The following is a 72,089-nucleotide window of genomic DNA, read 5'->3' as shown; positions in this document are numbered from 1 at the left end:
TTTACTTAAATGATTTAGTAATTAGGTTGTTAATTTCATAAGTTCCCTTATCCAAATATATTTTGGTGCATATTGGATGTATTTGATTACGATATATTAGTCAAAATTTCAATCAACATGCCCTTAAGACTGCAATAATAAGAGCGAAAAAATTATTATTCGTGTTCCGTATAAAAATATTACGATAATGAGAATCTAGAAAAATCCTTCTTTGATATTTAAGATTAAAAATATGATAGGGCCCGTTATTAAAAATTACTTATTTATATGGCTAGGGGTCTCATTTTGTTAGTTAACATCGGGCCTATAAAATGTTTGTGACAACACCTATAAAGAGTTAAAGGTTTCTATTCATATCCATATTCATTGTATGACACAATTTCTTAAAAATTGATAGCATTACAATAATTTAGGTTTCGTTCTATTCGACTTATTTACTCTGACCTTATATTATCCGAACTTATTTGAACTTAACTGAACTTATCTAAATTTATTTTATCTGAAATAAACTTATTTGTGTCTGAATATATCTGAAAAAACTTATTTTTTCTAAACTTATTTTATCTGAGTTTAGCTAAACTTAACTGAACTTATCAAACTTATTTTATCTCAAAAAATTGAATTGGTTTGAAATAGACTTATTTGTGTGCAAAAATGTCTGAAAAACAAATTTTTTCTGAACGTATATTATCTGAGCTTAACTGAACTTATCTGTCAGAAATAAGTCAAAATAAGTCGAACAGAATAAAGTCTTAATTCATAGTATAAGTTCAACTATTATAAGATTTTCTATACCGGTCAATTATCAGAAATTGTATGCAAAGATTTGTTATTGGATTAAAATTAACAAACAATCAAAAGTAAAGGTTTTTTTACATATCCACATCCAGTATATGACCAAATTTCTAAACAAAACTTGATAGTACATATGTACATTAGTCATTATTTATTTATGTATAATAGAGGCAAATCAAATAGAGACATTTGTCATCTTGACATCGATTTGTCTCTCTTTAAGTATAGTATGGAGTATATAGATATAGATATGGATTTAAATCAAGAAATTTATTGCATAAGTAAATAATTAATTCATATTTTAATCGGTTATTACCATAATTAGAAAATTTTAGGTAAAATATATATGAACTATATTAATTAATTATTTTATCATAGGTTAGCTATTTATATTATAAGAGAGAAAAATAAGAGAGAGACATTTGTCAACTCCACATCGATTTTCCTCTCTGTTAATATAGTGCTCGGCACCAAGATATTTGTTAAAAGTTTATTAAACAATTCAATTGTTTAGCTAACAGATTTGGAGGAGCTTAATTTATATAGAAAATGTTATTATATTATCGAGCCTAACGACTACAATAGAACCCACATCATATTCTATAAACGGTGTATCGCATGACGTTGTTGTCAATGGAATTATTTTTTTGGTAAATTAATACCAATTTAGTAAAATTTGTTGTAATTTTTAATATAAAAAATTCAATTACCAAATTTTCCGTATACATCCTATGCAAATACAGGTATTAATAGGTATGACTTAATGGTTGATTATCATATTTAATTATTAATAGTGTAATTTAGGCAAAAAGTAATGAATTACAATTTATTACGGAGTACAATTGAACTACAAATTCATTTGTCATTTTCTTCCTCTATATTTTATATTATGTTTGTTATAGTTCAATTGTTTTGCCTAAAATATTTGATAGGAAGTTAATGAGTGAAATCAAGTATATATATAGAAAATGCTCCATATAAGTTGGAATAAATATATTATTCTTACTTACCAAAAAAAAGTTGGTAAAAATATTGCTAATAAAATATTAAAGAATCTTTCATTCTTTATGTATTTTTCATATTAGTCAGCTACCATAAATACAGTAAGTTAAATATGACAATAAATTATCTATAAATTAATTAATAATATTAAAAGAGAGGTAAATCACAGAGTGACACTTGTCAGCTCCACATTGATTTCCTCTCTTTTAGTATAATATATATAGATATAGATAGATGTGCGAAAATGATATAAAACGCGTTCAATTCATATAAAACAAAAACATTTAGGCTAAACGCTAATTAAGCAAATCAACCAACTTCCAAAACCAAAAGACAATCAAACAAAAATACATATGGCATTGGCCACTAATCACTATATTTAGTATAACTCTATACTTGAGCTTATTAATTAACATAATTGTAGCAGCAGATTACATCCGAAAAGATGATATCCTTTTGAATTGTGGTGCATTTGAGCCAAAGTCAACCGATTCTGAGAAGCGAGAATGGAGCTCCGACAAGGGATCCAAGTTGTTGATATCATCAAAAGACTCATTCAGAGCTAATTTACCTGATGTTGATAAGGTTCCTTACATGTCTGCTAGGATTTTCTTATCAAATGCCACATACTCTTTCCCTGTTTCTCCAGGTCGTGTTTTTCTCCGTCTTTATTTCTATCCCAACATTAATTATTCTCGCTCGAATTCAATGCCGTCTTCTCCGTCACTGCTGGGTCATTTACTTTGCTTAGGCATTTCAATTTTACTCAAAAACTAGACGTTGATGAGTATTATATTAATGTCGATGATAGTGAAAGGTTGATGGTAACGTTTACTCCGTCGCATAAATCGTTTGCTTTTGTCAATGGTATTGAGGTTTTGTCAATACCTAATATGGAGTATGACAATAATGATGTTGGGGATAACATCGTCATCGTCGGTGCGAGTAGCCCTTTCCAAATTGATAACTCTACCACTCTTCAGACTTTATATCGACTAAATATGGGTGGAACTTACATTGCGCCGTCCGAAGATACTGGCCTTTTCAGGTATTTTTTTTTAATACTTCTTCTTTAATGTTTTAACTTTTAACCACTTTATATTATTAACCACTGTCCTAAGAGTGGGTAGCATTACCAAAACATTGATACGGAGTAATCCGTCTCTTTTTGTTTTTTACGTTTGACATTTTGCAAGTTTATTAACGATTAATTAACGTGTATTGAGATTCCTCAATTTTTTTTATTTAAACAAAAACTACGTTTATTTATAATATTTTCACTTTTATCAAAATTATGATATTGGGAATATGAGAAAAATTTAATGTCCTAATAGAAAGGTGTGAGAAATTAAATAACCCAATGAATTTAATTGGTTAAAAAATTATTTGTCACAATTTTTTTTTAGCACCCGGTTCACCCTTAGGGCTAATCCGGATTCGAGGCGAGTTCTGGGTGGATAGGTTCCAGTCCCATCCCAATTGTTGTTGCGGGGGATCGAACACGAGTTCTCCCTACCAAGTTCAGCCCCAATCACCACTGATCCAACAGACAATTGGTAAAACAAGTATAAATGTGCTCTTAAAGGGGTGCAACATGAGGACTTCCCAGGAGGTCACCCATCCTAGTACTACTCTCGCCCAAGCACGCTTAACTGCGGAGTTCTGATGGGATCCGGTGCATTAGTGCTGGTATAAAAGCATTTATATGATGATATAGTAGGAATTTTAAAGAACATTTTGAGACACCCGAAAAGGAAAACGTAAAAAACAAAAAGAGACAGAGGGAGTACTTGCCATTTTTAGTAACTTGTTAACTCCATCATCTAATTAAATAATATATCTAATGTACCCTATAACCCACCATCCTATTAAATAATATATCTAATTGGTTCTATTGCTTTAACTAAATCGTTTCGTTGCTTAACTAATATGTTTCATTACTTAACTAATTGAATTTCAAACTTAACTAATTGGTTCAATTGCTTAACTAATTGAATTTTAGGATTAACTAATTGGTTTAATTGATTTTAACTAAATCGTTTCATAGCTTAACTAATTGGTTTCATTGCTTAACTAATTGAATTTCAAACTTAACTAATTGGTTCGATTGCTTAACGAATTGAATTTCAGGCTTAACTAATTGGTTTCTTTGCTTTAACTAAATCGTTTCATTGTTTAACTAATTGGTTTCATTGCTTAACTAATTGGTTACATTATTTGACTAATTGAATTTCATGTTTAACTAATTAGTTCCGTGCTTAACAAATTGGTTTCAATGCTTCACTAATTAGTTTCACTGCATAACTAACTGGTTAAATTGTGTAACTAGTTGGTTTCATTGATTAACTAATTGAATTCCAGACTTAACTAATTGAATTTCATGCTTAACTAATTGCTTTCATTGCTTAACTAATAGGTTACGTTACTTGACTAATTGAATTTCAGGTTTAACTAATTAGTTCCAATGCTTCACTAATTAGTTCCATTGCTTAAAGTGGTTCTGTTGCTTACTAATTGAATTTTATGTTAACAAAAAGAATTTCACGAAATCATGACTAAAACTCAAAAACTCTTAACTAAAATCTAGAAATTTAATCTTTAACTAAAAAGAATTTATTGATTAACTAATTGAATTCCAGACTTAACTAATTGAATTTCATGCTTAACTAATTGCTTCCATTGCTTAACTAATAGGTTACATTACTTGACTAATTGAATTTCAGGTTTAACTAATTAGTTCCAATGCTTCACTAATTAGTTCCATTGCTTAACTAAGTGGTTCTGTTGCTTACTAATTATTTTATGTTAACAAAAAGAATTTCACGAAATCATAACTAAAACTCAAAAACTCATAACTAAAATCTAAAAATTTAATCTTTAACTAAAAAGAATTTATTGATTAACTAATTGAATTCCAGACTTAACTAATTGAATTTCATGCTTAACTAATTGCTTTCATTGCTTAACTAATAGGTTACATTACTTGACTAATTGAATTTCAGGTTTAACTAATTAGTTCCAATGCTTCACTAATTAGTTCCATTGCTTAACTGAGTGGTTTCGTTGCTTACTAATTGAATCGTTCCGCTGCTTTAACTAAATCGTTCCATTGCTTAACTAATTGGTTATGTCGCTTAACTAATTGAATTTTAGGCTTAACTAATTCATTACAGGCTTAACTAATTGAATTTTACATTAAACTAATTGGTTGCATTGTTTTAACTAAATCGTTTCATTATTTTACTAATTGGATTTATTGCTTAACTAATTGGTTCCATTACTTAACTAATAGAATTTCAGGCTTAACTAATTGGTTCAATAACTTAACTAATTGAATTTCAGACTTAACAAATACTTTCTTTTTACCTGTAAACTTATTGGTTCCAGTGCTTAACTAATTAGTTCCAGTGGTTAACTAATTGGTTCAAATGCTTAACTAATTGGTCCAAATACTTAATAATTGATTTCATTGATTAACTAATTGATTGTATTGCTTGACTAATTAGTTTCAATACTTAACTAATTGAATTTCAGGCTTAACAAATACGTTCTTAATATCTGTAAACTTATTAGTTTCAATGCTTAACTAATTAGTTACATTGGTTATATAAGTCGTAATGTCGTTTAACTAATTGATTTCATTGCTTAAAAATTTGTACCTTAACTAAGTCGTAATATTGTTTAACTCTGAATTTCGTTATGTAAAACTAAAACACATAACTAAAAATCAAAAAATACTAACTAAAACCAAGAAAATTGTAACTAAAACCAAAATAATCTTAACTAAAACTCGGAAAATATTAAATAAAACTAAAAATCACAACTAAAACAAAATAATTCTTAACTAAAACAAATTTATTCTTAACTAAAATTATTACTCATAAATTCTCTACTAAAACTCAAAAATTCTTAACTAAAACAAATTTATCCTTAACTAAATATAACAAAGTCATAACTAAAATAAAAATTGACATAAATACAAAAATATAACTAAACAATTTTATTTCTTAACTAAAATGGATTTTTTCTTAACTAAAACAAAATTCAACATAACTAATACGAAATTAACTAAAATTATTACATAAGATCATTAACTAAACCCTAAAAGTAGTCGGAGATGAACAAAGAGGCAGAGAGCAACCCGGGCGGCGATTCTGAACTTTGCCTCTGTCAAGGCATCGAAGAGACATCCCCTAAAAGTCGCAGGAGAACAACAATATCGACCAACAACAATCGTTGCTTCTACAGCTTTGTTCCTGCAGCATGTGGTGGTGAGCGGTGTGCCTGTGCCTGTGCCTGTGTGCATGTGCTTGTGCCTGTGGACGTTATGTTTCCTGCAGTGCTGGAAAACATCAAACAATTTACTCAATGGTTTGAATGACATCTAAACAATAATAACACAAACGTTTTAACTCAATACAGTGCCATCTTGATACCAATCTCAACATCTAGATAACTCAAGACAGTGCCTCTATCTGGAACATGCAGTCTGTGTATGTAATAATGAAACCAAATTGAACTAGACTGCAACACAAAACAACCAACACTTGCAGTGAGCACATAATAATAACTAGCAACTTGTTTCGTAATATGACTTGAATTTCAATCCATTGGACACTCTGTTAAGTTTGCGAAAATGTCAAGCAAAAGGAGTGGAATAAATCCATATACAATTTCTGCAACTAGTTACTAGAAAGGAGAAAATATTTACAACATCCAAAGATCAAATAAGACAACAGAAGAGAGGACAACTACAACATTATGATAATGCAAGTGCTTAAACAATATCATTTTTTCAATCCCGAACAACATAATCTAAGTCTATTATTCAATTGATCCAACTAGAAATTGCAAAATCAAGGAGAAAAGGCAGTAGAAACCTAGAAAACGCAATCGAGATTAAATTCAAGCTCAACAGATCCACAATCAAATTACATAACACACCATCAAGCCTAAAACATCCAGAAACTCCTAATTGCATAAAATTCAGAAGAAAAACAACCAAATTGCAACCAATTCAATCCTAAAAGAATGACCAAAAATATGCTCACAAATCTTAAAATATCCTCAAAATATGCCTCACATCAAGAAGTGGTGGCAGCGGCGGATACAAAATGAGGAGAGAAAGCGAGAGGTACCTAGAGACGGAGACTCCGTCGTCGACAACGAGGCTCTTCCCCGTCCTTCGGCTCACCGATTTGAATAGCAAGTGAAATCGATATTGAAAGATCAAAAAAAATTCGCCGCAGCTGCGCCATTCATCGGAACCGGCCAGTTCTCCGACACGTTAAATGACGGTGTCTCATCCATTAAGCGGCCTCCGTTGTAGCCTCAACCGCCACCTCCTCCGCTGTGGTGTAACGTCAGATAACATCAAATCAATAAAAATTCCCGATCGAATATTCAAATCACATGATCTTAAAAATCAAAAACCTAACTAAATGAAGAAGAATAACGGATAGAGATGGAGAAATACCTCAAGAGGCAGCGGCGATTTCCGAATCTCGATAAGCAGCGGCGACGAGATGAAAAATCAGAATGGCCGCGGTGGATCTTGCGGTGGCCGGTCAGCAATGAGAGAGATCGCCAACGTTTTCTGGGGAAGAGCGATCCCTGTTGAGGAGGAAGAAAGATCGCCATGAAATTAGGGTTTGAATCTTTGAGAGAGGTTGAGGAGAGAGAAAAAACTACAGAGACGTGAGGAGAGAGAAATGGAAATGAAAAATAAATGAGAAAATAGTATATATATTTTCGAATTATTTAGAAAGCAAGGCTGACGTCAGCATCCACGTTTTAAAAGGTGGTCTCTTAGGTGACAGCAAGGCGGTCTTTCTGGTAAGACCGTCTTTTCTAAAAGTTTGTAATTCAATAATGGGGAAACTAATCAAAGGTGACTATTCCTGAAAATAATTAATCAACGATGAGCTTTTCCTGCCTCGTTGTCCCTCGAGACAATGCCACGTGCAGTATCCCCACAGGCGGCAGGCCACAAGGTCATGGTCCGTTTATGAGTATTTCAAAAACGTTCTGTTTTTATTTTTAGCAGCAATACACTCAATTCAGAAATTTGTGCTAACAAAAAAATGTTTTAGAAAACAGAGGGACTATTAAGTTTGTAACTTGATTCAACATATATTGATAGAATGTCTAACTTATATTATTTTTTATACAATTAGAATTTAGAATAGTACTCCCTCCGTATTTATTTAAGGGATATATTTGCCTTTTCCGGCCGTATTTATTTAAGATATACACTTGCTATTTTTAGTAACTTATTCACCCCACAATCTAATTAAATAATACATCTAATTTACCTTATCACCCACCATCCTATTAAACAAATGATTTCTGAAACCCACCCCACATCCCATCCCAAAATGACATGGTCCCCACTTATTTACTTATTAAAATATCTACCCAACTCCGCTTCCTTTATTATTTTACTAGATATGTTGCCCGTGCGATGCACGGTTTCTATTAAATTGTTACGTTAAAATAAAACTCTACATATATCAACTGCTATATTTTATATATTAGATTAAATTGATTTTTTTTAAATTTTGGATTGAATTTCATTTTAGATTTAATTTTTAATTATTATAGTGTTTGAGTTTGGATGAAATTGTATATAAGAAATATTAATAATTTATTTAATAAAAATATTTACGTGGCACCTAATTATTTATCTACGTGACTTTCGACTTTTTAATTCAAAAATAATTTTGAAGTCTTATTTTTCATTGGCTGAAACCATTAGATTTCCTACGTGGCGCTATAATATTGGATTAATGTTTGATTTTGGATTGAATTTTATTTTAGATTAGTGTTTGATTTTGGATACATTTTATTTTGATTTATTAGAGCGTTTGATTTTGGATGGAATTGTATATATTAGTAATTAATTAATTAATTAATTTAAATATCTACGTGGCACCTAATTAATTATCTACGTGGAACTCGATTTTTTTAATTCAAAAATAAATTAGAAATCTTATTTTTCATTGATTAGTAATCCCAGGTGGCGCTCTAATAGACTAATAGTTCAGCAAATATGTCTCCTTTATATATGTATATTAGATTTAATTCAATTCTTCTTCTTAATACCCGTGCCCGGTCAAGTATATCTCTTAAATAAATACGGGGGAATAAAATAGTTTATATTTTAAATTTTAAATTTTAAATTTTATTTTGTAGGTCATGGTCAGTGGACTCGGCTTACCTATTTGGATCAGAAAGCGGAGCCAAAACCATAGGTGATGGAGAAGTAAGCATAAGATACACAAAATCCATCCCCTCCTACACGGCACCCATTGACGTTTACAGAACGGCGAGGTTCATGACACCAGACAGCTTTAACAACCTCAAATTCAACTTAACATGGTTATTCCCAATTGATACTAGGTTTGCTTACATGGTCAGGCTGCATTTCTGTCAATTTCTGTCTAACATGGACAAAGTCAACCAAATTGTGTTCAACCTATATCTCAATAATATAACCGCATTTTCCGGCGTTGATGTTGTTGCGTTGACTAATAGTATTGGAGTTCCTTATATTATGGATTTCGTGGTCATTATTCCCACTACTGAAGATCCTTTTCAGGATTTGTGGGTTGCTTTGCATCCGGATACTACAGATAAACCCCAATATTATAATGCTTTTTTAAATGGCTTGGAGATTTTTAAGATCAATAATACTGATGCTACTCTAGCTATTTAATTTTATTCTGTATTTTAATTCTCGATCTTCTTTAATTGTTACAAGTTTAACCATGAATTTGTTTAATAAACAACTTTTATGTATTTCCTTTGTTCTATAAAGATGTTCCATTTTAGTACAATTTAAGTTGGAGTTATATACAATGTGTTAGACAATAATATGTAAATATTGTTGTTGCCATAATTAGCATTGTAAATATAGTATTGTGAAAACCCTAGCTCACCTTGTATACTATATATATGTTAATAATATACGCTTAGCCTCCTGAGGGAGATTTCATCAAATTACATGGTATCAGGCCTAACCCTAGGCTTCGTACACTTCCGGTGCTTCTCTTTTCTTCCTCCTCTTTCTTCTTCTTCTTCTCTCTAATGGCCGGTGAAGATGACGTGGTGTCCCCTCCCCACACCACGATGGTTCATGCGTATCACCCGGCCCTCAATGCCACAAATGTCAAAGCCTTGATCCCCCTTGTTCTTGATGTAGACAACGTGCAATATACTCCTTGGGCGACCTTGTTTCGTAATACTGCAAAGGTTTACATGGTTTTGGATCATATCGATCCGAACGTCAAGAAACCAAAGGACATGGATGATGATTTGTGGGAACGTTTGGACGCCATTGTGCTGCAATGGTTGTATGGTACTATTTCAAAGGAACTCTTGCTCAAGGTTTTGGATGATAAGGCGTCTGCCCTAGACATTTGGAATCGGCTCAAGAAAATTTTCCGTGACAATAGAGGGACACGAGTGGTCTTGCTGGAAAATCAATTCGGTGCCATTAAAATGTCAAATTATCCATCTCTTGAGGAGTACTGTCAGGCCCTAAAGACAGTTGCTGACCAACTCGCCGCCCTCGACCACCCTGTTTCGGAGGAGCGTCTTGTTCTTCAATTGGTGGGAAAGCTGGATGCGGATTATCGGACTATTGGCACAATTATTCGTCAAACGAATCCCCTTCCTTCATTTGACGAGGCATGCTCTACGTTGGATCTTGATCGTCTCGGCCGCCTTACCGAGAAAGAGGACGACGGTGCGTCAACAGCCCTGCTGGTCTCGGGAAACACCCAACACAACTCCGCCTCTGTGCCACAGCCGCCGTCGACCAATGGTGGGGGCAGTGGTGGTCGTGCTGGTAGTGGAAAAACAGGCGGTGGGAAGAACTACAAAGGGAAGAAACACAACTCTCGTGGTTCTGGTTCAGGGAGTTCGGGTTCGAACTCAGGTGGGCAGGCCCGCGGTTCCCAACAACAACAGACCCAGCAACCTGTGTTTATGAATCCATGGGCTAACTTTTGGGCCCAACAGTTCATGTGTCCCCCTTGCCCATATCCTTCTCAGCCATGGAGAAACAATGCTAACCCCCAATAAGGGGTCTTGGGCCCAGCACCGAAATTGCATCAACAACAGCAGCCCAATGGGGCTTTCTTGGTGAATGGCAGTCCGTTTCAGCCCACTGACCTCCCAGCCTTCTTTAATGCTATGGCGATGCAACCTCCGGACTCGAATTGGTATATGGATACCGGTGCCACATCTCACATAATGAATGGTTCAGGTATTTCTTCTTCTATGGTCAATTGGCGTAATTTAAATTCTCATATTATGGTTGGTGATGGCACTAGAATACCAGTTAGAGGATCCGGGACGACTATCCTACCCAAACCCTTCCCTTCCCTAGCCCTCAAAAATATTCTTTATGCTCCTAATATCATTAAGAATCTTGTTTCCGTGCGTCAATTCACTTCCGATAATTTTGTCTCTGTTGAATTTGACCCTTTTGGTTTTTCTGTGAAGGACCTACGGACGGGGAAAATCTTGACTAGGTGCAATAGTGTTGGCAATCTCTACCCTCTCTCCTCCACCACACCATCTCAACCTTCAGTTTTTGCTGCTCTTTCTTCAGAAGTATGGCACAATCGCTTGGGTCATCCGGGAGATCAAGTCATTAGTTTTCTTAGGAGTCACAATCTAATCAATTGTAATAAGAGGAATAACCTCCCTGTTTGTCATGGATGCCAATTGGACAAACATTGTCGTCTACCTTTTTCAATTTCTGTTACTAAGACTTTTGCTCCCTTTGATATTATTCACACCGATTTATTCACATATCCCCTTAATAGTCATACTGGTTTTCGTTACTATTTACTTTTCCTGGATGATTATTCTCATTATTTGTGGGTTTTTCCTCTAAAGTCTAAATCGGATGTGTTTTCAGTATTTGTGCGATTCCACACTTATGTTAAGAGTCAATTTGGGATTTCCATTAAAGCTTTACAATGTGATAATGGACGTGAATATGATAATGAGCGTTTCACCATATTTTCCCAAACCCAAGGCATGATTTGGAGACATTCGTGTCCTCATACTTCCCCCCAAAACGGCAAGGCCGAGCGAATGATTCGGACTATCAATAACATCACTCGCTCTCTGTTATTCCATGCCTCTCTCCCTCCTTCTTATTGGGTGGAATCCCTGAATATGTCCGCCTTTGGGTTAAATATTCGGCCCACTCGCCTCCTTGATAACCTCACTCGTGTGCATCTTTTGTATAACAAAGCTCCCACTTACGACCACCTGCGTACTTTTGGGTGCCTTTGTTATCCTAATCTCTCGGCCACCGCACCAAATAAATTGAGTCCTCGGTCGACCCCATGCATCTTTCTTGGTTATCCTTCTTCTCACCGTGGTTATCGTTGCCTTGACATTGTTACTAAGAAAATCATTATTTCTAGACACGTGATTTTTGATGAATCCAAATTCCCGAATTCTTCTAATTTCACTCCTAATGTCAACGACTATGATTTTTTGATTACTGAAAATGATCCTTCACCTTCCCCTCCACTTGTTCCTAGCATGTCCAGGCCCAGAACCACGGCCCAATCTATTCCTCATCACAACTCTTCACTGACCCCACCATCATTCTTAGACAATGAGAATGCTCCATCCTCTTTCTCACGTGGGTCCAGCCCACTGTTTGCTTCTTCCCCACGTGAATTTGGGCCACGTACCCAGCCTACCCCACTCAATAATTCTGCGTCTTCTTCCTTTTCTAGTGGACCTGGCCCACAGCGCCACAACCCAACTTCCCCTTCTAATTCTATGTTGCGGTGTGTTGGGCAGAATGGGTCACCACTGGACCGTGGGTCTGTTCAATCAGCCACGGCCCACGGGTGGCCTACCCACTAACCCAACATGGAGTCTTCTGTCCAGGCCCTGTTCTCATACCACACCCAACCTCAAATCCCATTGTCCCTGCACCCAATTTGGCGGCCCAACCTACTCACTCCATGACCACTCGGTCTATGGATGGAATATTTAGACCCAATACGAAGTATGCAAGCCTAGCCTTAATTACTTCTTCCGCGCCTAATATTTCTCCTATCCCGAAAAATCCCTTGTTAGCTCTTAAGGATCCTAACTGGTATAGTGCCATGACTGATGAGTATAATGCCATGATTGACACGCATACGTGGGACTTAGTGCCACGTCCTGCGAATGCCAATGTTATTCGTTGTTTGTGGGTTTTTACACACAAAGAGAGGTCAAATGGGGATTTTGAGCGCCATAAGGCACGGTTGGTGGCAAATGGTAAGGGTCAGGAAATTGGGGTTGATTGTGGTGAGACATTTAGCCCTGTTGTGAAACCAACTACGATACGTACGGTTCTTAGTTTGGCTTTCTCCAAGAAATGGTCAATTCATCAGCTAGATGTGAAAAATGCTTTTCTTCATGGTCACTTACAAGAAACAGTGTATATGCATCAGCCTCCCGGGTTTGTTAATCCCAACAAGCCTAAGCATGTATGTCTACTCCGTCGGTCTATCTATGGGCTCAAACAAGCTCCTCGTGCTTGGTACCAGCGGTTTGCCACTTACATTCTTTCTTTGGGCTTTGTTAATAGCAAGAGTGACACTTCATTGTTCATTTTCCGGCGAGGTACGGAAACTGCTTATCTGTTGTTGTATGTGGATGATATCATTCTTGCTTGCTCTAGTGACACTCTTCGGACTAGGATTATCACTCTCCTCAGTTCCGAGTTCGCTATGAAGGATCTGGGTCCTCTATCATACTTTCTGGGTATCTCTGTTTCTCGTACCAAGGAGAATATGTTTCTATGTCAGCGTAAGTATGCCCAGGAAATTCTGGCCCGGGCAGATATGTCTTCTTGTAAGCCCGCGTCCACACCTGTTGACACTAAGTCCAAGCTAAGTGCCACGAGTGGCAAGCAGATTTCTGATCCGTCATTCTATCTTCAGCTTGCGGGAGCACTCCAGTATCTTACTTTCACTAGACCTGATATATCTTATGCCGTCCAACAGGTATGTTTGTTCATGCACGACCCACGTGAGCCGCACTTTCAGGCACTCAAGCGGGTGCTCCGTTATATCAAGGGTACTCTTGACTATGGCATGCACTTCTCTTCGACTCCTACTACTGGTCTTGTGTCCTATACTGATGCAGATTGGGGTGGTTGCCCGGATACTAGGCGGTCTACGTCTGGGTATTGTGTTTTTCTGGGCGATAATCTGATTTCTTGGTCCTCCAAACGCCAAGCTACCTTGTCTCGTTCTAGTGCCGAGGCAGAGTACCGGGGTGTTGCTAACGTCGTGGCAGAAACGGCGTGGATTCAGAGTTTACTCCTCGAGCTCCATTGTCCGTTAAAACGGACAACAGTGGTTTATTGTGACAATATTAGTGCGGTGTACATGTCTCATAATCCGGTGCATCATCAACGCACCAAACATGTGGAGATGGATATTCATTTTGTTCGGGAAAAGGTGGCTCTTGGTCATATACGAGTTCTTCACGTGCCTTCTTCATTCCAGTATGCCGACATCTTCACTAAAGGTCTTCCGTCACCCTTATTTGTTGATTTTTTTTTCGCTCCAGTCTTAGCGTCCGCCCTCCTCCCGCTCCGACTGAGGGGGTGTGTTAGACAATAATATGTAAATATTGTTGTTGCCATAATTAGCATTGTAAATATAGTATTGTGAAAACCCTAGCTCACCTTGTATACTATATATATGTTAATAATATACGCTTAGCCTCCTGAGGGAGATTTCATCAAATTACACAATGTTACAACAAAATATCCAAAGTTGAAGCCAATTTTGCTAAGGCTTAAATTGGAAAAAACAAAAACAAAACAAACCCATGTAGGAGATACAGGAAAATGTAAAATCTATTAAACAAGCAATCTAGTCATGTACCAACTTCAATGGTGGCATGAAGGTGCAAGATTTTGGGTTCAACTTGGGATCTTAGTCTCGCTGATGCAGTAAACTGCTTCCATTACATTCTATGCCGCGGCTGAGTTCCTGGCCCCATCTATAACTTGTGGGTATGGAGATGAGAAATCAACCTTGTTTAAGCTTGCAATATCCATTCTATAGAATTCCTGCCAACATTTTATGGGAACAAGTAATGAACAAAAGCGTATGAAAATACATCAATAGCACATACTGTATTGATTTTAGGGGAGTAATTAATGTTTTCTTGAACTAGTTTTGCAAACCACTTGAAAATGTAATATAATTATCCTTCAAGTTATCAACCCTCACAGCTTAGGATAGTTGCGTTCTATTCACCTGATTTCCACTTATTTTTCCTGAACTTATCTTATCTGAACTTAAAAAAACTTATTTTAGTTATAAATTGTACTTGGCCTACCCTTATTTTTCCCGAACTTATCTTTTCTGAACTTTTTTTTTCTGAAATAAGTGGAAATAAGGTGAACAGAACAGGGCCTAAGAATAAATATCCAGAAAATTAAGGAGCAATACAAACCCATGCATACCTTTAACTCTGGTTGCACAAAGATGACAAGTTTTGATCAGTGTTCTGAATGCTTTCTTTTAAGATGAATGCCTGACTGCTGAATACTCCAGCTATCCAATTTTAGCCCTCTTTATTTACCACACTACTATCACTTTGATTAGGAGCGTTACTCATAGCTTTGCTGCCCTTCTTCAGCCTATCTTTGTTGATGAATGGACCATCTCTAACAACCTTCCCTGGAGGGTATACATCCTCCTTTGAAGCATTTACTTTGACTTTTGTCAATTCAACTTTCTTAGAAGCAGAACTTTCTTGGGTTGCAGTAGTTGGTCGCGCCTTTGTGCTGGGTACTAGTGGATCTGTATCAGGAATCAAAGCACGCCGACTAAGGCGAAGCTGGCCCTTCTCATTCACCTACAACATGTGATTCAATCAACAACTGAAGCAAATTTATCCAAGCAGAGCCCAGAGAAGTATTACACTATGTAAATTTGCTTGCATTAGTCGCCTGAAGAGAAAATTGCTTCAACCAATCTAGCAACAATTCAACTTTCATCCCAACATGGCTACATAACCCCTAGTAAGGGATAGATCTCTTAAGTTGGGGAGTGCCTCATAATGTGGCAGAAGGTTTCTATATTCTTCTACTATCTATATATATTATCAAAACTCCAAGGCAATCTATGACATCTCTCCATGTGTCGCGATGATTTGGCAAGTGACATGGTGTAAGCCCGCCATGTCATACGCAATTATTATCGTTTATTGTGACCTCATAAAAAAAAATGTTGTTATCCAGCATTGAACTCATGACCTCTCATATGTTAATGCAAAATTTTAACCATCACTTCAACAGCACAACTTAGGACTCTAAAACAATTAAAAAAGAGAAAAAACGTACTAATGAATGTATAAACCTTTCTTGCCCAAATTTATGTATTTGAGTAATAATTTATGAGAATAAATATTTTCTTAAATTTTTATTCATTTACGAATCAAATAAATATCTTAATTTCCAGAAATGTATTTATGTCAAACACAAAACCATGAAATTAACAGAGAAAAGAATAGGAAAAAATAATGTTGCGTTACCTAAAAGCTAATCAAATGTATTTCTTTTCCTCTAAAATGTATTTCGACTTTGTCTAAATATACAATTGTAACTTAAAAGTTTCTTATAAGTCATGAGTAAAGTAGTACAAAAATAAAATTTTACACAAATAATGCAAAATTACTCAAAATTGGTTGTTGGTTAACCAATTTTATTCTTAAACAGTATATGTAATGAAATTCATATTATTCTCAAATTGCGTATGTAAAGAAATTTGTAAGTGAATTTGAAATGACTAAAAGCAACTCGAACTAAATGCAACACTCCGGGACATGGCCCGAGCCACTAACCAGTTTGTTATCAAACCATTAGCTACTAACCTAATTTTGAGAATAATATGAAGTGAATTCAACTGAATATTTACTGAACTGAACTGAATATTTACTGAACTGAATTGAATATTTACTGAACTGAATTCAATTGAATATTTACATTGATTTCAGTTCAGTAAATATTCAATTCAATTCAATTCAACTTATTATTATTTATTTTATTATTTTATTTATCAATATATTATTATAATAATTATTTATTTATTTATTTATTACGTAGTATTATTTATTTTTTTATTATTCCTGAAAGTTCAACTTCGCCCTATTTATCTAGTTTTATTGTTCCTGAAAATTCTTCCCGTTTCCCGAATTGACATTTATTTTTGTTCTTCGCATTGTGAATCTTTTCCTTTTCTGGAAAACATTTTTCCCAAAAATACACTCATTCTACGGTTTATTTTCCTACCATATCCTACTTATCCCTTTATCTACCCAGTTATTCCCATTGATTTCCTCACCCACCTTTTTTAATTCATTATTCCCACTTAATATATTTCTTTATTCATTTCTCTCTCTTTCATTTCTTTCTAAAGTAGAATTTTTTACTTTAATCATTATTCGTACACCCAATCATACCAAGATCCCATTTTTCTTAACCTCCTTTCCGATTCCAACTGGGAAAAACAAAAGGGAACGGAAGGAGTATTATTATTTATTATTATTGCTTATTTTACTTCAGTAATATTTAGTTCCGTTTAGTTCAGCTCAAAATAACAAGGCCCAACAACAAGATTGTGTTTGGTCCACAAACAACACTGGTGAAAACTTATCAAATTTGTAAGGTTGCAAAGGGAGGAAAAACCTCAATAAGTTTGACATCGACCCGGTCTCCAACTTTAAATGCCTGCAAATGACCACCAGCATATTAGAATTTTAAAAACACAACTCCATTGTGAAATTCAGTCAATAACTCAACACTTACATCTTCAGCTTTAGCGAGATAACTGGGACTCAATTCACTTATGTGGCAAAGCCCCTGAAGGGAAAATAATTCAACTCATCAGCCTAACACCACAATTCACATAAGGTTCTTCCAAGTCCCAACAATGACATTAATATCACAATTTCAGACAACGTTAGTGTCTCGTATTGGGGAATTGTTCAAGCAAATTATGAAATCAATTTAATACGCTGACACCTGACAGTGTATTACCATGATATTAGTTTAATAAATCAGCGCACTTGCACAAATTAACATATATAACCATTAGGGAAAAAGAAATTCATCTGACATAAACCAGAAAGTCGTCATAATTGTCTAAAATAAGATGAATATTTCACTAGATGAAACAATACCTGAAGATACTAGACAAAAGTAATAAATCAAAGAAGATGCCATAAAAGCACCAGAGAAAATCACCTCACGTCCTGGAGCTATCTCAACAAAAGCACCATAAGGAGCAATTGATTTGATTTCACAATTCCTGGCAAAGAAGATGCCCAGAAGTCAGTATCCTCTACAACTATTAAAAATCCTCAACCAAAATACTTTCAAGACATTTTTTTTTTTAATATGATTACCTTAACAAAACATACGTTATAAACAATAATTAAGTCCCCCGCCCCCCTTCATTTTTAGATCATAACTTAAGCTTAAATTGTCCCCACCATTTGTGGACATCTAGAATTTTCCCCTCCGTCTCAAATTAATTACAGAACTAGTGTTTGGCCCGGGCGATGCCCCAAGTTACTACGCATATCATATTGTGGTGTGTAATACGTGAAATATTAGTGTAGACTGTACAATTTGATGTATCAAGTTACATATATTTATGTGCAAAAAAGATAATATCCCATGGTTGGTTAAGATAATAAGACATTCACTATGCATGTGACAGGTCTCATGATAAGTATAGATTCTTGTGTGAGACAGTAATATAGTAAGAAATATGACATTTTATAAACTATCAATAAAAAAACTCCATAGTCCCATAGTAAGACAGAAATGACTTTGTGGAATTTTCTGTCTCATGCAAGAATTTGCCAAAAATTTACTCCATAAAGGAAAAAACTAGTCAATCAGACACAAGTAATTACTTTGTCTACTGAAAACCCTAAACGTACAAGGTGATCAAAACTTTTCTTTTGACTAAGATTGGGTCCTGCAGTAACTTTACAAGGATTCTTTGTTATGTTTGAGGAAGTAACAACATCCAGTTCAATGAGAGCCATGATTCAGATAATAATCAAGCAATTCAAACCTGTAAATATCCCCGATGGTGGGAACCATTGTCAGATTAGCAATCATGGCCTTCGATTTCTCAAGGCTCTCCAAATCTCTTGCAGTAATTTTGACCTACCACCATCAGTTAAGTCAGAGTCATTGATCGGACTACGACCATAGGGACATATATATTAATGGAAATAGGAACATGTGCTTACTGTTCCATCATCTTGTGTGTCAATTGCTTCAACTCCAGTTGCTTCAATAATGCTCCTCACTGTCTTTCCTCCACTACCAATTATAAGGTTAACCTTCTCTGGTCTGACCTGTATTATATCACAAACAAGATCATGACATTTATGTCACATAATTGACAAAGCTACAGAAGCATATTAGAGACTACTTACTTTCATGACATGAATTAATGGAGCATATATAGAAAGCGTTTTTGACGGAGGAGGTAAGCATTTCGACATCTCAGCTGAAAAAGACAAATTAGAATAACAATCATACCAAAGAAGCATCCAATAACAAAAAAGATAGTGGAGTTCTATTAACCTCAAACAATAACATCTGAAATTGGTCAAATTTCCGTGATCCCGCTGAAATTATTTAAGAATATTTTTCGATATATCTCATTGTTGCATTTGGTACCTTTCAAAGCTCGAAAGCCCCATTTCACTAATAAAATAACAGAAATCCTCATCACCAAAACTCATAGAACGCTTTCAAACTATCTTAACCGATCTGATTGTGAAAAAATCTTCTTTATCTCAAAGTCAATTCTAAAAGAGAAATAATCTACCAATAGCCTATTTCGATGCCGCTGAGATTTTAACTCTCCTTCTTTTAGTATAATTTGTTAATCTAACCAGCACTTAAGCTCATTGACGTACTAGTTTGCACAAAATTACCCAAAAAACACAGAAAACAAAAGAACAGCCAAAAAAGTTCCCATATACAACATATCTCAACATATACCTAGAATAATCTTCCGCCCATCTTTAGCCTGCAGAAGTGCTTGCTTCATAACAGACAATGTGATACCTCCAACCTGTGATAAGCACAAGGACCATTCATCTTTAGGATACCTTTGGCACACGTATTTGATATACTTTCCATCGAAGAAACAGGCATGCACTATTCTTTTGTCGCATATGGTTAGAATGAAACAAATCGAACCTTTATGTCCATTTGGAATGCTGTAACACAATCAGCATTTCCTGCGACCTACAGAAACAAAATTACTTCCAAAATCATGAATACACTATGGTGTTACAAAACACGAAAAAAATATCAACACTAGGGCGTGTTCGGCAGTAGCGTTTAACGGGTAGCGTTTTGAGCTATTCAAACCACTACTTGTAAAATTTGTAAGTGTTTGGTGAGGTAGCGATTTAGATAGCGGTTAGCGGTTGGGTAGATTTTGTCAAACTTTAAAAATAGTAGCGTTGAAGGTAGCGGAATGCGTTTGATAAAATTGTAGTAAAGTTTTTAAACAAATATATATAACTTTTATTGTATTTACAATTTCAACCGCTACTTTTACCGAACACTTATACTAGTTACTCGCTACTTTAACAGCTAACCGTTGCCCGCTAATATTCACCGCTACCCGCTACTCAACTGCTAAAAGCTACCTGCTACCGCTAGTTTTTCCGAATACGCCCCAAGATAAATTACTTTCAGACTTCACCTTGAAGTCCATATCCCCAGAGGCATCTTCAGAACCTGTTATGTCTGATAAAATGAGGGGAGTTCCATCACCTCCAAATTCTTTTGTATCTAAGACCATACCCATAGCAATCCCTGCAATTGGACACTTCACTGGAACCCCAGCATCTAGTAGTGCCAAAGATCCTCCACAAACAGACGCCATGCTTCAAAAAGCAGCATAAATTTTAGGAACAAACAAATGAGAAAAATAGAAAGGAAAACTGATTGAATTTCTCTTATATGCATCGTGAGCTTGAAACTCGTGACAATGATATACGACAATTTTGAAAAGAAAGTTTACCTTGAAGAACCATTGCTTTCAGTGATGTTACTCTCAACACGTACTGTATATGGAAATTCGTCTTCTGAGGGAAGGATAGGTTCAAGAGCTCTCTCTGCAAGTGTTCCATGACCAATTTCTCTCCTACTAGGTGCTCCAACTCGTCCAGCCTCTCCAACACATGATGGGGGGAAAGAGTACTACAATGTATACCATCCAGAGCAAGATCAGTATACTCTCCAGTATTACATCCTATATCGAATCCAAAAGAATCGGAAACAACAAATTGCTAGTTGAAGTTTTACCAACTGCCATACTTGTTACTAATAAGTAATAACTGATTATTCACAACAAAATTCCATGCCATTATATGGTTTGAAAACTATTGGTGACTTGGATAAACAAGTGTATATTTAGATTCAATCTCAAAATCCTTAATCAATTCAGACCATAATCAAAAAGAAAAATAGCTAATTATCCTTCATATGACTAACTGGACCCAGAAACCTAGTGGATTAATAAGAATACAGGATTACTGGGTGAGAGCTGAGTAGAATTGCTTTTAGACTACCACTAGACGTATACAGATAATCTTTAGATGTCTATAGACAATTCAGTTTAAAATGCTCTTCATTTTATTGCTTCATTCTCAACATGCATTGCAGCGGAAAAAACATTACCCTCCTACACTAGAATTGTTCTAGCTTGATTTTGTTATTAATTTCACCTACGCACTACCAGGCTACCAGCATGTCTTTAGTAGACTGGGATGAATAATGACTGATTTCATCAACAGAAAAGCCACTTCCCAAGTAAACCTTTGAACAAGGCAACTTCAAGGAATGCAGAAATACAAAAAACCTGCTAAGAATTGAATCAAGCTTTTTGCACATGCAAATACGTCATACTTGCTCCAAATTCTTGTATGACAGAAAATAACAAACCTTCGCTCTGCCCTAGGTTTTGGCCTATATGCCTAACCTGTAGTACATTGCAGAGATCAAGGAGTAGCCTGTTTGCCTTTAGGCAGCTATTGCCTTGCTGGGTTCTTGAAAATGTGGAGGGGTAAGGATTTAAGGAGAAATTATAGATCCATAGCATGTATGAGGTTTTTCAACAGCAACAGGGCCCACAATGCACCTTCCTTAAAAATGATCATATCATGTGGAGCAAAGTGTAAAAAAATGTAGGTCTCAGGAGACAAAATTCCCAAGCCCTACCATATTACGAAGTATTTGATTTGTTACGGTTGAAGTCGCATGCATCTAGACCCCTGCTTTGGCAGTGTTAATATTGGGCATTTCGGTAAACAGGTGATTGTTGTTGCTATTAAGTACCTACTACCTCTGGGTTTTTTTTTAAGTGACTAGTACATGGTTTTAGGAGGTTTGCGTTGAATATGTTAAAATAATATGCAAGTGAGGTAAGTGGTTAATTCTTTATTATAAGAAATTGATAGTAGGTGAATTATTTATTTCAAGGAAAGATGGTGTGAGTATTTGTGGGAACCATGGGAGAGAGAAAATTTAATATAATGGAGAGTGGGGACCATGAGAGGAGAGAGATAATTAAATAGTGTAGTAATTTTCCATTTATGAAAGTGTAACACTTAAATAAGAACGGCCTCTTTAGGAAAGTGTAACACTTACTAAAAAAATGGAGGGAGTATCATAGCGCAGGTTTGAGAGAGGGCTATCCCTCACCTGCCTGATAATTAGGCTCGTGATACGCGTCTTGGAAAGGACCAAGTCCCACCAGTAAATTAATAAATTACAGAGTAAAGCATCAATAAGCTGTTTTGTTCCCTACTACTTCCCCTGGAAAGATAGAACACGCATCTGAAAACCTCTAGTACAATTGCTAGAAATAACCTATGTTACTTTTACTCTTCATGTTACCTAAAGTACCCGTGTCAGATCCTCATCCGACATGGGTAGGACACTTCAACACTTCATTTCGGAACAAATATTGTTACAAAATAGCCGAGTGGGATACTAGGACACGTACAAGTGTCGAACGCGTAGCCGAGTCCGATCAACATAGGAAATAATAAGGAAAATGAAATTTTGGCTTAGGCGATACCATGAGTCACTCTTTGTAAATTGTAATGCAGTATAATATTCTGTTTAAGCGCTTGGAATTAATATTAACGACAGAAATCAATAACTATTTTCTAATTTTAGTCGTGATATTTTTTTTAATTTCAGTGGTAGATGAAAATGAGAGATACTGGAATTGATAAAAGTTCATTTTTGTGACTTGTCGTTGTAATTGATCTTTGACTTTCCCGTTTATTTTCTCCTAAATTTGTTATTTTGCACATTATTCTCTTATTTTTGTAAGAGAGGATCAATATTATGGAGTTAGAGCAGTGGTCAAGGTGCTATCTACCAATTGATAGGTTGCAAATTCAAAACTTCATAACTTTAGTTGTATTTGATTATTGTTTTTATAGATGGAAGAGCAACGCTTGCCTACTTGACTTACAAGGCTTATGTATAATGAACAGAGGGATGCCACATAGCGACATATACATACATGAGAAAGCTTTTTGATACAAAGTATAGTATATTATATGTACCTGAAGGTAAAATCTCTTTGACTCATCGTCACCCTCTAGGGTATCTATTCTTTGTGCCATTTGTTTGTCACCAAGGGTCACAACTGCCAAAGCCTGTAGAACAGAGCATATTCCTTAAAGTGTAATCACAAAATTCTAATACTTAGGACAATAATAAGGATTAAAGTAACTCCTTTCGCTGAAGACGTGCATAGAACAAGATGAAAGGTAAAGGAAATCGATGGATGCAGCAGTATGAATATGCTAGTTTCAAATTCAGATTGAAGTTTCAGACGATGAGATGATTGGCAGATGCATTTTACAGATTTCAGAAGATGAGTGTGACAGAAAACTTCTGATGAGGGAGTGAGAGCTTAAACAAAATTTCCAAAACACAAAGTAAAAAAGTCATGCTGAAGCAGAAAGTCAGCAAGACCTAATAGTATCAGCAAGATCGATGGTGCTCAATCGAAACAAAAACAGAAATGAAGATCCTTCAAACTGACTTGCCAGTCATTAGAAAATTAATAATCATGTCACAAAGACTAATTTTAACAAGCCATAAGGCCGTAAAAAAGAAAAATGTTTCTTAGGATGTCAAAGATTTATCACCATGAACTACAAGTACAACATACTAAACAAGTCAACAACAAGAAGTAAGAATCCCGTTATAGTGCAAAGTCCTGAAGATCAGATGAGCGCAACCTTAAGCCTATCAGCCGAACCTAGAAATTTTCCCAAAAACAAATACATAGAAAAACCATGAAAATGCAATTTATAACTTTGGGAAGGTCTTTTGCCCTAGTCAGGGCCGTCTCCGGCAATTTGGAGGCCCTGTGATAAATACAGATATTGGGCCTCTACAAATTTTTACGGGCAATTATTTAATGTAAAACAAATAGTTATTATATTAATATTTGAATTATTTATACAAAATATATAGTCAAATTAATAATATGGTTTAACGTTTTATGTGTGTTGGTTTGAGAAAATTGATGAAAAGGTTTGATGGACATGAAAAAAGCAAATAAAAAAGGGACAGGCCAAGAATCGAACTCTAGTCTCGGCTAGCACACTTAGGAGTCCTTACCAACTGGGACAAAGATTACATAATGCTTAATAAAACAACGGTTAAATATATAATACTGGTTCTTGGGGGTTAACCAACAAAATTTCTTTTTGGGCCCCAAAATTTTGTAGCCTGGTGTTGTAGGTCCGGTTGGAGTGTTGGACCGCCCTTTAGCCGGCCCTGGCCCTAGTTGTAGTATAGTAGAATGCATGACAACAGAAAGGTGAGTTGTAACACAAGTGGGCATTAGATGCTAAAAATAAAACTGACACTAGCAGCAGCAGAAAAGTGGTGTTGTCATTATAAATTTGTATATAGTATTCTCATGTCGTTACTCCATGCATTCTTGAACAACTTTAATATAGGGCACATGCTCCCGGTAGACTCTCTAAGTACCTTAGACAGAACTTCACAAGGCACTTCATCAAGTGCCTTCTTTAAATCGTTGACATCCACAAGTGTATCATTTTATCTATTTCTAAAGAGCTCCATAAAACATCTAAAATGATGTATAGCTTCCATTGTGCATCTCTCCTAGGGTGAAACCAAATTGGTTCTTCAACAAAGATACCCTTCTTCATTATCTATTTTTGTTACCCTATCAGTGAGTTGTAACGCCCTTAAAGTTCGGAATTTTATGCCAATGACATCCCCATTTACTAGCTAAGGGTTGGGTTGGGTAGGGCTACTATGGGCATCCTCTCCTTTGAACTCATCTTTAGTTGAGGTGCTATGGTAATCATTATACCCCTACAAGGGATTGATCATGATTTTCTGAAGGTACTCAAGAGTAAGGAACCATCAATCGCTATACTTTCTCTTGATAGCCCCTTGTACGTGTACCTCGTGTTTGCCTCCTGTAGATCATCAATAGCTATACTTTCTCTTGATAGCCCCTAATGGGCCTGTTTGTTTATACAATAGGATATGAATTTGTCTTGCATGATTAGAGGTACTAAAAAATTTAGATAGCACGAATGTCATTTCCGTATCTCATACATATCCGATAAGGCAAATTAGGTGAAGCAGTAGTGCATTTCCCTGCCGTATTTCCCTCCCTTTGACAAAGATAGTAGTAAATAGTTTACCTTTCACAAAAACCAATAAAATGATTGGAAAGACGGAATGTAGTAAGAATAGCATAATGAAGTAATTTAAGTAGTGGAAAGTTGTAAGAAAAGTATAATAAAGTAATAAGTAGTGGAAAGTTCTAAGAAAAGAATAATAAAGTAATGTAAGTAGTGAAATGTTGTAGGAAAAGAAAAATAAAATAGTGTATAATAGTGAAATGTTGTAAGAGGACGCTCAATGGTACATGGTTCTCCAATGAGCTCTCCTCTCTCTCTATATATATCATTATCTGTCTACAAGAGACTCTCAAGAGCTCCTCCAAAACAAGAACTCAACATTGGCGAGTTCTCCAAAAAACCTCTTCAAACTCCGTTTTCACTACTGGCGGTCCCCATATATGGAGAGGAAATTACTGCATCGGGGATTGGAGGCGAAAGGCAGTCGTGAGACCGTTTGTCCTCAGGCTAGTCTAACCTTTTCCATCAAAGCAACGGGCTATTGGCATCAACAGGAGAATACTAGATGAATGTCCACGTATAGCAAAGATTGATGCCCAACCAATTTATTGGGGTGTCTTAGCCAAGACCCATGCTCCAAGTAGCTCTCCACAGAGAGCTACTCAAGAGCCCCAATGTTGGGATAGAGTTGGCTCTTAATTTTCTCTCTCCTTGGAGAGCTACTAGGAGAGCCACTTCAAGATCCCCAAAGTACAAGCTCTAAGAATAACAAAATAAGGTAAGTGGGGTAATAATGGCGAAAGAAAGAAATAAATAAATAGAAAAAGTGAAGTGTAATTATCTTTGTGAAACGACTAAAAAGGAAAAGTGTAGCTATCTTTGTGAAGCGGGGGGAGCATATCATAGGATGTGCATTATTCATGGCTCTCCAACTAGCTCTCCACTCCCTCAAGAGACCCTCCAAAAAACCCCCACCATTGGTGACTTCTCGAAAAGAGTTCTCCAATCTCATTTTCACTATTTGGTGGTCCCATCCATATCAATTCTCTATTTATTCAACCTCATTTTATATTTACCAAATATTGTTAATATTATTAATGATAATAAAAAGTTGATAATTGTATGTTAAAAACTAATACTTCGTATTAATTATAATACTTAAATTTTAAGTTATCAAAAGATTAATAATTTGAAATTCCATTTGTTGTTGGAATTGTGATTGGATATAGAGGAGGATTACTCACCCTACATGTAATTTAGCATGACTTTCTGTAAATTCATTGATGGAATTTGAATGAGGTTTTGGCTTTCTTTCGTTTGGATTCTTGGAGCTTTTGGAACTAGAACTAGTTATTGACCGATCGTTTTAGGTAACTTGAGAACTAATCTTTATAAAAATTATGAAAATAATCAAAAGATTAAAATTAAAAGTATGACAGTACAATAGTTTGAGACAAATATCTTATTCGAATTACATTAAAGAATATATTTTTTGTAATTGTGATTGAGTGCCTCTTAATCATTATGTTTTAGAATAGTTTAATTGATTAGTTGCAAAGTGAACTTTTAATTCTTCAATTATAAAAATTCCTACACCACAAATGGTACATTTATATTAAGCTAGAAACTCATATACGGAGTATTTTGTAGCCAACATTTTTTCGCTAAACAAAAATAGAGTTGGTGGAGCGGTGACAAGTCCATCAAGCTCACCTACGTGCCAAATCGGCGGTGGAGAACGGATCAAGTTTTACGTTACATCTACGGACCTTGTTTATTTCTTTTGTATTCTATTGTTTCGTTTAGTAGATAATCCTATGTCACAAAAAAAAAAATTATCAATTCCTTTAACCTCGAGATAATTGTAAACGAAAAAATAATAAAAAGTAAATATTTTATTACAGTAAGCCATCAAAGTTAAAGTGTAATGGAAGTATCTGTGTGTCACGGTCCAAGTGTTTTGACACCGGTTCGTGCGGCACGCTTTTGCCCAATGTTACATGGAACGCGGGACGATAGGAACGTGGTACGGGAACGCTGCCTCTAAAGTTCCCGGAACATTGAGTTTTTTTAATATAATTTTATTTAAATGAGCATAATCCATTTAAATGTGTAGAAGCTTGGTAAATAACAATTTTATAAAAACCAGTAGAAGCCCAAAGTAAAAAAAAAAACAACAAATATGTTATGGGCTTTAACCCTCAGCCCAAAACTACTGTACAGTTGTACTTTCCTCCATCTAAAAAAATTAGGAAAAAAAAGAAATTAAAAATAAATAAAAAGAAGATGCCTTTTCATCTTTACCGTTGTACTTTCCTCCATCTAAAAAAGGAATTTTTGTTGTACAACAATATGCAAGGGAAAAGTAAGTTCTTTGACCTTTTCCACTTTCCCCTTCCTGGAAGTCTGCAACAAGGCCATAGACCACCATGGCTTCTCTCATTGCCGTCGGCGAGTAACATTTGTGGGATGGTCGTCAAAAATTAAACCACCATGTTCGGAATTACATTTCTAACAAAAATCCCAATGTTTCAACAAGAAATTAGGTAATCCTCAAACCCAATTAATAGATCTAGGGTTTGAAATTGCAAAAAAATATTAAACTGAATTGCTTCTTCCTCTTCGTTTTAGCCCACCGTGTCCGACTGACCGGGTTCATCACCTCCGGCGATCCGGTTCGTGAACCACACATAACCACGTACGAACGAACCCGGTAACACTGCTCTGGCCTATGGGGCAGCAAGGGCGCAAGCCTTATGCGGAAAGTGTATCTTAAGGCTTGAGGGGCACGAGCGGGTGCTTGATTCAGAAAGGGCGCTCTTGCCTGTTGCCGACAAGAGCAAGGGTCGATCGGGGCGCTTGCACACATCAAGCACAAGCGGGACCGACGGCGAGAGTGTATCTCTTTTGGGAGACTTTGTTAAGTCTTGAAAATCTTAAGAACAAGAGACAACACAATATCTAAAGGCTAACAACACAAATAATTAAGCAAAGACAACTTTTGATGAGAGGTATTGGTCTATACCCCCCATAAAGGTTTATTTTGACTTAGGTTTAAACTTCCGGTAAACGTTTGGATTTACAGAAACATAATAATTCTATCTAAAGCCTAGAAAACTCTTTAAAAAGTCCTAGAAAGCAATAGATAAGCAAAATACAAGTAAAGGAATGTTGGTTTCAAACATCCTCCCCCGTTTAAGTTGCCGACGACCTCGTCGAATTACAAGAATTACAATAGATAAAAGAAAATTTTCATATCCTAAACACACTTTCGGCACAATGCTTGCGCCTTTGTCGCCCCTTAGGCAAGAGTCCGCCGCACGGTCCGGTATCAAAACATTCGGATCGTGACCCCAAGGCATCAATCATGATTTTCTCACGATACTGAAGGGCAAGGAACCATTCTCCTTTATATGTGAACCTCTTTGTAGTCGGTCTCATATTGATCATCATATTGTTGTACTTTCTCTTCATAGCCCCTAGTGGGCGTTTTTTAGTAAGGTATACAATAGGCATGGTGTAAAGCTCGCCCAAGTTAACTAGGTTTGGAGGCTGGCAATATGATATATTCCCGGTTTGTAAAGGTGTTTTTAAAAATGGCGTCATCTCGGCTGGTTCAACCGATCCAAACCAATTTCGTCTGCATTAAACGTTATTAGCCTCATATCTACTCAGTTTTCAGCCGACTTCCCCATGTTTTCGACAAAGGAAAGGGAAAAAGGAAAGAAATGGAAAAACTCCACTGAAATAGAGTAGAGAACTCCATTTTCATATCAAGAACAAGAGATGAGAGAGAAGGTGGACAAAGGAATTCATTTAATTATGTCACGTGTACGGTTTAGGGGAGGAGGACTAGGATAGGTGGTGAGTGGAGCTGACATGGGGCTTCTTTTCAAATTCCTACCGCAACAACTGTCAACTGCGACAAGTTCTGCGACTAACGCATCATATCCTTTACAGAGACACCGCAACCGATTCCGCTACCGCAACGGATACCGCAATTTCGATCTATGAAAGTAGGACATTGGGTGTTGTAATTAGATGTGCCAAAAACGTTCATTGCGATGGTAGCATCCAATGGCCACAGACTCTGAAGCGAGAACGGGATGTCAAACTTTATCAACATACAGACTTTGAAGCGAGTGAAATCAGGTATATAAATCATAGATATGAAGGAATAGAAGCTGGATTCTATACTGCCAAACCATAGCATGCATAGACACTTCCCTTACACTTTAACTTTGATGGCTTAGTGTAATAAAATAAAAGGATGACCAATTATAGTATTCAGAGAACGGGATGTCAAAATTTATCAACTTACAGACTTTGAAAACGCATATTAAGGCTAAAAAAAGAAAATTATCCAGAAATCAATATCCAGAAACGTTCTCAATTAATATGGATTTCCAGTTGAAAAATTACCAAATCACTTTCATGCTTTCTAAATGTTTTGGAAGATATACAAAGTGAACCGAGCGACTTCTGGAGATGGCCAAAACAAGACAGAGTTTGGAATACACTTTTTCTTTTAATAAATGAGTTCTCAGTAATCAGTATTAGAAGTTTGAAGTGGATTGTATTCACATAGTCACAGCCAAATGAAGTAAAGATCCACTTTATCCTCAATTAACTAAGCAATTAAATGCCAAGGAAAAAACTTTTTTTGCTGCTAACAATAGCAATCTGAGTTTGAAGTACTAAATAGTTTCCCCTGCTTAAAAGTGCTTTTCAACAGGAAGAAAAAAGCGTCTGTGTATCCTTAACTAGTTAAGGTTTAGAGCTAAATCTGTCTACATTTTACATCCTTGAACAATGCCAAGGGTCAAAATCCATCCTGAGTTTTTTGTTGCTGATATATCTCCTGGATGGAGGTTTCTACTGGAAACTGATGTCAAAAATAAAGAGGTTGGTAACTTGGTCTTAAGAACAAAGAAATGAAAAATGTATACAAACATGTTAATGATTTATCATATATTAAGTATACTTGGAAGAAGCTTTTCGAACAATTTAAGAAACATGATATTGGGTTTAATAATGTGCTTAGAGTGCACATACACTGCAGGCCAACTCGTGAAATGTAACAGCCAATAAAAATAATGATGCTTTAGAAAAATCAAGCAAACCTGTGTCTCTCCTCGTGTGAATAGAGCACTTCCATGTGCTCTAGGAAGCAATCCGCATCTAGAATTGATAGGACGTACCCCTTCAGAAGTTCTCCCATCACTTCTTCGTCCTCCCTGAGAAAGGAAGATAGAACTAAACAATTGACATCATTCTCGAACAGATAGGCTTTACACAGTCCGTTGCTCCAATGTGAAAAATTAAGCATGAAACATAAAAGCTATAACGGAATATCCCATTCCAAGTCGAACAATCTGTGCAACAACATGCCATCTTGAAAACTAGCCATGTAAAATTATTAATTATGTCTAAGTAATGTAGTGATGTAGCAGAGAGATGAGAAACCTGTAGACGCAAGTTTATGGGGTTGTTTGGTTCAAGAGTAAGGAAAGAAATCAAGAAAGAAAATAGGAAATGAAAGGGAATCATACCCCTCCTTCCTCTGACCTTTTATTTCTACATTCCTAGATACAATATTACTTCTATTTATTACATAAAACATGACTACCATGATCAGTCATAAGGAATCGTTCGTGCAACATGAAGCAAGAAAAGTAAATTGTTATGTTCAAGAAAGTAAACACGCAAAATTCAGAAAGTGAAGGAGAGGGTAATAGGGAACAAGAAAACAAGGTCAATATAAAGGAGCACAAAGATGTAAAAAAATGCTAAATGAAGAGCGCTTTGCAAAGGAAAATAGACAAAAAGTCATGCAAGAACAAGAACTGCGATTTGCTTTAAGAGAACTTCAATCTGTTATGCAGCAACAAATAGGCCAAAACCTCAGCAATCCCGCCAAATTTATTATTAAACCAAGCAGAGTTAGCAACAAACTTTAACAACATATTGTGAACAACCTTTAAGGTATACCTCAACTATACGTTTTCGCAGGTACTTTGAGGTAGTCTCTTTGAAAACCAGCTTCACATCTACCTCAGAGAACAACTGCCAAAAAATATGTATCCCATTATGCTCCAAACTTTATATGACATAAAATTAGAGTGGCATGCACCAAGTAAAAAGGCATAAAGAAACTAGACATAGCTACGTAAGACAGTGAGATGCATAAGGATTATGAAAATATAATACAGGTCACGGAGAAATGCTTCCTCTTTTGATACCTCCTTGAAGTTTGAACTTTTAGCAATTTGAGATGTTTTTCATACATTTGTTTTTACAATATTATTAGCACATCTCTATTATATTTAACTATTGAAGGTATTTGTAGTATTGTACAACCTCAATGCCTTCCTATTTAGCCCTTTATAAATATGGATCCAAATTTGGATCTCCATCCTGACAAATGTAACCCATGTTGAAGTTCTGACGATTTGGAAATAAATAATAGATCTCCACTATAATACAAATTAGAAAACCAACGGCAAATACGAAGTATATGAAATTTGGCATGATAAATAATAAAATAATTAGCAACAATGCCCACATTGGATGTACATCTTAATATAATTCTTGTGATAAACAATCCCTTTGTGTCCCTTTAACATAATTATTGGATGTAAAATTAAAGAAGGAAAACAATATCTATCCACATTCTGAAATTGCATCTTAAAAGACTAGATGTCTGATTCCAATCAGAACAACTTCTACACAAGATGTTACCATCCAGTGTCTCTATCACGTGGGGAAAGATTGCAAAGGGGTTATAAACAACTTTATCAGAAATTAGATTTTTAATCTCTTCTTAAAAAAGAGTCCCAGATCATACAACATGTATCTTTTCATTTACAACAATTTTTTGAAAACTGAAATCTTAGAATTCAACAAAGGCCGTTCTGCCATCTAAAACAACTGTGTTAACGATGTTCAACTAGACATTCTGTAAAAGTCCCTGCGACTTCCTTTAAGACAGTTCAAGCAAAGCAAAGCGAGACAGAAAGTCTAACTACCGAAGCTCATCACAATCTTCTATAGGCTGTTTGTTACTCCATCAGCCATTACAGTCCATCATCAAAGCCATTACATGTATTGGTATTACTCAAATCACATACTTCCTCCGTTCCGGAACTGTCGCACCATGGTTGACTTTTACTCCTCTAACCATTACTTTGACTCTTAATATCTCAAATCGTGTCTAGGTAAAAATTATAAAAAATCAATATTTAGAAAATATATATCGATACGAATCTAACATGACCCCACATGAATAAAATAACATTGCGTACAAATCACAAAAAATGGCCAAAGTCATAGTGTGAATAGTGTAAAAACAAATGGTGCGATGTTTCCGGAACGGAGGAAGTATTAGGAAAAAAATTTGTGATATTTAGGACCTCATAATTCTATCACGAGGAGTAGATAACAATAGAAGTGTTACAAAGATAAGTTTCAAGATACAAATTTCAAAAAACATATTTGAAATTAGCTACGGCATCAAAACTCTTTAGCTCGTTAACACTCCTACGGCCAAATATTACTTTTTAGTTGTTCTCTTAAACCCTCTTTGAATGAACTTGTATACCTTACTAGAATTCCCAATAACAATGAGATCAAGGAACAAAAAAAGGAAGAGAAAAACGATGAAAACGAACATCTCTTTGGGGTGGAGCTGTTTGACAGTTGGACAACAATTGAAAGTATAATAGTTGGGTGGGTTAAAACAAGATTCACTGGGTTTCTCTTTTTTAAAACAAAAGCAGTACATAGTGATCTAAAAATATTTTGTTAAATATACATAACAAGTAAGCTACTCCATCAGAATATTGGGTCTCCAGCATAAATTTGTTTTGTAAGTAGAAATAAACCACAAAATCAATGGTATTTAACGCATGACATCCAGTTACTATCAAAAGAATGCATGACAACTAATTCTAGCCCAGGTTATATATATGCATAACTTTCATGTTACTAGGAGATGTAAGTCCCAAAATTCCAAAATATATTATGTAGAAAACTAGAAGCACACAAAACACAATGCCATAATCAATAGCATTCCCGTAATAAATAATGTTATGGCAGAGTTGAAACAGGGGGCTTTGCCTATTGGTTAATTGGATGATGAAAGTGAAGGCTTTACCAAGGGAGTGCAATTTTTTGGAGATGGCTTTATGTGAACATCACCTTCATCAACTTCGCCATCAACTACCACTTCCTCATCTTCCTCCTCATCCACATACAAATCTGGCAGAGTCTCGGGAATTACAGTAGCCACACTCTTTCCAACATAGCCCCTCTGAGTAAGAATATCTACAACTTTCTCTTCCAATGACACAAGAGCCTTCCTTCTCGGTAACTTTTTCTTTATTTGCAGTGCATGTACCAATTCATCTCCAGCAATTTCCTTCAAATGGGAAAAAGAAGACAAAAAAGAGGAAAGACCAGTTATGCCTTATGCTGATTCAAATTCTCGACACAAACAAAGTTATTTACATCTGCAAAATAATAAAAGCAAAACTGACAAACTTTTTCAGCGTCAGCAACTTAATGGTACCAAAACTTTGGTTTGGGCTCTTTGAACCTTGAGCCGATTCAAGCCTAAGGTCTAGCATCATCAACTTAATGATTCGTCCATAGCGTACAGCATTAAGGTAGAGATAAATGAATGATTACAATAATTTTTTTAACTTTTTTTACTATCTGCATATAATGTTAATCATGGAACATAGCATTCACATAGGACTACCTCACTACTCAATCTGCTATAGCACAGTAGCACACACAAGAAAATCAAACCTAGCTTAAACAGTTGAACCTCTCACATATCAGAAAAACTGTATTGGGGTTACACTGCATAAATTTGTCAAATACCTTCCTCCATGAGGTCCAAAAGGCACATTGGTGACTTTCTTCAATGCAACACTTCAATTTTAAAATAGCACCAAAAAATACATAACAAATAATTTTATTGATAGAAAACATGTTTGCTTCAACTCGTATACCTCAACATGCTTGTACAGCTCTGGAGGAGGCAATTTTATCGCATCAATCATTTTAGGTTTCCCGCACTTTTCAACCAAAGCCTCCACTTCTTTGCAAATTGCCCGCACTGCATCCTGATATTACACAAACAAAGATGAGGACTAAGAAAACATGCATGTAAAGTACAAAATTGAAAATAACAGAAGTCATTACACAGCACACGCACAACACACAAAATAAAAGGTATAACTAGAGGGAAGAAGCCAATCTATTCATAATAAAAGTCCAGCAGCAATACGTTCAGAAGTAGTGACTATCCCAGATAATGAAAATTCTTTCTGCTAAACAAAGAGCAAAATGCTGAATATATTCAAAAGGAACACTGAGGCTGGGTTATATGCCTAAAATGGGCAAGACTCGAGTCACCATTTGTCCTTACAAAACTGGTCTGGCTAAAATTCATTGTTTAACTTTTCTCACCAGCTTAATGTATAAAAACATTTCTACATGCTTTTGGGAACTATTATAGTATCCACAAGGCATGCAATACAATAGATACCATGGAATAGCGCATCCCCATGCAATACAATAGATACCATGGAATAGCGCATCCCCTCCTCAGCATGAAATATCAAAAACATACGAAGTCCAGGTACTTCTTGTCCAACGCCCTCCACCCCCCCCCCCCACATTAAAAAATTGTTCAAGATTGTGACACGGAAACCTAAACCGATACTCAAAATTGATTTTTTAACCACTTCCAACTTGCATAGAATCACACAATCACGGTCAAAAGAGTTGAACCTTGGAGGTTGGTCGAAGAACAGGAATGTTGTCAAACCCTGGGCATTGACAGGGAACAGAAGAATGCATGACTATTGGAGGAATACCGTCTTTTTCTTCCGTGACTGTGTGCAATTGAAAAAGAACAGCTAAATTTTACTGTTCAAAGTAACAAAGACAAGAGAAGTTGTGTTTACTCATCCTGTGGGAGCATATGGAATTTTATCATTGTAACGAAGCAGAGCCCGTGGGGAAAAAAATTAAAAAACAATGTCCAGTAATGAAAAATGATATACTGCACTAAATAAGTAATATTGACACCAGAAGAAGGCTGATAAGGAGATAAACCACCTGTCCAACTTCTACAGCTTCCAGCAGCTTTTCTTCTGGGAGAAAATTGCAATAGCCCTGTAACAGATTCAACCAATTTCAAGGGTCTTAAGATGATAGCAGTAATTCAAATTCTGAAAAGTGAAGGATGGGATGCAATACAAACCTCTATCATCAGGATAGCGCTATCTGTGCCTGCTACTACTAAATCCAACTCAGAATTTTCCATCTCATTAGTTGTAGGGTTTACAATATACTTTCCCCCAACAAGACCAACACGGACTCCAGCAACTGGCTTTGTATGCGGTAATTCGGACAGCGCCCTGCATATCCAGTTATCAGAGACAGTTTACACACTTCACATAACATCCATCCGACACTATGAACACTAATCATATCATAGTTCTTATTAAACATACACTGCTATTCCAGCAGCTGTGACCGCCAAAGCATCAGGAGGGTGCAGTCCATCATAACTCAAAACCTTGTTACACAGAAACATCATTACGAATAAGATAACACCTTAACGATATGAAAAGAAAAAAAATCAACAACAGAACAAATGGTTATCTTATTCATAAGACATTGAGCAAATAAACACCGAAAGAGGAACAAGAGTCTTCTCCTCTTACAGTAGATAGATATATATGCCTTAAACGTAGAAGATAGATTCTACTTTGGGGTTGATATGCTGCATATAGATATATAGAAAACAGGATGGAGGGGCTTCCATATTGATATTAGTGATTCTCTCTCTCAAAGTGTTGTAATTTTGAGAATAAAACTCAGTAGATATGCATGATTGAATTCTTAGACTGGATCAAGACATGAAAAAATCACACTTTATGTAGAATATATCTAGACAAGTCATGAGAAACAAAAGTGCGCTCAATCTTAATTCCAACCCCTTCAAAGTCTTGGGATTACAAGCGCAACACTTCAGATATTTTACACACAGTACCATTTAGCAACCCAGTAACTTGTGTAACCAGACGGCTTCAGCTACATATAAGCTAACTGTCAACAAATATGACTTATAAAAGATACATTTCCTTCAACAAGGAAAAATCTTAATGATAAAGGAAAAGTACCAGAGATACTTCTAGGATAAATCTGGTAACTGTAGTGTAGAAACTAAAAAACCACATTGAAAAAGAAGCAGTCAGATATATAAAAAAGGATTTCATACCCAAGATAAGATCTGAGTTTCATGGTAGAAGCCCTTAAGCATAGTAGTACGCAACGGCCTATCAATAAGTCTACAAACTAGAACCTGCAAGTAAAATCAAACGATTATGAAAGATATAAAGCGACAATAACACACGACATAAGCAAATAGATACCATTAGCTTTGACTCTAATGGGGGAAATCATGAAACCTAGAGGTGCCGTTGTTTTAGAACAAAATTCTCTATCAAGAGACTATAGCAATCTATAAATGTGGTACAAATGTCACACAATAGATTTGTCAGACGTACAGCATGATTGGAACAATATTTTGTCAAAGTACATGATTTTCCCTCAAAGAGTCCAGGTGCGCCCCTCTAATTGGGGCTGCAGAACAGTGTTTTGAAAGAGAAAAAAAATTTAGACAGAATATTATAGCGCGCATCAAATAAAATTATGTAATAACAAAAAGCAGCATGCTCAAAATGCTGAGCTAGGCCTGTTTAGGCCACATGAACCAAGGAATCAAATTCAAGCATTGCATTTTACAAGACAAGTGGTATAAAAACAAGGAACCACCTTTCATTAACCAACTCCAGATTCTAGAACGAAAGTGTGAACCTTAATTTCTTTAGAAATATCCGATCAAAGTAACATCATTCAAATCTTTTAAGGAAATATTCGAGAGTTATGTACATTTGAACTGGGAGTACAACTACTACAATATACAAAATACACAGTTTCACCATTCTTCTGTCCGGGATCAATTTCAAAAAATTGAAAACATAATAAGATAAGATTTACAATACTAAGTAGATTAAGTGAACATAAAGAAACGGCTCCATATTTTAGCATGCAATCTGTGGCAAATCATGTCAAATTTTTCATACAAATTGTAAATTGTCAAAAAACAGCTTATTAGTTATTATCATCAATCTAAAGTTTCCAGCATTTGCTAAGAACAAGTTTGAATAGGTTCCAATAGATCCTGATGTAAAAATATACCATCAACCAGCTCGTCGATTAAGATTTAAGACATTCATCTGAATATTTGTAACTGTCACTCATAAATTCATAAGTAACCTTCATCGGCATAGAACTGTAGGATGATGGCCATGACTCATATAACACAAGAAGTTTCTTATCAATCAAATAGCAGAGCCCAATACCTCGTTATCCTTCGGCCTCCCTTCACGTTTGAAAAATCCGCCACTGCAAGTGAAATTTTAACGCCAGAAAAGACAAGCACGTTAGATTTTCTTTGAAATATTTTGGCCTCAAACAAAGATTAAAAGTCATTCCAAGATGGATTTTACCACTTTAGCAGTTTAGTGCGCATATAATGCAGTTAACTGATTAGGTTCACTTGACAACTATTAGGAACTTTTGAAGGAAAATGTCAAAAGAATCAGGAGCTGGGCCAAGCTTTGGTCCTGGACAGAATACTTTAAGAAAATAAATGCAAGCCGAGTTTAAATGCAGTTTCTAGGGGAAAAACTAGACACGGTGAGGCAGGACCACAGGAGAAAAGAACCCCCCCCCCCCAGCAGAAACCAGTACTTTCATATACGTCAGTACTTCACCTTTTATTATAATACTAAGATTAGGAAGTACCTTGTACGACCAGCCGCTGAAAACCGTTCTTGATAATTTACAGAAAGAGGGAAAAAATCCGATGGCTCACTCGGTATATCAGACATACAAACAGTAGTATAGACAATCTGCATGAAGAAATAGAATCTTATCAAGAGACTACACGTAAATCAACCAGAAGGGGTAAGAATTCAAATAGATACAGGTACCAGACAACACATCAATAATAGTTCAGCACACATTAGATCATGGACATAAATGCACAGTGAGTGTAGTGCACTAAAAGAACATGACATTGCAATATAAAAGAACATGGGATATGTACTTCTATTTTATAGCATTAGTTAAAAATAAAAGAACATATCACATGTTCTTTTGTCATAATGTCATGTTCTTTAATCATAATGTCCATAGTCCACGCGTTGCCACTGTTAATTTATCAATATTCAATAGTATCCAGGAAGTCTGACCATTATTTATCAACAGAATATAACAAGAAAATGCACCAACGAGGCAGTACAGTTATTGAACTTACCGTTTCACCATCTGTCACTGTAACAGCACCACTAGCTTGTCTACCAATATGACCTGTCTCGACCAAGATCTGTTGAACAGCCAACAAACTCTTTCAGATTGATTTCAGAAGAATTACATCTTTCGAAAGATCATAGAGATTGGTAGTTATGGGAGCTTAGTCACTTGCTAGGTGTTTCAAGAACTTGCTTATTCTCCGTTCTTCAATACGCACTCTTTTACCATCTATGCAGATCTATTCATTTGGTACTCACTAAAGAGCTCCACAATCCACATCCAAATAGGTAGAATAAAGCTACTGCTATGGATAGAGTAACACAATTCTGACACCTATGAACAGTATATAACAAAGCTGGAATTACCAATGATAACAAACCAGCTACCAAAATAATTAGTAAAGTGGTTGACCTTCCACAATGGACAGTTAGCAACTAGAAATTCATATGATTGTAATAATGTCGAAGTTGGAAAAACTTGGAATATCATGTCCGTCTATATCTTCCTAAAACGTTGTGGCGCACTATCCCTTCTTTTCTTCCAAGTTTCTTAGAGAAACAGGAATTCAATAACCTTAGTAAAATTAGGGAAAGTAAACATAATTTACATTTCTGAGAGCATTGAAAAGACTTGTTCTAAGCTGGTGTCTTTCCAACAATTGATAAATCAAAACCAAATCCTCACTCTGTTGTTTTATCTCTCTCATTATCTTTCTATTTCCTTTCTCCTTCTTCCCATCCTAAACTTATCTTATGTCCAATATGATTCCAATAAATTGCCCACAGTTAACTCGGGTGCGCATCAATTTTGGTTTCAAAAAAGAATTATGCAGCCATACTGATTGAATTCTCTAGCTCCCTTAGCTTATAATTTCCAAAAGAACCAGAACCAATATTCTTTAACAGAACCTCAAAAGAATCAACAGTCATCCATAGAACAACAGTAGAGACCTTAAAGGGTTCATAGAAGGTATTTGAAGGTCTACAAGACAAGTCAATTCAGGATTCAAATACTTGAGTTATGGATAATTCAACACATTGATAATCTTTTTTGTTAGTAAATGACTGGAGATGGTGGAATCAACAGGAAGTAAATCAAAATCACTATGGTCCCATCCTTTCTTCATGACTGAACAACAACCCACAATCTTTTCTGAAGCTGCTGATGTTCAGGTGTTTAAATATGGTAAGAAAACAAATAATGGATTGAAAACGGGAACACTGAAGGTTTAAGGTCATTTCTAAATGCCCAAGCTAGACTTTTCTGTTTTCAACAGAACCAGGAGTATATCTGCATTAGAAAAAAGTGTTTTCTGTACTTCAAAGTGCTGGACAGCAAAAAATATGAATGTATTTCAAAGTCATTCAAAGCTAATCTGATAGTGACTGAAAGCTGATTTGCTCATGGTTTGGGGGAAAAAGGGCATGGGACTAATGGAGGAATTCAACAAGTTGTATAAAAGTGATAATGATACATAGTTTTCAGAACCAGAAAACTAAAAGAATTTAAACCATTTAGGGAGCGAATAAACCACTCTAACCTAAAACTTTCCCATTTCAACCTTTTGAGCAAACACGCCAAAAGATAAAATTTGCAATGCTCTGCTAAGATGAACACTGTAACGCACAGCTGGTGCAGTTCCAGAATTCCCAACCCCAACAATCTTACAGGACTGATTTGAAATCTTCCGGTCAAATCGTAATCCAACCAGAGCACCACTACCAACCACAAAAACTCCTCACCAGCCTCCACTATCAGAGTATCACTGTATCAGAGTTCAAAAGAACCCCCATAAAACAATGTTACAGCTACTATAAGAAATATTTCCCCACCCCTTAATGCACTATTAAATCCTTGAATAAAATGGAGTCAGTCAGCAATGAATTGTAAATAGGATATTAGACGGATTACAATAACAACGAAATGAAGATATATTAGGTTGCCTTGACTGGCATATACTTCAAATTTTTATGAGCAAGTGAAGAATGAGTTTCTCAAAGTTTCAGTTGACAGTGGGCCCATTCATAGATTTACAATCCCATAAATGCAAACAAGGCTGAGTTTTCTCTAAGGAAACCACAACGGAACTCAAAAAAACTTGTTATGGAGGGGAAAAACTAAAAAAGATAAAAAAAAAAAAATTGAATCAACTTTGACATTACCACAAGGCTTCCAAAGAGGCTCCCTTTTATATTGGGTGGAGTAGGGAGGTAGGATATGTGGGGTCTCACCCTTCCGTAACAAAAATGCTATATGGATTAGAAATTGATCATAGTTTGATGTGATATGCAATGACCAGCTAAAATGTAAGAAGCTTGGGCATTTATTGATGAGTTATCTTAATTAGGCTATGTTCTTAAATAAGTTTCAGTAAAATTAAGTTTAGTTCAGCAAAAATAAGTTAATTTCAGCAAAATTTAGTTCAGTTAACCAAAATTTAAGCTAAGTTAGTAAAATTTTCTCAAAAGTAAGCTAAGTTAAGCAAAAATAAACTGAGTAGAGCAGATCCTTAGTCCATTTTCACTAAAATCCAGATAAAAGCCACTACGAGTTAGGGTCACACCGTGTAGGTTTATCAATGCTCTACAACATTGCAATAACCAAAAACATGACCTTACTTCCTTTCAAGGTGAGTTTTACGATATTTTCAAGTTGACTATATGTTGGACCACATGAAGAAGCACCAACTATTTGATGTGGATGTCAACTAGTTTAGTTGGTTAAATTTAAGATACCCCTGATCCAGGATCGAATTTTGTTCACATGGGCAAATTTGTTGATCTCTCTACACCCAAAAGAACCCGCTATTCGCTGTGCGTTTGGTCAAGCCCTCAATAACGACTATTCTATTAGAATTTCACTTTGGTGACCTCCAGGTATTCCTATTTAAGGTTGAGAGTCTGGAGACTAAACTCATGAAGTGGTTCCAATTTGGGTACCTCCACCATACACATACAAAGTTAACTCCTACATAAAACACCCACATGCACAACACAATTAAGGCTGCTGCAGCCGTTTGCAAAAATAAAATAACTCTATCCAACGTCCCATTTTCGTCAATGATTGAACAACAATCTGAAAGCTCTAATCCCAAGAGGATGCAGCCGGCTGCATAAATCAAAACACTATTTCGATCCAAAAGTTATAATTGGTTTTTCGTAAGTTGTAACATCTAGAAATTAATCCATGTCTTGCCACTCAATTGAGTAAATTAAACATCATTAAAGTAGGTCACTTTGAGGTAACCCCCTTCTGGAAATGACATGCCCAAAAAAACAAGAAAATGCAGGCAAAAATTTCACAGAAATTGCAAAGAAGCTTCTCTTGCACTCCTTGTTGATCACACATTCATACACAAACGGTTCAAATAACTAACTACACATTCCCAATTCAACAAAAAAACCAAAATTCACATAAAACCACTAAAAAATTCAAAAAAAAAGTAAAAGGAACTTACATGTCTGTCTCCAAATGGGATTTTGACAGAGTAAGGTTGAAGGGAATCATGGGCATGCTTCTGAGAAACATGGGTTTGAGCCATAGCTCTAACATTGAACTTTTTTCCATGGGAATTTGTTGGAAGAAGACGGTGAAGAGAAGCGAGAGTCTTAAAAGTTCTATAGCGAGACAAAGCAGAAGCAGATAGAAGAATCTTGCAGTTTTTAGAATGTGAAGATGGAAGTGTAGAAGAATGTGGGCAAGAATGAGTTAAGGAAGATATTGAATTTGCCAACATTTTTGAATTTGTTTTTGCTTTGCGCCGCAGTTATACGGTTGAGAAGAGGAGGGAGAGAGACGAACAAATGCAGACTGAGTGTCCTTCGTTTGGTTGCCTTATCTGTTTATTTTCATTTCATTTGCTTTCGATTTCTATACCTACGAGGGAGGCTACATCGCTGGTTACCAGCGGCTTTTTTGCCCATACTCAGAGGCAAAATCGTCTTTTCACTTAATTAGTTGAAAAGTCAAACAAAGTACTAAGTATCGGAAATAAATTACAGTATTCAATATAACAATGACAGTATTCAATACAACAATGACAATATTTATACAAACAATGATATAGTATATGTAACACGTTTATCCAGTCATTTAAGTGGTTCCTTTACTATTTTTGTTTCATTTCGTTTTCTTCTTTTTGGATGATTATGACAGAGAGTATATGTAACACGTTTATCCAGTCATTTAAGTGGTCCCTTTACTATTTTTGTTTCATTTCGTTTTCTTCTTTTTGGATGATTATGACAAATTTTAATACAACAATGACAGTATATACACAATAATGACAGTATTTATCCAACCTTTGACAGTATATAGCAAGTTCGCAACATTTTTACCATTTATTTAAGGGGTGGGCCATCATTGCAATTTATTTTCTTTTCACTTTTTTTTTTGGTGGGTATGGGGCACATACATCGCTACATCGCTGGTTACCAGCGATGTAGCCTCCCTCCTATACCTACTACGAGGGAGGCTACATCGCTGGTTACCAGCGATGTTTTGGCTCCATACCCACGCAAAAAAAAAGGGAAATGAAATAAATTATAATTGCTGGCCCACTTTTAATGAATTGGGGTAAATTTCACTTCCCCTGAGCTCCGTTCATTCGCAGCAAAGAAAAGGGAGCAAGAGGTAGAGGAAGAAAATGGCGGGAAGAAGCTCCTCCTTTGATGAGCATCAACAATAAAGCAATCTCGCAAAAAAGAACTACAATTAATTGTTCTGAAATTGAAAGGTTACCAAAAAAAATGGAGGAAATTTCTAATTTATGCTCAAGCTCAAGCTCAAGCTCAAGCTCAAGCTCAGATGGTGGAGAAGATGAGAACGGAGAAGAGGTAAGAATTCTTGTACATTTCTCAATTTCAACAATTTCACATACATTTCTTGTACATTTCTGATTTTCAACACATTCATGTGTAAAAGTAATTCAATTTCTTACCTAGTTAAGAACAATATGTATACCTAGTTAAGAACAATTTCTGAATTTGACTACGAATGTATACCCCTTCATGTTACTTTGATATACTGTCATATGCTATTTATGTTGTGTCATTGTTGTATTAAATTCTGCCCAAATATTATTTGGTACCTTAGGTATTCCGGATGTGTTCCTTTAGAATTATGTTGTTAATTTAGGATTCCGGATGTGTTCCTTTAGAATTATGTTGGTGTTTATTTGACAGCTGATTTATGTTAAAAATAAGATTATTGGATTTAGAATATCTGTCATATTGGTGGAAAACTAGTGTCATTGGTTTATAAATACTGTCATTGATGATGATGTTGAAATATTTTGGGAATGTATAATTTGGTAGGTTGTATCTGACTGGTTGGATGCTAATGACGATGACATTCTAGTATCGTGTGGGGATGCAGAATTGAGGAACTTTGATGAAGTGGGAAACTTAGGAGATGAAAGTTTATGTCGTACACCATCGGAGATAATTTTGAATTGTGAGGGCAAGAGTGTAGTGGAAGAGGAAGTTCTGGCTACCCCTGTAGTTGGTATGACCTTTTCATCATGGGATAGGGCTGATGAACATTTTAGGAAATACGGAAAGCAATGTGGTTTTGGGGTTGTTCGTGCTTATGGTAATTACAGTCGCAAAGCTGGTGAGAAGAGGACCTTGAGGAGCTATGTTTGGAAGTGTGAATGTGGAGGCGAACCAGATTTACGATTCCGGACGAAGGGGGTGAAAGCTAAGGGGGCGATGATTACCGCCCCTGGTGTCCTTGACAAGAGGCCTAGTAAGTCAAAAAAGTGTGGATGCCCTGTTCATATGTATGCGGTGGCAGACAATTCTGGAACTTGGGAAGTAAGGAAAGCAGTAGTTGAACACTTGAATCACAAGCCAACGCCCCTTAAGTCTCGATATATCTCAATGTATAGGAGAGATAGTATTACTTCTATTGTGAGGAGGAGGTTATTCAATGGTGTTGGTGGTGGTTCCAAGATCAGTAACATTCACAGGAGCTTAGCTAAAGAGAGAAATGGTGTAGAAAATATGTCTATAAGTGTGAAGGACTTGAGGAACATAGTGGCGAAGGAAAAGAGGCTCAAGATGAGAGGTGGGGATGCGAAAGCCATGTTTGATTATTTCGATAAGATGACTGCCGGAAACCAGAATTTTATCCATCGTTATAGATTAAATTCTAAGAATCGCTTGACTGATGTTATGTGGGTTGATGCAAGGAGTAGAGTAGCCTACCAAGACTTTGGGGATGTAGTATGTTTTTACTCCACATATGTCACAAACAATTATGAGCTTCCATTTTCTAATTTTGTGGGAGTCAATCATCATGGGCAGACTATTTTGCTTGGCTGTGCACTAGTGTCTCATGAAGACACTGAAACATTTGTTTGGTTGTTCAAAACTTGGCTCCATTGTATGGGAGGCAAAGCTCCTATTAGTTTTTTGACTGATCAATGTGCAGCAATGAGGGCGGCTCTTGAAATAGCTATGCCTATGCCAACCACTAAGCATCGATGGTGCTTGTGGCACATACTTCAAAAATTTGGCAAAAAGTTGGGCAACTATGCAAAATATTCGGAGTTCAAAGTTGTGTTACATAACGTGATTTATGATAGTTTAACAGAAGCAGAGTTTGAGGTGAATTGGACTTCTTCTATAGAATTATATGGACTTGGTGAAGACGATTGGTTAAGTGGTACGTCTGTCATCCTTTTATCTCATTTAAAGGTGCATTTTATTTCATGTTTTAAATGGTAAAGATAGTAAGTTGGTTATTCTGTGCTAAACACTTATGAGTCTCTGATATTATTTAGGTAGATGGTCTTTACAATTATTGTTGACTTCATTATAAATACTGTCAATGTGTTGTCAAAATACTTCCATCAAAAAACTTTCATCTACTGTTGACTTCATTATAAATACTGTCATAACATTTAAAAATATTGTCAATTCTGTACCAATACTGTCATAAGGTTTTGCTTTATATATTTTTGGAGTTTGGAGTTTGAATATTTTGTTTAACTGAAGGCTTGTACGACTAGAGACACATGTGGGTCCCAACGTACATGAAACACTTGTTTTGGGCTGGAATGAAGACCACACAACGTTCTGAGAGTATCAACAGTTTTTTTGATAAGTATGTGAAAAGGGACACCCGTTTGTATCAGTTTGCAGAGAGCTACATTGATGCTATGGAACACAGAGTTAATACTGAGAAACAAGCTGATGCCGACACATCCATTAATGTTAGGGATCTGGTAATTGGTTTTCCAGCAGAAAGAGTATTTCGAAAGTTGTACACAGATGCGAAGTTTTTGGAGGTTCAAGTTCAATGCATGAGAGTATTATATATCCAATGGCTTAGAAGAGATGAGTTGTCAGAAATAGAAACGGAACACCATTTGGAAGACAGGGTATGGATTTACATAAAGGAAATTAGGAAGGAGATTGTAACCGATAAGAGGAGAACATACACAGTGCGATTGAATATCGAGACCAAACAAGCTTGTTGTGATTGCAAGTTGTTTGAGGCCCATGGAATTATTTGTAGGCATGTGATTAATGTTTTTGACAGAGAGAAAATCACCGAGGTACCGGAGTGGATGATACTTAGGCGTTGGCGCAAGGATATTCATAGGCCGCATACCCGTGTCAAAGTGGCTTACCATGACCCAAGCAAAACTGAAGAAGTATTGCGGTTTGACACCCTTTTGGTCAAGTTCAAGTCCATTTGCTTGAAGGCTGCCACCCTGCCCGAATATGTGAAAATTGCAAATGCAACTTTAGATCAGTTGGAAATCCATCTTGATGAGAATATCAAAGTGAATGCTCAGAATAAGAAGAACGGCCAAGAAAATGAAGGGGAAAACCAGGAACATACTCCTCATTCGGTGAATAAGGGAGAATGCACCAGATCAATGAACAAGGATGAAGAACAAGTTACTGGTTTGGATAATCTTGTCATGGATGATGACACTCAAGTTTTCAGTACACAACAAAGTTTTGCACCCTTAGTGTCTAACACACCAAGTAGTGTTGGAAATGCACCATTGAGTATTGGTAGTATTGGTGTTGGTGTTGGTGTTGGTGTTGGTGTTGGTAGTGCACCATGTAGTGTTGGTGTTGGTGTTGGTAGTGCACCAAGTAGTAATGGCCTGCAACGTTTTAGTGTTAATGATAATAGTTTCGTGATGGATCCCATACCTCGACGGTCGAAAACATCTAAAAGATTGAAGTCCTGTATTGAAAATATTAAAAAAAAATCGAAGAATACCAAAGACACGGTAGTAGCTCAACAACAAGTTCCAATTGATAATGAGGTTAGTGTTTATTCTGCTTTGATTTCGTTCCTTATTGTATGACATGGTGTTGGTTGCTTTGATTTCGTTCCTTTTATTTGTTTTGTTTTTGCTGTTTTGTTGTAGGTGTTGAATGAAGTTGTTCAAACAGTAATTGATAAGCCTAAACCCAAACGAAAGAGGGCACCAAAAAAACAAAGCAAAATTGTTCCAACAATTGAGGTATTTCTAGTAGGGAAGTTGTGTTTTACTATTTAAATCGTAATGTTTTTCTTATCTTACGTTATCTTTACAAGGTCATACCACCGAGTTACGTGCCACCGCCAACCAATTACTACATGGGAACATACGAGGAAAATACTACATACCAGGGATCAATTGGTGGTATAGGTTTTGGACAACATCAGGGACAAGAGCAGGATAGAGTATGTTATTTCACTTCCAACAATATTCCTGATTGGGTTGTTAAGGATTGTTTCCAATATACAAGAAAACTTCCGGTGGAATATGCTACTGCACCAATGGATGTAATTACATCACCAGGTGTAATAGAAAACCGGATGCAATTCCAAACGCCAACGCAAGTGCGAATACCGTGGGACAATTATTATTCAGTTCATAGGAACAAGTAATATTTGTGGAATACTCGCGCCCTATTCTGTAAGGGTTAATTATCTTTATGACAGTATTAGTATATCTTTATGACAGTATTAGTATGATATATGACATGTAGCTAGGGGAGGTTTCTTATATTTTATAATTGTTCAACACTGGATAAAAAACGGCAGTATTAGTATATCTTTTTGACAGTATTAGTATAATATATGACATGTAGCTAGGGGAGGTTTGACAGTACTATGGTAATTTCTCTTATATTTTATAATTGTTCAACAACACCGGATTAAAAAGAACCATAATAATACAAGGTTAGTTGAAAATGTTAAAGAAGATTTTTTGAAAACATATATTTTGACAATCCCCTAAAATGCAATACTACTTATATTCCGAGGTTAAATAACCCTTAAACATCAATACGACAAAAACGCGACCCTAAAACCATACAAACCGATGTTCACCACCACGCACAGTAACGTCGGCTGATATCTTGATTTTTGACCCTTTAATCATCATAATGTCGGCGTCGATCATAATGAATGCCCTCGAGAACAAAGTGTACGACCGCCCCATCATAAAATTGAGCTTCTTCAAAAGTCTTACGATCATCAACGTTATTAGCGTCTAAGATAAGCCGAACCCTATTATTTGCAACTTCACGGATGTTGGCAACACGATTGAATATAATTCTTGTCGGGTCAACCTTTTTAACACGATATTGGTAAGTGGCTGGGATTGTGGTACATTCCACAACAGTGAAGATGATGAATTCCCCAATTCCTCCAGTTGGATTCACCGGCACTCCACGTCCATTCTGTTAAAATTCAAATACTGTCATTCCGGTATCTTATTCTGTCAAAGTGAACGTTTAATCTATAAATGAATAAATTGTGCATGTAATTACAATCTTACCTTATCTTGAGCAAGGACAACGTCATTTCCTACAAAGCTACGGCCAAACGGGGTTTCAATGGGTGTTATAAGTGCACCCTGATAAAATAACCTGAGGTCAGTTGGCCTCATTTCTGTCCTTCTTGCATAATCTCTATAAATACGGTTGAATGAACCGTCAATGTCGATAGAGTATTTTGCTCCCAAATCGTCGACATTACTACCCTTCACGAGAAATTGGATACGCGTTTTAAGCGAGCTTTGGATCACTGAACTCTCAGCGGTTTCCACAGACTCGTTATCCGAAGATGCAATAGAAGAAGGAATTGAATTAGCGGATGAATCAGTAGACATTTTAGATTATCTGTTTTGATTTTTGTTATGCAAAAAGAGAGAGTATTTTTCTTTAAGAGTACCTACAAGTAATGAGGCCTATTTATATTACAAGTGGATTTTTGGCAGTATATTATGCTTTTGTGACATGTTGTTATTTTAGGGGTATATTGGGTTATATTTATTTTAAGTATACGTGTCAGTCTTCACATGTCTACCTTCTGTCCAAAATGACAGTATTGGATTCCAAATGACAGTACGTCTTACTTAAGTGACATGGTCGTTATGTGACATGTTCGTTATAGGGGATTATTTGGTTTATATGATTTCAAGTAAACGTGTCACTCTTTTTACAATGTCTAGCTTCAGTCCATGACCGTATTTGATTCCACATTGACTGTACATCATACTTATGTAACGTGTCCGTACTACCAAAAAATTAATTTTTTTGATGATTTAAGAGTTTTTGTCATATTAGTACTTAAATAACTTACATTAAGATTAAGATTTCTAATCTATCATACCAAATTGGTTTGAAAAAGACATACATAAATTTTATTAGTACTTTTCCTTAGATACTAAACTACTACAAATTACGCACGGCCACTTAAACTTAAATATAACACTACATTCAAACAAACTACATGTACTTATAATTCAAACAAACTAAACCAGTACTTCGATTGCATGGAACAACAGAGATAATACATTCCGGTATCATTAAATGAGACCTCTATTACTTCTAAGAATCTTGCCTATACATTCCGGTAACAACAGTGATAACACATTCCGGCAAATAGGCCCGAGTTTTCCATCCATCCACTATGTGAAGAGTCTTCTACTAGGTCCAGTTTTGTCTTCTAAGAATCTTGCCTGTGTATATAGCAGATAACACAAATGAAAAATAAAAATAAAAAAGTAAAGTTCGTATGATTCAATTAATCACAAAATATCGATATTATAATTAAATTGTTTGATACTATGAGATCGGTTACCCTAAAAACGTATTGCATATATATTTGCAAAACTTATATATACCTTTATGACTACTTGCATAGCACTTTGTGGTCCAGGATTTTGGGAATTCAGTTGAATATGGACGAGATTATCATCCCACATTAGTACCCCTCCTCCTGAAATTCCCACACCATCCACACAAGACCATTTCAAACTGCACCCAAGCAAGTTGAATATTGATTCAAACTGCTCATGGCAAACCCTAGTCTCAAGCAAAAGTATCACCTTGGGCCTATGAAGTGAAAAAAGAGTTCTAAAATTGGAAGGGAATGATTGTTGTGTGGCACTTCGCGTATTCCATACGACAATTTCCATTGGGGTTGGAAACCTCCTAAGGGGATTCTTAGTGGTTGCAGCAAACCTAGCTGAATTGAACCTAACGTCAACATTATCTTGTCTTCTCATGAATACCGAAGTAGACAAATCTATATCGCTAACGTCAGCTACCACCTTGAAAATGTGAACGGCATATGTATAGCTTCCCATGTAAAGTTATACGGGTGTTCGGCGTAATAGGTGAATTGTACCACCTGTTGGGAGAGTTGGACTTGGGTCCAAAATGAACCTTGCAAATGGAGGGACAATGTCATCCGCATCTTCAGCGGTAAGAATATCTAGAGCTAAGGTCAAATCATCTTGGAATGCATGTCCCGCGGTTACAACATCCGTTCGGTTTGGAAGGTGTGCTACTCGATGCACGCCGTCGAAACCAAACATATACATGTTGCGGCAGTTCCCATGCAGTAAAGAGTCCGAACATGGATTCTTAATTATTTCCCGAATGTCGGACTTTGATACTAGTATTGAACCATGGGATTCATCGTATATGAAATAGGTTTGGTTGTTAAAATCTAATTCTGGATGTCGTGGTGGTGGAGGGTCTTCGTAAAAATATGAGCTAAGGGATTCTGAATAAGAAAATCCGGTAGGTGGGCGGAACCGGCTCATGCTGTGTGGGATTGAAGAGGAAATTGGAAATGAATTGGAAATGAAATTCCGCCTATATATTACAAGTCTATTTGCAAATGTTTACTGTCTTTTGTCGGTATATGCTGTCATCATTAATATATTGTCTGTCAATATGAACAGATAATATTTATTTTTTACTTTAATCCACTATTTAGCAAATGACCTATTGTCACAATTTAGTTTATGGTTATCATGACCCGTGGAATATTTTTGTATATAATGGATACCAAAATATATAATGTGCTAAAAGAAACATGATATATTTGAAGATAAAATGATATAATGGATGACAGAACCAATTTACCTTCTCCAAGCTCCATTTAATCCTGATAATGGTTGGATCTATCGTAGGAAATTCCTTCCCGAACTAATTGAATGGCTGCCCCGTCGTAAATAGGTGACTCCTCGATCGTTTGCCGGTCGTCAATATTCTTGTTGTCCAAAATAAGGCGTACCCTATTCTCCGCAACTTGAAAGGTGGCCGCGACCTTTTTGAATATTTTTGCCGTATTGTCCTGCTTTTTAAATCTATATTACTCAGTTATCGGATTGGTGCGACAATCTGACACGGTGAACATTACATGCTCTGGACTATATGACCTAATTACGTCCACCGGTAGTCCCCTACCATCCTGCCAAACCATAAACAATTTGAGTGAATCTTTAAATATACATCAGGAGTGTTATAAAGTAAATGAAACAAAGCATTAATTTTGAGTTAAACAATATGGAGAGTATATAATTAATTCCTGTTCGTTTTGTTACCTTATGCATTGCTAATAAGATTTCATTGCCATGGAAACCACTCCTCATCGGGGTATCGGTCGGAGTAATTAGTTGTCCCCTATGGTATAACCTCAAGTCATCCGTGCTTATTTCCACTTTCCTAGCGTAGTCCTTGTAAATACTATTGAATGGCCCGTCAAAGTTCATTATGTACCTTGCTCCTTTGTCGTCCACGTGCCCACCCTTGACGAGAACGCCAATGGCCGTGGTTAGTGATTTCCCAAGAATCACACAACTCTCAGCTGATGAGTCTGAGTCATTTGCAGAATGGTTGGAGGAAGAGTTTGAAGACATTTATTAATTGATGCCAAAAACAAGGAATGTGTTGTCCACCTACTTGTAATACAATACAGTTCTATTTATAGTATGAGTACATATATATTGTAAAATGACAGGATATACGTACCGTATGATCTAAATTCATTTTATAAAATAGAAAACAAAGTCGAAGTTGTTAAAGTTCATGACATATATATTGTAAAAGTTCAGATCATATGTATTGTAAAAATACAGATCATATATATTGTAAAACTAGAGATCATATGTATGTACAGATCATGACATGTTCCGGGTTTGGTAATTACATGATACGCATCAAACGGTTTATACTTTGTTAACGAAATAGTTAACGAATTCAATGACACGATCCGTTTGTAACCGAACTGAAACAGTGCAACTAAGGACGTTGTTTTCTAATTGTAAAGTCAGTGAAGTTTTCCTTTGTGTTGGAAAGGAAAATTTCAGATAAAGCTGTATCTGGGAAAGAATATCTCAGAAAGAAGAATATCTAAGAGATTTTGATTCGATTCCTTTTAAAGAATATCTCTTAACTTATTTGACAGAGAATATATATGACAGAGAATATATATGACAGTATGTAGATAGGCTTTAACATATTTCGTACGTACGTTGATTCATTATAAAGGACAAGAGAATAATTATCACAGAGACTATGTATGACAGAGAATATCTCATAAAGTCTGACAGAGAACAATTTGTTTGGAGAATAATAATTTGGCCCCACAAATGTAACGTGTTTCATTTGGCAGATTTGCTAATTAATTTCCCACAATTTGGCAGCTTTGCTAATAAATTTTCCAACTAAACCACATCACATGTTATATTTATTCAGCACAAGTTTTTTGGGAATTCCTAAAGAGAAATGGATGGTATTATAATGCAGAGCTCGTCAATGGAGAACCACAAAGAAAAAAATGTTGAGCATGTAGAAGTTATGCTTAAACCAACTGATACATTACAATTAAGCGAGTCAAAAATAGTAAAATACGGCAAGTTTTTCCCGAACCTTGATTCAAAATCAATAGTTGTTGTTAGTCAACCAAGCTCTTCTACAAACCTCCTCAAAGTCACGTACTTAACCAAAAAACAGTGCGTAGATTTCATTCTAAATCCATCTGAGATTGACCCACAATTCACCAATGTAGTGCAGATTTCTACCACGGGGATTATTAAACCATTCCATTTGCCGGATTTATCCGATCTAGCTTTATTGCCAACCCCGTTGAAGATTTTCTACACTTGGTATATTAAAGAGTCAAAGGCTATTGACATATTAACGAGAATTGATACAATTATGTCAATGTGCTATCCACAATTGCCGCTCACTTACGAGACAGTGATACTATCCAAAGGTTCGTACCATTTTGATATGTCTAGTTTATCGGATTTTCTGAAAATAATGAAGCTTGATTTGAGGCAGTTGCACAACATTCATATTAAGGCAAGGTCCAAGTCTATCACCGCTGATCTTCGGGATGGGAGGCGCTTAGAGGTTGATGTGGATGTGAGATCAGAACAGCGGGGCAAATGTGAATTCAGGAAACAGACAACTGATGTTTTGATTTGGAATTGTAAAGGGATGGCATTGGAATGTTTTCCTACACGAATGAAACAACTTATCAACGCAGTTGAACCCGACCTGCTGATTATCGGAGAAACAAGGGTAACAAAAACTATGTGTAAGTGGATAATGAAGGATTATCCATCCACATTTGCAAAGGTTGCAGAACCGCAAGGTTTGTCGGGAGGGATTGCGGTAATAAGATTGTCTAACAATGTTTCAGCCAAGTCTTTTAAGGTTTCCACTAATAAATGGATGGGGATTATTCATGTCGCTTAAGCACAACAACTCATTTTACGAGTTATTTATTTTATATTTAAATTTTGTTCTTTATGTTATCACGTTTTGTTTTGTAATTGGACTAGTTCAACTAGTTTTGTAGTTGGACTAGTAAACCTGATGATATCGTACGGTTTTATAAAATGGTAGCTGAAAATTGATGGTCATGGTCCAATTTTCATTTCCTTCTGATTAGATTCCACTAGAGTTGTAGGTCATTGTCAGACAGTGTGTTGTCACATCTCCTGCAAATACTATCACATATCCTGCTGACTCTAAGATTCCTCTACGAGCAGTAATCTACTACTACTATCCAAATTATAAAATGGAAGATGACCTTTGGTTTGAAATAACACCATCAAGTATTGCTAATTATTGTCGTAAAGGTATGTAAAGCTCCTCTTATTTACCTTATTATTACTAAGATCTATGGTTGTAACACCATCAAGCATTGATAAAAGGCATGTTTACTTATTTTTTTACTGATTTGTAGATGGAAAATCCGGTTGGGAGTAGCACCTACGTTTTTTGCTGTCCTCCTAGCAAGAAAAACACCAGCCCTGAGAAAAATTGTGCGGTCCTGATGAATGCCATCATGGATGGCCCATCGGAACTGAGAGCAAAGTTGGGGTACCACACGCTGAAGGCGCGAAACAGAACAAAGATGTTTGCACACCAGCTGGCTACCGTTGCTAGGAGTGGTTATGATGTAGTGAACGGTATAGTGTTTCACCCTGAGTATCCCTTTATTGAACCTTTCAAGCTTAGCAATCCACTACGGTTTCGCCGTGAAGCTTATTGTCTTATGTACTATCTATTAGATATGTACAATATTTGTTTCTCCTTCAACCTAATTCAACTCCGTGGTTATCTCCGCCTGTGTGTTAATGATGAAAGGAGGTATCGACCATTAGTTAATTTTTTCCATCTGACATCCACAATCCCCAAGTGGGTTGGGATGGTAGATGAACTTATTCTAACCCATGGTGACTGTTGGGGAATGGTAATTCTAAGGAGGGACTTTTGCGGGGGCCTAACCAACGGTGTGGTATATAAAACTATCAACTGGATAAAATTTGGTCCAACTGACATTTGCGAGGACATCAAGACCAACCACCACGCGTTCAAGGACTTCAAGATTAGGATGCTTGAAGTAAATGGATTTGACTCAACTAAGCACCGAGAATTGGTCACATCTAACCGATTGGTTTTTGACGACTACCCGGTTAACTATAGAGAGAACCATTGCAATGCAGCTGTTACTTTTGGTGAAAGGATGTATGATGGTATTAGGGGATCATCTTCTTCGGATCGTGAGGAGGGGGAATCAAGCGACGATGAGGAGTACTAATTATGTTATAATATTATCTATGAATGCCATATTATCTATTAATGTTTTATTATTATCTATTAATGCCATATTTTCTATCTGGAATTGGCATTTGTCTATGTTGTAATAATATCGTGACAAGCAAGCTTAATCTATGTTTGTGTGTGTTTTTGCCATTTAATATTTAGCATTTGTCATATTAGTATAAAATATTGTCAAAGTTGACTAAGTTGAAATCTACTCACATGGGGTCGTAGGTGACTAAGTAAAGTTAAAAGGAATGTAATATAAATTACATCATTTTAACAACGTTATTACAATGGCAAAGATAAGCCATGAAACAAGCAAACCAATTGTAAAGGTTTTTTCATTTCTTTTCGTATTGAACAATTCAACTCGCATTTGACAAAGTTCATCCCTCATCTGTTGCACATCACTTTCAAGATCCTCCTTTCTCATCTTCAACTTTTGATATTTTGCCTCCACAATCTTCTTTTGAGCTTCCATTTCAGCTAAAATATGGTCCTTCTCAAAAAGTTGGTAACGCAAATCTTCTATTTCCTTTAACGGCACACTATTGTCACCTTCCCACCTAAAAATATTGCATGGAGAATTCTAATTGAAAAAATATTAGAACAATAATTAGTATTAACGATATGATAAAAGTATAATTTTTAAATTTCAAGAACTTAACCATAAACTTACGGGCCATAAAGGACATGCATAAAAATTCTTGCCAATATTTGCACCTCGCTTGCAAGTTTGGAGAGGAGATTCCAAGTTATGATAACATTTCACCATTCCCCTACAACCCTTTCGTGAAACTGAACCAGACCGCGACTCATTTGACATAATATTGAAGACTCAGATTTAAGGAGGAATGAAGAGGGAGATAGAGAGGACATGAAAAATAAATGCATAAGCGGGGTGGTATTTATTAAGGAGGGTGGGTGGTAGGATTAAATTAAGATTGAGATTTAATAAAGTGAATAACTCTATTTCTTTTTTATATGTCAAATTTTACCAATGACGTACATACTGTCATATCTGGGATCTATTCTGTCATTTGTTACCTTATAGTCTTGCAAATAATTATCAAAAATATGAATAATCAAATTTTAGTCACCTACTTATTTACGTAAAGTATTTACAGTCATAGATATAAAATGTCAACGAATTAGATGGTTGTTTTTCAAAAACAATGCGTCTAGTAACCAACACATTTACAAAATGGCCTATATTTTCCCCATACTTATACGATTGGCGGGCCTTTAGTTTAATACCTTACAAAATGACCTTTATCTACAAAATGCAACGAATTGCCAATAATTTACAAAGTTGAGCCAATAATTAATTAGCCTAACAGCCCAAACTTTACTCTAACATCCTATTAATATGTCATATGAATTAGCAAGTGTTGGCATATACTGTCACATGATAGATAATTATTGTCACAATTTGGATTAGAGTTGTCATGAATCGTGCCGTTCTTTCAAAATAAATGTGTCGATACTCTGCAAAATGTGTCAGGAACGAGGGTTTACAAAAAGGTTTGTCAGTCTATCCAGGCGTCATGAATCCGTTTAAGCACGTCTTTCTTGGCGTCGTTGAAATCAGACATAATGTCTTCACATAATAGCCATTTCCTTTCTTCTGGAAAACCGGGTACCTATAATAATCCAAGTCACACGATAATTAACCGGGAATACATAGTGATTGATTTGTCATGTCATATAAGAAAAAAAAAAAGGTTACCGGATCCAGGCGAGTTCTTATCCTATCCGCATTCCGTTTAATACAAAGTAGCATCCACACACCACAGCTGTGCCTGGATAATAAATACTTACAATATAAGAACACTGTAAAAACATATAACACCATATGAACACGGTTAGTCATGTTCGGATGAAACACTAACCCGTCCTCTTGTTGCTCCATGGCCAATGATGTTCTACGCCATTCACTTGTGATTGTATCAGTAACCCACTCCGGATCTATCAATGAAAATGCAGTGTCCATCGCATAGGCCTGTATATTGTTGAAAATACTTAGCATACGATGAGGACATTTTACTAGAAAGAAATCTATTACTGGATAGGTGGTGCTGTGACATTGTACTAGAAAGATCCTTAGGTAAGTTTTTGCATACCAATTGGGTGACCTCTAATGAGCGAACATTCGCCGCATCGGTGGTGCTCAGTGAGTCCATACTAGGATCTCTTGTCTATTCATTGAAAATGCAACACACCACCAGTGCCATTTGACTAGAACGGGCACAAACACCTTTAAAAACAAAACTTAGTCATCAGACAGTTTTCTATTAAAACAAAACACCATATTACAGTTTCTAAATTTGCAAGCACTAATACTAACCACATTTATTCTAGTGAGAGGTGTTCCACTCAGGTATTTAGTGTACCGTTGCGCAAGGCTGTTAATTTGATCAGAATCACCTTTGGCACCCACAACTAATGTCTGTCCCACACAAGTAAGAATATCAGTGAATGTTATAGGGGAGGGATGGGGGGAGGGGGGGAAAGACAAAGCAATTTGACATAGGCCTCACCCCAAATGCAGGATCCAACATGAAACGCCTACTCCGGTTTGGAAATTGTAATTTCCATGTTTCCTCATAGATCTGTCTTGCAACCCTCACATACTATGTTGAAATGTATTGTACATATTAAATTAGTTAAAAGAACATAATGAATAATAGATCTGTCTTGCAAGCTAGTACACAATGCATACCTGGTCAGTAACTTCACTATTACTTCTTACAACACCCATACTCAGGTTTGCGTTCACAAAATCTCCATCGAACTCCAACACTTTAGGTCCGACCCTTCAAGCACATCCAATGAATAATTAGTATAGCATAAAACATAACCCATGAAACAACAAACCATAAGAAATAAAGTAACTTACTTTCCATTCAGATTTCTAGATGACCCACTACTGTTGTCCATAACGAATTGGGCTATCATATCAACGTAGGCACGGATTTTTTTGGCCGCCAAATCTGAATGTACGACTCAGTGAGCGTCGGGGAGGGTCCCATCATCCTCTTCTTGCGACTTTCCTTCATTTCACAAAACTTTTTTCTCATACGAAACCGCTCTTTCTTCAAACCTAGGGTGATGGGACGGGAGGAGTACTCTATTTCATTTTCCGAATCAAATGTGCCCACCTTTTCACTTACTTCAGGACTTGCTACAAAACTCTCGTCATTGTGGGTTGGAACGCTATTACCTAGATCAAGATATTAGAATCAGATTTAAGGTGGTTTAATAAATATATATAGTATATGCATGTTGTCATTGTCTTAATTCAATATGTAGTACTGCATTCAATAATATCTACAAGTTTGAAGAACCAAATTTCAGAATATCGCTGCATAGTGTGGTTTACCTGGATCAAGGTGCAGTGCATCATCAGGTTGGTTCGGCTCGGTCTCATTTAGTGCCACTCCAGATTTATTTGTCCCAATCTGAGCTGATTCTTCAAGGTGCAGTGGCTCATCAAGGTGTAGTGCATCTTCATAATTCTTTGTCCTTCTATTCTTCCTGGTGTATTGGTTCATCGAGATGGACTTCTCAATAACACTTATTCTCTCAGATGGTATATCAGGTTCTGCTAGTGGTTGTTGTACATCAGTTAGTTTATTGTACTGTGCAAAAAATTATGAACAAATATACCAAATAACAGGACTGTACCTTGTGCTTTGGACTTTCCTTTGACCTTTTGTGGAATGGATTTTGATGACCCACCACGTCTTCGTTTATTTTTGCCCGTGACATTTATAAAAACAGAAACGTCATACTCATCCACGTCATTGGTGTCCAATGCAGCTTTCACGGCATTCATTAACTACAAAACATCAAGGTGCATCTTCAAATTTAAATTTAATCCAAACATTTAGGATTTTTTGCGAAAAAGGACCTTTTATAAACGTTTTTTTGCGAGAAAGGACCTTTTATGACGAAATTGGTGAAATGGGACCTAAAACATAAAATTTTTTGTTGACTGGGACCTTTTACCGGTTTCTTGGAGTTGACCCAAGATTCCGGCAACGACTTTGACACGTGGCAACCGGAGAAGGCCACGTGTCCATTTAATGATTAAAAAAAAAATTGCCTTTTTTTTTTGACCCCTCTCAATTAAAACAACCATCAAAACCAGCTCCTACTCATTTTCTCTCTCCTCACACCAGAAACCTCGACGGATCTTCTTCGAGAGTCCAACAATGGCGGAAACCCAGCCAGCAAGCGGAGCAGCATTCTGGGACACTGTCCTAGAACTCACCAGGTCAGCTCAAGAGAAGAATATTGACCCTCTCGCCTGGGCGATTCAACTCGGTTGGCTTGACTCTTCCCTCTGTCGAACTCTCACATCTATTGGTCTCTCATATTTGCTGGAATAACAATAATCCAACTACTTAGAAGTTTCTTGAAAAGGCCCTGGTTCTTAAATTTGTTTTCCTCCTCTCATAATAAGATTCCTTGAGGAGGCGCCTTTCTCTTTCTCTCACTTCCATTCTTTGTACGCCGCTGCGACCGACGAATAAACCCTAGGGTTTCAATCTAATCGGAGCCCGCCAAAGATCCTTTTATCATCAGATCTTTAACTCAATTAGAAGGATCTACAGTCTTCAGATCTTTCGATTTAATTTTTAGGGTTTCTACGATTGGAATCCTTGTTGATTAGAGAGGAATTGGGGAAAAAAAGAGGGGTTTAATTTGATTGTTGTTGTTGTAATTGATATTGTTGGGGAAGATGGCTGGATGTTTTCCATTCCCGTCACCTGGGTATGCTAGGAAGTGCTCAAGCCACGAGGCCTTGATCTTATCGATTAAGCTCCATAAAGAAAAGGAGAAGGCCAACTTGAACAGGGAAGTAGAGAAGTGCATCTCAGAGAGGGGAACAGAAAAAGAAAAAGAAAAAAAATTCTTTTTTTGGGGATTTTTTTATATTCATTAAATGGACACGTGGCCATCTCCGGTTGCCACGTGTCAAAGTCGTTGCCGGAATCTTGGTTCAACTCCAAGAAACCGGTAAAAGGTCCCAGTCAACAAAAAATTTTATGTTTTAGGTCCCATTTCACCAATTTCGTCATAAAAGGTCCTTTCTCGCAAAAAAACGTTTATAAAAGGTCCTTTTTCGCAAAAAATCCAAACATTTACTGGCATATATGAATTTTGTCAAAAATGAATTTATATACTGTCATATATACTATCAAAAATGAATTTATATACTGTCATATATGAATTATATACTGTCATATATGAATTATATACTATCAAAAATGAATTCATATACTGTCATATATGAATTATATACTGTCATATATGAATTATATACTGTCAAAAATGAACTTATATACTGTCATATATACTATCAAAAACGAATTTATATACTTGTTAGGTTATGATACATATGACACTACATAGATCATGCGGAAACAACCATTAACCCAGGACAACATATTATTTACACATAATCATATAGCATAATTTAGATGCATACTCTTTGTTGCGTGCCCTCCCTAGCTGCGCCCGAACCGAACAAGAACAAGTCTTTTAGGACTCCAAGTGTCGTCCCTCCGTAGATAGTCCACAGCACGTCCGGATCCGCCTTAAGATTGACCAACTAGAATCGCCCTTAAGGTACTAGAAAATTTCGGCACTTTATGAGCAAGATGTGTGTTTTAATTTTCTCTCAAAAAACTCACTTTTGAATACTTTGAAACTTGTGTATAAATTATGACCCCTAGGCCTTTATTTATAGAGTTATGGAAAAGGAATCGTAATCCTAGTAGGATACGAATTAATTGAAATTAGAATCCTACATGAATTCTATTTAATTAATTTATCCAATTAGGAATAGAAATTTAATCATACACTGACTCTTGTACATTTAGGAATCACGCATGAGCACAAACTCACACACACACGGCAGCCACAAGGGCTGCCCATGCGCGTGCGAGCAGCAGCCCGCGTAGCACGGCCCACGCAGCCGTGGCCCTTGGCGCGCGCTGGGCCTGCCTTGCGGTAGGCCTGGGCGCTGCCTTGGCTGGGCTTGTGGCGCGCATGCTTGCTGGGCGATTGGCCCCGGCTTCGTGCTGGGCCTTCGTCCGGCAAGCCTCGTCCGATGCTAATTCGTACGATACGCTTCCGATTAAATTTCCATTTCCGGAATCTATTTCCGATACGAACAATATTTAATATTTCCGATTCCGGAATTAATTTCCGTTTCGAACAAATATTTAATATTTCCGTTTCCGGAATTATTTTCCGATTCCGGCAATATTTCCGATTCTGACAATATTTCCGTTTCCGGTAATATTTCCGATTCTGGTAATATTTCCATTTCCAATAATATTTTCCGATACGTACCATGTTTCCGTTTCCGGCAACATCTACGACTTGGATAATATTCATATTTCCGATACGATCCATATTTCCGTTTCCGGCAATATCATCGTTTCCGGAGTATTCATTTCTTGCCTGTGACGATCTTAGCTCCCACTGAAACCAAGATCCGTCGGTTCCGAATATTCATAGATGGAGTATTTAATGCCATTAAATACTTGATCCGTTTACGTACTATTTGTGTGACCCTACGGGTTCAGTCAAGAGTAAGCTGTGGATTAATATCATTAATTCCACTTGAACTGAAGCGGCCTCTAGCTAGGCATTCAGCTCACTTGATCTCACTGAATTATTAACTTGTTAATTAATACTGAACCGCATTTATTAGACTTAACATAGAATGCATACTTGGACCAAGGGCATTATTTCCTTCAGTCTCCCACTTGTCCTTAGGGACAAGTGTGCATTTCCTAATTCCTTTGTCGCTCGATGCTTGCTCTTGAACATAAGGTAAGAGTTGTCATCCTTATTATGTCCAGAGGTGTTCCTCGGTTTCAGAGTTCAACTGATCAAATAAACAGATAATCATAGCCTATGATTCATCCGAGCACGGCCATGCATTTCACAGTTTCTAGCTCTCCGAGTGGCCTTGTACAACTTTTAAGCATCTCATCCCGATTTATGGGAGGACAATCCCAATCTTGCGATCTTGAGATTAGACTTCGTTTGATAGGTGATTACCTGAGCGTTGCCTTTATAGCCTCCTTTTACGGTGCGACGGTTGGTCAACGTCAAAGCAACCAGTTCTCAAACAAGTAATCTCAAATCACTCAGGTATTGAGGATTTAGTGTCTAATAATTTAATGAAATTTACTTATGACAGACTTTCATCTCTTACAGTAAAGTTTCATAGGTCTTGTCCGATACTAGTCTTCCCAAAGTAAGTATCTATGCAAATGATTATGACATTGCCATGTCCACATAGTTCAAGAAACAGAACTACTAGTCATCTTGCACTCTAATCGTCTAACGTTTTCTATGCGTCCAATTTTATAGAAAACTCCAATTAGGGACCATTTTCAACCTTTGACATTCAAGTTCACTTGATAGACATTTCTTAGTCACAGGACTGGTCCTGACAGTCTATCTTGAATATATCGTCAAGTTGAAGGGACTCATCATTTAATAAACCACAAATTAAATGGAAAAATGAATTCCTTTCATTTATTGTGAATGATTAACCAATAATGTTTTACAAAGATTTAAACTCTAAAACTTTAAAACATTAAACAGAGACATCAAAGCCATTCTCCAATATGCTTGATTCCCATAGCTGCAGTGTGCGAGTTGTGCTTCGCTTGCGGCAGAGGTTTAGTTAATGGATCTGATATGTTGTCATCAGTTTCCAATTTTGCTTATCTCGACTTCTTTTCTTTCAACGAACTCTCGTAGAAGGTGAAATCTACGAAGTACATGCTTGACTCTCTGGTGGTGTCTAGGCTCTTTTGCCTGTGCAATAGCTCCGTTATTATCACAATACAGGGCTATTGGTCCTTTAATGGAGGGGACTACACCAAGTTCTCTTATGAACTTCCTTAGCCATATAGCTTCCTTTGCTGCTTCATGTGCAGCAATGTACTCCGCTTCAGTTGTAGAATCCGCAATGGTGCTTTGCTTAGCACTTTTCCAGCTTACTGCTCCTCCGTTGAGGCAGAAGACAAACCCAGACTGTGATCTGAAATCATCTTTGTCGGTTTGGAAACTTGCGTCCGTATAGCCTTTAACAATTAATTCATCATCTCCACCATAGACCAGGAAGTCATCTTTGTGCCTTTTCAGGTACTTCAGAATGTTCTTGGCAGCAGTCCAATGCGCCTCTCCTGGGTCTGACTAGTATCTGCTCGTAGCACTGAGTGCGTACGCAATATCCGGGCGTGTACATATCATAGCATACATTATTGAACCAATCAATGATGCATATGGAATCCCATTCATTCGTCTACGCTCATCAAGTGTTTTTGGGCACTGAGTCTTGCTTAGAGTCATTCCATGAGACATGGGTAGGTAGCCTCGCTTGGAGTCCGCCATCTTGAACCTATCAAGCACCTTATTGATATAAGTGCTTTGACTAAGTCCAATCATCTTTTTAGATCTATCTCTGTAAATCTTGATGCCCAATATGTATTGTGCTTCTCCTAGATCCTTCATCGAAAAACATTTCCCAAGCCAAATCTTGACAGAGTTCAACATAGGAATGTCATTTCCGATAAGCAATATGTCGTCGACATATAATACTAGGAAAGCAATTTTGCTCCCACTGACCTTCTTGTATACACAAGATTCGTCCGCGTTCTTGATGAAACCAAAGTCACTGACTGCTTCATCAAAACGTATATTCCAGCTCCTGGATGCCTGCTTCAATCCGTAGATTGACTTCTTTAGCTTGCATACCTTTTTAGCATTCTTTGGATCCTCAAAACCTTCAGGCTGTGTCATAAACACAGTTTCTGTTAAAACGCCGTTTAAGAAAGCAGTTTTGACATCCATCTGCCATATTTCGTAATCGTAATATGCAGCGATTGCTAACATTATTCGAATAGACTTTAGCATTGCAACTGGTGAAAAGGTTTCATCGTAATCCACACCGTGGACTTGCCTGTAACCTTTTGCAACCAATCTAGCTTTGAAAACTTCAAGTTTCCCATCCTTGTCCTTTTTCAGTTTGAAAACCCATTTGCTTCCAATGGCTTGGTAGCCATCTGGAAAATCGACCAAATCCCATACTTGGTTTTCAGACATGGAGTCTAATTCAGATTGCATGGCTTCTTGCCACTGCTTGGAGCTAGGGCTCGTCATAGCTTGCTTGTAAGTCGCAGGTTCATCACTTTCAAGTAATAGAACGTCATAGCTCTCGTTCGTCAAAATACCTAAGTACCTTTCCGGTTGAGATCTATATCTTTGCGATCTACGCGGGGTAACATTTCTAGATTGACCATGATTCTCACCAGATTCTTCTAAAGATCTCTGAGTTTCATCCTGAATGTCATCTTGAGCATTCTCTAGAGTTTGTTGTTCGACTCGAATTTCTTCGAGGTCTACTTTTCTCCCACTTGTCATTTTGGAAATGTGATCCTTCTCCAAAAAGACACCATCTCGAGCAACAAACACTTTGTTCTCAGATGTATTGTAGAAGTAATACCCCTTTGTTTCCTTTGGATAGCCCACAAGGATACATTTGTCAGATTTTGGATGAAGTTTGTCTGAAATTAATCGTTTGACGTATACTTCACATCCCCAAATCTTAAGAAAAGACACATTTGGAGGTTTTCCAAACCATAATTCGTATGGAGTCTTTTCGACAGCTTTAGACGGAGCTCTATTTATAGTGAGTGCAGCTGTATTTAGTGCATGTCCCCAAAATTCTAATGGAAGTTCGGCCTGACCCATCATTGACCTGACCATGTCTAGCAAGGTTCTGTTCCTCCGTTCTGACACACCGTTCCATTGTGGTGTTCCAGGAGGAGTCAATTCTGATAGAATTCCACATTCTTTCAGATGGTCATCAAATTCATAGCTCAGATATTCACCGCCTCTATCAGACCGCAGTGCTTAATCTTCTTGCCTAATTGATTCTCTACTTCACTCTGAAATTCCTTGAATTTGTCAAAGGATTCAGACTTATGCTTCATTAGGTAGTCATAACCATACCTACTGAAGTCATCAGTGAAAGTGATAAAGTAGCTGAAACCACCTCTAGTATTTGTACTCATTGGTCCACATACATCTGTATGGATTAAACCCAATAGTTCATTTGCTCTTTCTCCGACTTTAGAGAAAGGTTGCTTTGTCATTTTGCCAAGTAAACATGATTCGCATTTACCATAATCCTCTAAGTCAAATGGTTCTAGAATTCCTTCCTTTTGAAGTCTTTCTAAGCGTTTCAAGTTTATATGGCCTAATCGACAATGCCACAGATAGGTGAGATCTGAATCATTCTTTTTGGCCTTTTTGGTATTTATGTTATATACTTGTTTGTCGTGATCTAATAAATAAAGTCCATTGACTAATCTAGCAGATCCATAAAACATCTCTTTAAAATAAAACGAACAACTATTGTCTTTTATTAAAAAGGAAAATCCCTTAGCATCTAAGCAAGAAACTGAAATGATGTTTTTAGTAAGACTTGGAACATGGAAACATTCTTCCAGTTCCAAAACTAGCCCGGAGGGCAACGACAAATAGTAAGTTCCTACAGCTAATGCAGCAATCCGTGCTCCATTTCCCACTCGTAGGTCGACTTCACCCTTGCTTAACTTTCTACTTCTTCTTAGTCCCTGTGGATTGGAACATAAGTGTGAGCCACAACCTGTATCTAATACCCAAGAAGTTGAATTAGCAAGTATACAGTCTATAACGAAAATACCTGAAGATGGAACGACTGTTCCGTTCTTCTGATCTTCCTTTAGCTTCAAGCAATCTCTCTTCCAATGCCCCTTCTTCTTGCAGTAGAAGCATTCGGATTCAGAAGTGGGTTGACTGACCTTCCTCTTTGCAGATTTGGCGCCAGTTTGCTTAGTTGGGCTGGCCTTGTTGCCACCTTTCTTAGCATTCCTCTTCTTTCCAGATTTCTTGAACTTGCCCCCACGCACCATAAGCACATCCTGCTTATCACTTTTGAGCGTCTTTTCAGCGGTCTTCAGCATACCGTGAAGCTCAGTGAGCGTTTTGTCCAGACTATTCATACTGTAGTTCAGTTTGAACTGATCATACCCGCTATGAAGAGAATGGAGGATGGTGTCTATAGCCATTTCCTGAGAAAATTGCTGATCCAGCCGACTCATATTCTCAATGAGTCCAATCATTTTGAGAACATGTGGACTTACGGGCTCGCCTTTCTTAAGCTTGGTCTCAAGAATTTGCCTATGAGTCTCGAATCTTTCGACTCGAGCCAGATCTTGGAACATGTTCTTCAACTCACTGATGATTGTGAAAGCATCTGAGTTGATGAACGTTTTCTGCAGATCCGCACTCATGGTGGCGAGCATTAGACATTTCACATCCTTGTTGGCATCAATCCAACGATTGAGGGCAGCCTGAGTGACCCCGTCGCCAGGAGCTTCGGGCATCGCCTCATCTAGGACATACTCCTTTTCTTCCTGCATAAGAACTATTTGCAAGTTCCTTTGCCAGTCAAGGAAGTTTTTCCCGTTCAACTTCTCCTTTTCGAGAATTGATCGAATGTTGAATGAATTGTTGTTTGCCATATTAAAAAACTACAATTGAAAAGAATAAACAAATAAATAACCATTCACAGTTTCTCTTAATAAACTTAAATTCTAGCATACATGCATAATTCAATGTTTATTAAGCATTTTATTCAAGTTATGTGTTCCGGCAGGTGTGAATAAAATGATTCCAAGATCCTAAAATCATTGAAGAACTAAGCACAGTTTGTCGACTTAATCCTAGAACATCTTAGGTAAGCAAAAGCCTTTTGCTAATAGTCTAGAAACTATTCTTGGTTGATAGGTACGTCTAAGAACTTATTAGGTAAACCTATCGAATTTGCCACGACATAAAAGGACTCCTTACTTATATCGTTGAGTTTCACCAAAACTAACATGTACTCACAATTATTTGTGTACCTTGCCCCTTTAGGACCAATAAGTAACACCTCGCTGAGCGAAAACTATTACTAGATTGATGTAAAGGATATCCAAGCAAGTGTATATTTTGGCATGGCACCTTTTAACTCAATTTTTAAGTTTGGAACTTAAGGCTCTTACTATGTTGGTTAGATTTTAAGTGAACTAAAATCCTTAATCATGCAACATAATCAAGCTTTTGATCTCATGCATTTTAAGACATATTTAAAGCAATAAATAACTTAAAACATGCATAAGATATTTGTGATCTAGTATGGCCCGACTTCATCTTGAAGCTTTGACTTCAAAGTCCGTCTTGAAAATCTCCGTGGGAGGCACCATTTTCTTCAAATAGGATAAGCTATAACTAATTACAACTATTTGATGGTTCGCAGACCATATTTGAATTGAAAAATAACTTTGGTACTTTAGACCAATTACATTCAAATTAATGGTACGCAGACCATATTTTCTATCCTATTTGGGCCATACTAGTCACTTCATAACCTGCAAAACAGTACATATACAATATATACCATTCACCCATTCATTATCATGAATGGCCCACATAGCTGGTTAGTAAAACACATTATGCATCACGTAAACATTTGCAGCAATTAATCAAGGGCACCAATAATCTACCAATTATTCAGTCCTTATTAATTCTAATCAAGTTGTTTTAACCTTAAGGATTTGTAGACCTAATCAAGAGTTTATGACTAAAAAGCGCTCCCACTTAAACCAATAAATTCATATGCTTTACCAATTTTAAACATAAAAATGTATTTCTAGTCCAACCGGAAACATACAAATTTAATTAAAATTTAAAGCTCATATCAATTTATAATTGAATCCAAAATTTAATTTAATTTCAGTCGTATTTAAATTAATTCATGATTTTAATTTTAGTAAAATAATTAGAATAAATTCCATTTATTATAATTATAATATTCAAAATTAAAATCCAAGAAATTAATTCAAATTATTAATTTTAAAATTAATTAAAATTACGTGAACTGAAATTTTCAAATTAAACATTCAAAACGATCTAATCGTAACGCAAAACACCCTACGCGTTGCACGCCCATGGGCCGTACGCACACAGCCATTGCTGGCCATGTGCGCGCAGCCCATGCGCCCGTTGCATAGCTGCTGCTGTCCTATCGCAAGCCTCCGCACAGCGCCCCATCGCACGCGAGCTATCGCTCGCAGTGCGCGCGCGCGAGATCTCTCGCTGGGCGCGCTGGCTCGCTCGCTGTGCGCGCGAGCCATCGCTCGCTGGGGCGCGACATCGCTCGCTGGGCGAGCGACATCGCGCGCTGCGCGCGCGAGCCATCGCTCGCTGGGGCGCGACATCGCTCGCTGGGCGAGCGACATCGCGCGCTGCGCGCGCGAGCAGTGCTGGGCGCAGCGCTCGTGGCACGCGAGCTTGCGCTCGCTGCGCGCGAGGCTGCGCGCTCTTGTGCGAGGCAGCGCGCGTTGTGGCGCAGCTCGCTTGCTGCCCACACGCGACTGCCTTGGCTTGCCATTCGCCCATGCCCATTCGTTCATTGCTCGTGGCACACGACACAAGGCAGGGCTGCTGCCTTGTGCTCGTGCACTACGCCCTTGCTCATTGCATTCGTGCCGCACGGGCGACGAGCTCCCTTGCTCGTCGTCGCATGCCCGCATTATACAACACCCCTTAAGGGTAACACGAAGCGTCCATTGCTTCGTGCGTGCAAGTTATTTGAACGAATCGCATAAAAATTTAAAATTTATATTTAAAATTAATGACAAATTAATAAATATTATTAATTTCATAATTTTAGGGCGAAAAAATCGAAAATTTATTATCCAATTGATTTCCGATTGTTATGGATTCAAGTCTAGGTCATAAAAATTTAAAATTTATCGTAAATTTACAATTTTTATGGTGGTTTTTAATCATAGGTTTCTAATTAAATTACAATTAATTATGAAAATCAAATTAATTCTAAATTATTCTAATTTTCAACAAATTAATCATAATTAATAATTAGATTGCATAATTAACAAGACTAGGCATTCAAACTTGTTAAACATATGCAGTAGGTCAATCAAAAATTCAAGATTTATCAACAAGAATCGCAAATATTTAATTTAACATCTTAAATTTACGAAATTTTGCATTCGAAAAACTAAAACCTTCGAAAAGTCATAGTTAGGCTTCGAATTTGAGAATTCTGGGTTCGGCAGAAAAATACTATTTTTGTCAAAATTTTAGAATGCCTTTTACATGCGGAATTGACACAAAAATCACTCAATTCGGATGAGTAATGAAGAAACTGCCGAAAAACTGCGTACATATAATTAAATAAACGCAATTTGCAATTAATTAACAATTACGAAAATTAATCACCCCTTTTAATTCTTGCAAATTTGTAATATTTAACCATGTTCATGCAATTTAGATTATGAAAATAATAAGGGGCTCGTGATACCACTGTTAGGTTATGATACATATGACACTACATAGATCATGCGGAAACAACCATTAACCCAGGACAACATATTATTTACACATAATCATATAGCATAATTTAGATGCATACTCTTTGTTGCGTGCCCTCCCTAGCTGCGCCCGAACCGAACAAGAACAAGTCTTTTAGGACTCCAAGTGTCGTCCCTCCGTAGATAGTCCACAGCACGTCCGGATCCGCCTTAAGATTGACCAACTAGAATCGCCCTTAAGGTACTAGAAAATTTCGGCACTTTATGAGCAAGATGTGTGTTTTAATTTTCTCTCAAAAAACTCACTTTTGAATACTTTGAAACTTGTGTATAAATTATGACCCCTAGGCCTTTATTTATAGAGTTATGGAAAAGGAATCGTAATCCTAGTAGGATACGAATTAATTGAAATTAGAATCCTACATGAATTCTATTTAATTAATTTATCCAATTAGGAATAGAAATTTAATCATACACTGACTCTTGTACATTTAGGAATCACGCATGAGCACAAACTCACACACACACGGCAGCCACAAGGGCTGCCCATGCGCGTGCGAGCAGCAGCCCGCGTAGCACGGCCCACGCAGCCGTGGCCCTTGGCGCGCGCTGGGCCTGCCTTGCGGTAGGCCTGGGCGCTGCCTTGGCTGGGCTTGTGGCGCGCATGCTTGCTGGGCGATTGGCCCCGGCTTCGTGCTGGGCCTTCGTCCGGCAAGCCTCGTCCGATGCTAATTCGTACGATACGCTTCCGATTAAATTTCCATTTCCGGAATCTATTTCCGATACGAACAATATTTAATATTTCCGATTCCGGAATTAATTTCCGTTTCGAACAAATATTTAATATTTCCGTTTCCGGAATTATTTTCCGATTCCGGCAATATTTCCGATTCTGACAATATTTCCGTTTCCGGTAATATTTCCGATTCTGGTAATATTTCCATTTCCAATAATATTTTCCGATACGTACCATGTTTCCGTTTCCGGCAACATCTACGACTTGGATAATATTCATATTTCCGATACGATCCATATTTCCGTTTCCGGCAATATCATCGTTTCCGGAGTATTCATTTCTTGCCTGTGACGATCTTAGCTCCCACTGAAACCAAGATCCGTCGGTTCCGAATATTCATAGATGGAGTATTTAATGCCATTAAATACTTGATCCGTTTACGTACTATTTGTGTGACCCTACGGGTTCAGTCAAGAGTAAGCTGTGGATTAATATCATTAATTCCACTTGAACTGAAGCGGCCTCTAGCTAGGCATTCAGCTCACTTGATCTCACTGAATTATTAACTTGTTAATTAATACTGAACCGCATTTATTAGACTTAACATAGAATGCATACTTGGACCAAGGGCATTATTTCCTTCAATACTGTCATATATGAATTATATATTGTCAAAAATAAATTATACACTGTCAAAAATAAATTATATACTGTCAAAATAGATATGTAACAAATATAAGATTAATGATTCAAGAAATTATAGCAGTTATAGTATCAAAAATGATTAGTGTATGATTCATCTATATAGTCCTAAGACTGGAAGCTGCTCGCATATCTCAAGTTCTAGTTATTCTTTGTTTTTAAGACAGGTAGTGATTTTTGCAATTTCGCTGAGCTCCCCTTCATGCAAATAGATTCCCAGGCTAAACTTTAAGGTTTTGCTATTAGGGGAACTTACAAGTGGAGTGGGACAATGATGATTGGCTAAAATAGCATTTCATCAGAGTCTGCATGATTTGCTAGTCAGTAAGGACATGTAGGTCCGGGCTGGGGGGAGAGGAAGGGTTAGGACGAGTGAAGGTTAAACCGATACATGTATGCTTACAGTAACTTCAGAAAGGAACACACACACACGCACAACAGCCTCTAACAAAATCTTGTGCACAAGAAGTTCTAACCTACATGTCAAATGGCTTTTAGGAGAGCATATTGTACATTTGTATTGTTGTTACTGAGGCGACTGTACAAAGTTGGGGGTTTTGATAGTTTCACAACTTCTAGTCCAGAGAGTCTATTCTAGATCTTCACTAGTTATACATGCTACTATTGTTGGTAAGAGTGAAGTGTAGAACCCGAAGGAAATGAGAAATAAGGGAAATAGTCATAGGTATAGGTGTGTATCAATAAAATGGAATATGAAAGGGAAAGGGAAAAGGGATACAATAACCATAAATAGCAATGCAAGAGTTAAGGTAATGTCATTGGATAAATGACAATGCATTAGTGAAGAATCAATAAAGTACAGCAGAGTTCTTGGCATGTTTTAATTATACAAGACAATGA

At 36.7% G+C, this 72,089-nt stretch overlaps 3 protein-coding genes and 1 non-coding gene across 4 annotated transcripts; 2 read left to right on the top strand and 2 right to left on the bottom strand.

Moving 5' to 3' along the window:
- Positions 1 to 3,381: 3,381 nt before the first annotated feature.
- Positions 3,382 to 3,500, bottom strand: LOC130462124 (5S ribosomal RNA). Its single transcript, XR_008922266.1, has one exon. It is a non-coding gene; the product is annotated as a 5S ribosomal RNA (ribosomal RNA).
- Positions 3,501 to 9,885: 6,385 nt separating this feature from the next.
- LOC110790018 (uncharacterized) lies at positions 9,886 to 10,884 on the top strand. The gene has a single exon (XM_021994762.2). It carries the CDS (start codon positions 9,886 to 9,888, stop codon positions 10,882 to 10,884), a length of 999 nt encoding a protein of 332 aa, XP_021850454.2.
- Positions 10,885 to 14,501: 3,617 nt separating this feature from the next.
- On the bottom strand, positions 14,502 to 42,801 carry LOC110790026 (probable polyribonucleotide nucleotidyltransferase 1, chloroplastic). The gene is made up of 25 exons (XM_021994768.2): positions 42,410 to 42,801; positions 38,957 to 39,025; positions 38,443 to 38,549; positions 37,998 to 38,040; positions 36,851 to 36,934; positions 36,081 to 36,145; positions 35,828 to 35,984; positions 35,683 to 35,739; positions 34,569 to 34,682; positions 33,707 to 33,970; positions 31,543 to 31,617; positions 30,675 to 30,788; positions 23,476 to 23,568; positions 20,916 to 21,094; positions 20,595 to 20,778; positions 20,081 to 20,128; positions 19,880 to 19,952; positions 19,306 to 19,379; positions 19,117 to 19,224; positions 18,936 to 19,030; positions 18,095 to 18,158; positions 17,657 to 17,710; positions 17,537 to 17,578; positions 15,311 to 15,705; positions 14,502 to 14,911 (listed from the first exon to the last, which is right to left on the bottom strand). Exons 1-24 carry the CDS (start codon positions 42,686 to 42,688, stop codon positions 15,412 to 15,414), a joined length of 2,736 nt encoding a protein of 911 aa, XP_021850460.1. The 5' UTR covers positions 42,689 to 42,801; the 3' UTR covers positions 14,502 to 14,911; positions 15,311 to 15,411.
- Positions 42,802 to 43,700: 899 nt separating this feature from the next.
- Positions 43,701 to 45,766, top strand: LOC110777948 (protein FAR-RED IMPAIRED RESPONSE 1-like). Its single transcript, XM_021982522.2, has 3 exons — positions 43,701 to 43,787; positions 44,268 to 45,653; positions 45,740 to 45,766. Exons 1-3 carry the CDS (start codon positions 43,701 to 43,703, stop codon positions 45,764 to 45,766), a joined length of 1,500 nt encoding a protein of 499 aa, XP_021838214.2.
- Positions 45,767 to 72,089: the final 26,323 nt, after the last annotated feature.

The sequence above is a fragment of the Spinacia oleracea genome, chromosome 5 (assembly GCF_020520425.1).
Source record: "Spinacia oleracea cultivar Varoflay chromosome 5, BTI_SOV_V1, whole genome shotgun sequence".
Classification (NCBI taxonomy): domain Eukaryota; kingdom Viridiplantae; phylum Streptophyta; class Magnoliopsida; order Caryophyllales; family Amaranthaceae; genus Spinacia; species Spinacia oleracea.
The sequence above is the reverse complement of the archived record's forward strand: the minus strand, read 5'-3'. Positions and strand labels throughout refer to the sequence as shown.

What these genes read in the sequence shown, in the direction of transcription:
- LOC110790018 (XM_021994762.2), top strand. Translation starts at nt 9,886, where the DNA reads ATGGCCGGTGAAGATGACGTGGTGTCCCCTCCCCACACCACGATGGTT.
- LOC110790026 (XM_021994768.2), bottom strand. Translation starts at nt 42,688, where the DNA reads ATGTTGGCAAATTCAATATCTTCCTTAACTCATTCTTGCCCACATTCT. An exon ending in AAACTCAGATCTTATCTTGG is followed by an intron (nt 36,146 to 36,850) that starts GTATGAAATCCT and finishes CTGTGTAACAAG; the next exon opens with GTTTTGAGTTATGATGGACT. An exon ending in CAAAAAATTGCACTCCCTTG is followed by an intron (nt 31,618 to 33,706) that starts GTAAAGCCTTCA and finishes ATTTTTTGGCAG; the next exon opens with TTGTTCTCTGAGGTAGATGT.
- LOC110777948 (XM_021982522.2), top strand. Translation starts at nt 43,701, where the DNA reads ATGGAGGAAATTTCTAATTTATGCTCAAGCTCAAGCTCAAGCTCAAGC. An exon ending in AAGATGAGAACGGAGAAGAG is followed by an intron (nt 43,788 to 44,267) that starts GTAAGAATTCTT and finishes ATAATTTGGTAG; the next exon opens with GTTGTATCTGACTGGTTGGA. An exon ending in TCCTTTTATCTCATTTAAAG is followed by an intron (nt 45,654 to 45,739) that starts GTGCATTTTATT and finishes GATATTATTTAG; the next exon opens with GTAGATGGTCTTTACAATTA.